General features: G+C 46.6%; 1 protein-coding gene across 1 annotated transcript; it reads right to left on the bottom strand.

The window, feature by feature from the left end:
- Positions 14,713-69,585, bottom strand: PDGFRA (platelet-derived growth factor receptor alpha). Its single transcript, NM_001315756.1, is given in 24 exon segments — positions 14,713-17,794; positions 26,306-26,547; positions 28,264-28,369; positions 28,482-28,581; positions 30,867-30,978; positions 32,506-32,628; positions 33,252-33,367; positions 36,569-36,735; positions 37,799-37,952; positions 38,663-38,773; positions 39,423-39,527; positions 41,241-41,373; positions 41,582-41,676; positions 42,360-42,553; positions 44,805-44,931; positions 46,501-46,616; positions 50,230-50,419; positions 50,654-50,825; positions 53,345-53,475; positions 55,177-55,316; positions 55,319-55,436; positions 56,392-56,709; positions 58,501-58,561; positions 69,472-69,585. Coding segments are annotated over 23 exon segments (3,267 nt in total). The 5' UTR covers positions 58,550-58,561; positions 69,472-69,585; the 3' UTR covers positions 14,713-17,646.

Below are 72,089 nucleotides of genomic sequence, written 5' to 3'. Positions count from 1 at the left end.
TAACTAAGAGAAGATAAATGTGGGTAATTCACAGCAGAGCCGTATCCACTAAGTAAGTGTCACCCCAAATGGAAGAAAACATCTTACTTCTACCAAACCTAAGGAAATGAGATTGCGGCCAAAAGGGGAACTTTTACAGAAGTTTCTTTAGAACTTCTGTTGCTCTCTAGCAGCCCCTTGTGGTACTTGAAACAATCTGCAGTCCAGAGCCTCTCTTCCAGGCTGGGTTCTTAGTGCCAAGAGATTTGAACTCCAAGAAACAGATACCTTGAATGCATTATAGGCACAAGAATCTTCTAGACCTTGTAAGAAAAAGTTAACAGTGACCAAAATAAAGCTAACAGTGTGTCCATTTCCTGAACACCAGTGAAACTCAATTCTTTAAGAGAACCAATATGGTTAAGAATTTCACTTCATTTCTTTCTCTCTCTTCCTCTCTCCCTCTTTCCCTTTATCTATTTATCTATCTATCATCTATCTATCTATCTATCTATCTATCTATCTATCTATCTATCTATCTATCTTCATTCTCCAAACATTTATTAAGATGCTATTATGTTGGACTTCCCATGTGGCTCACAACAAGATGCTATTATACACAAGCCCAAGGATAGTGGCTCAGCTCAGTAGATGGACACAATAAAAATAATAAAATTAAATTAAAAATTTTTAAATTATTTTTAAAAATAAAATAGATGTTTTGTAGGACAGACAGCTAGGAGATGAGCAAAAGTCAATGCATGAAAACAGTTTTATATTCTGCTGAGAAATGTCAAGGAGTTAGGGAGGCTTGTAGGATGGAAGCAAGGAAGAAGTAGAGTCAAATGTGTCATTTACAAAAGCTCATTCTGGAAATGGGATGAAGCTGGGTTGGATGTGGGTAGATTATGAGACCAAGAATTCAAGACAGCCTGACCCAAGGCACGAGTAGAAGGCATAAAGAAAGAAGAGGACAAATTGAAGAGATAGTTGGGAGTAGAATTGAAGGCTATAGTAGATGAGTCAGGTGTCTAACGAAAGCAGCTAAGTGGTCAATTGTGTCAATAACTAATGTTGCAAATTAGGAGGTTTGGAGTGAGGTAAGGGGTTTGGAGACTGGAAGAGGGAGACCATGGTGAGGCATTTAAGTGGTTTCATGGAAAGAGCTTGAGCTCCAGAGTCAGGTTCCTGCCCTGATGCCATTTCATTCTAACTGTGTTTTCTTGGACTGTGTTTTTCTATTTGGCATTCATTCATCACAGAGCCAAACTAACGACCAAAGATGGCTACATCTCCCCTGCAATCCAGCTTCCTCAGGTGTACAAAAATCACATTACAAACTCTCCAGCCAATCTCAAGCCCATATCCCCAACCACCTCCTTTGTCTCACTCACACACACCAAGTTGGTATTTCCTCTGTCATAAAGCAGCTGAGGGCCAGGCATCTCAGGACGGCCCCTAAACCCCCAAGCTTGCTGGAGTTATTCAAACTAGCCAATCCCAAACTATTTAACCCACCCTGCCTTGCCTTTCTGGTAGAAACCCCAATAAGGTTGTACCTAGACATTTCCCATTTCTTTATGCCTCCTGATCTTCTCTGATACTTTCCCACGTGGCCCTACATGGCATGGTGTGCGTGCTCTCTCCAATAAGGAAATGCAAGTAATAAAAATCTCCTTTGGAGTTCCCATTGTGGCTCAGAGGAAACAAATTCGACTAGTATCCATGAGGATGTGGGTTCGATCCCTGGCCTTGCTCAATGTGTTAAGGATCCCACATTGCTGTGGCTGTGGCATAGGCTGGAAGCTGCATTTCCTATTCAACCCCTAGCCTTGGAACTTCCATATGCAGCAGGTGAGGGCTTTAAAAGGCAAAAATAAAATAAAATAAATAAAAATCTCCTTTCTTTCCATGCCCACAACATGTGGAAATTCCCGGGCCAGGGACTGAACCTGGGCCATAGCAAGGACAATGCCAAATCCCTAACTTGCTCTGCCACAAGGATACTCCAAAATTCTCCTTTCAGTGACACTAACCTCTCTGTCCTCTTTATAAATTAACACCTGGTCACGAATCACAGTTCTTCCTTTGTAATTCCAGACATCGCTACATTCTTTGAATTATCTTTTGCTCATATAAAATAAATAATGGTGGGAGTTCCCACTCTGGCTCAGTGGTAGTGAATCTGACTAGTATTCATGAACGCAGTTTCCATCCCTGGCCGCACTCATTGGTTAAGGATCCAGTGTTGCTGTGGCTGTGGTGTAGGCTGGCAGCTGCAGCTCCAATTTAGCCCCTAGCCTGGTTGCGGCACTGAAAAAAAAAAAAGTAAGCAAAACATTTGAAAAAATAAAATAAAATAAATAATGTTGACCCTTGAATAATATGTGTTTGATCAAGGGTCTACTTATATGCAGATTTTTTTCCAGTAGTAAATACTACAGCACTACATGATCTGAAGTTGATTGAACATATGGGTTGGTACAGCATATATAGAGGAATCTGATATAAGGAGGGTCAACTATAAGTTATGCGTGGACTTTTAACTTCATGGAGGGTTGGCAGACCAAAGCTTTGTGTTATTCAAGGACCAACTGTATGAGAAAAAGAAGAAGAGTAAGTTCATCAGATTATCATTAGGCTTATTTAAGATATGTGATAGCAGTCTTTGCACATTAAAGTATATTCATTATTATTATTAGCCCTAAAGACTCTGATCTGCTAGTGGCTTTCCCCAGCACAATCAACTTCTGATTTTTTTTCTGAAAATGTATTTGATTGATGAATTGTGTTCATCCTGTGTAGACCCAGGGTTTCTTACCATAATCGGAGTCATGAAGAATTTCCATTGTAGTGTCATTAACATAGAGGAGCTCTATTAAGTGGCCATAATTGTGTTCATCCTGTGTAGACACAGGGTTTCTTACCATAACCCATAATCTGACCAAAGCAGTAGACACAGAGCTATAAGGAGCCAGATTGGTTGGTCTTTCCTAAGCCAATATCATATACACAACTCTGCATTTAAAAAGAAAAATCAGGGAGTAAAAGACTCCCCTAATGTATTAAAAAAAAAAGAACAAAAAACGGGATTTATCATCATTCTGGTGAGAATTTTTCAGGAATCCAACTAAAAAGAACTTGACCCTTAAAGCCTTTATTTAAACCCAATGGCTAATTTATAAAAACTTTCCCACCAGATTTTTAATTACCATTGTGATAAACATAATGATTTGGCAACAGAAATGGAATAAATGATATTTGGGGGAAAAGGTAAGAATCTACTGTGGGGAGAGAGGAAAATGCCCCTTTCCAGCAGCAAATGGTATTATTGCTATTCAAAAAAAAAAAAAAAAGGAGTTTCCACAGAGAGCTCGCCATAGTTCCAAGATAACTAATTTGGAAACTCTTGTTCAAGACCAGAGACTATCAGAATCAAGATGGTGATAATGGCTTTTTTTGTTTTTTGTGTGTGTCTTTTTTGGGCCACACACCTGCAGCATATGGAGACTCTCAGGCTAGAGGTCAAATCAGAGTTTCAGCTGTCAGCCTACATTGCAGCCACAGCAATGTGGGATCTGAGCTGCATCTGTGACCTATACCACAGCTCAGGGCAACACTGGATCCTTAACCCACTGAGTGAGGCCAGAGATGGAAATTGCGCCATGAATACTAGTCAGACATTACCACTAAGCCACAAGGGGAGCTCCTCAAGACGGTGATACTATTTAAAGGAACCCAGAATGAAGACATTCTAGATTTCCTGGAGTATTTAATGCCAACTCCAACTGATTCAAAATGAGAACAGATTACAGTAGGACCATGACAGAGGGTGAGAAAATTGCGTTGCCAGAGTGGCAACATGAACGTTGCAACTCGGAATTTCCAGCTCCATGAGGGCCCTCTGGTCCCCACCCTACAAGGATAAAGAATTTCCATTGTAGTGTCGTTAACATAGAGGAGCTCTATCAAGTGGCCAGCCCTCAGCTGGGGCATAATCATAAGGCCGACTCTTGTGTGCTGTACTCCAGGCTGAAGCATGCCTCTATGGATAGACTGGGTTCTTTGCCAAGTAGACCCCATCAAAACCTAACCAGAGTCTCGAGTTTGAAGAGGAATTGAGACTAAACAATGTTTGCTTATTCATACCAGAAGTGGAACAAATTCTCAATCTTAGTGAGGTAGAAGTCAGTGTTTCTGAGAAAGTCACCTCAAGTTCTGCAAATACACAAGTGTATTTCTTATGAAAACAGCCACCTCCCAAGACCACCCACGTACTTAATGGCAATAATGCTCAGGATGAGAAATTCTCCTGCCCTCTGGCTCTTCTTGCTCTTGCTTCATTCCAGGCTTGGACAGGTCGTCAGCCAAACTCTGGGTTTGATTTAAAATAGGAATTTGATTGGTTGTGATGATTGCTGTTCAACTATAAATATAATAAAATTCATTGAGTAATAAAAAATTTTTTAATTAAAATAAATTTTTAAAAATAAAATAAAATAGGAATTTAATCCTTCCCATACATCAAAAATGTATGTTATGGTGGCAAGTGGCATTCAAGGGAGGATTTGAGTTTTCTGGATTCAAGATAAGCTCTATTTAAAGTTTTTCAATACTTTCCACATGTGTCCCTGCTAAAAACCTCCCATACATTCACTATCATGTGTGTCCCTTTTTTCTCAGCAGATGGGAGCCTAGCCATTATGTCAGAGGCATTTTGGATTGACGCCCATGAGCAGGAGATTTGAGTTACCATCGCATTTGACTTCTAGAGTTGCCAAACAGTTGAGTGTTGCTTTCTCAATTTGTCTGTTGCCCTATAGCCTCCTGTAACCCCTTCCTCTGTGGATGGGGGATATTTAATAAACATTCCAGACCAGGCACTGTTCTAGGCACCAGGGATATGGCAGTGAGGAAAACAGATACAAATCTTGCCATCAGGTATCTTACTTTGTAGCAGAGGACAATGAGCTTGGGGATAAACTATACAGTGAGTTAGAATGTTACAAGTTGGAGTCAGGGGAGGGAGAGAAAGAAGAGCATGGTAAGTGGGATAGGAAGTGCTAAGGGCAGAGCCACCATGGCTGGGGTGTGGATGGTACCAATGTCGACATTAAATAGGACAGTCAGGGTCAGCCTCATGGAAATGAAGTTGAGCAAACACATGAAGTGAGGAAATTATCCAACCATAGCTAGGAGAAGAGCATTCCAGGCAAAAGGAACAACCAGTCCAAAGACCATAACACGGGCGTCTCCTTCTTGTGTTCTGGAAACAGCAATGAGCCCAATGGGGTTGGAAGGGAGTAAGCAAATGAGAGAATGGAACAAGCTGGAAAGGTGGCTGAGGCCAGACCTTGAAGGGCTTTGACAGCTATTTTTAAAACTTTATGTTTTACTCTGAGTAAAATGGGGAGTCATGGCAGGATTTTGAGCCAAGGAGGGACAATGATCCTACTTCATGTTAAAAGGAGGTGCCAGCATATGGGTGCCATTTGAAGCCATGAGGATAGATGAAACCAAGAAAATAAAGTTCAAAGACTTAGCCCTAGGACACTCCAACATAAATAGAGACCAGGAAAAGAGAAGGCTCAGCCAAGAGGCTGAGAAAAAGCAACCTATAGTGCAGGAGAAAAACCCAAAGCGGTTGAGGTCTTGGAAGCCCAGTGAAGAAAATACATTAAAAATTGAAATGACAGGATATTCCCTTCATGGTTCAGTGGTTAACAATACCCACTAGGATCCATGAGGATGCGGGTTCGATCCACGCCATTGCCATGAGCTGTGGTGTAGGTCACAGACACAGCTTGGATCTTGCATTGTTGTGGCTGTGGTGTAGGCTGGCAGCTGTAGCTCCAACTGACCCCTAGCCTGGGAACTTCTGTATGCTGCGGTTGTGGCCCTAAAAAGCAAACATCAGAGCTGTAGCTGCCAGCCTACACCACAGCCACAGCAACGCCAGATCCTCAATCCACTAAGTGAGGCCAGGGATTGAACCCACATCTTCAGAGGGGTCCTTAATCCCTTGAGCCACAATGGGAGTTCCCCTCACAATCAGCCTAGATAGAAATGGGAAACTCCTGTTCTCTAAGGACATAATTGATGGATGGAACATTTGTAAGAATAGAAAATAACTTTATTTATTAATGTCCCTTAACTCCCCCTACATACCTACTCTCTAGAGTTCATTCTTCCTATTTCGCTGGACTTAAAATCAAACCACTGAAATTTCTTGTCGTGCTTAGGTAATAAAAATATTCTCTACTTCCTCCAGTATTATAATTATTAACTCTGAACTTTATGAGAAGTTTTTATTTCTATTTCTCCACCTTGGAGCTCCTGAAGAAACAAAAGCTGAAGCGGTGGGAGTTCTGCTGCGGCACGTTGGGTTAAGGATCTGTGTTGCCATAGCTATGGTGTAGATGGCAGGTGAAGCTCAGATTCAAACCCTGGCCCAGGAACTTCCATAGGCCACAGATGCAACCAAAATAAAATACTTTTTAAATTAAAAAAAAATTAGGCTCAGCAATTAATGAATCTGACCAGCATCCATGAGGACACAGGTTCGATCCCTGGCCTTGCTCAGTGGGTTAGGGATCTGGTGTTGCCGTGAGCTGTGGAGTAGGTCATAGATGTGGCTCAGATCCTGTGCTGCTGTGGCTGTGGCACAGGCCGGCAGCTGTAGCTCCTCTTTACCCCTAGCCTGGGAGCCTCCATGTGCCACAAGTGTGGCCCTAAAAATCAAAAAATAAAATAAGATAAAATATGCTGAAGTGGTAAAGAGATGACGTGATCAATTTCTTCCCTATATTCCCCAACTAGAGCTTCCTCATTCCTACCCTACCCACTTGGTTGCCTCTGGGCCCTCCAAAGTTGGGGGATGGGGGTGATATAATTTGGAGAAAAAAGTAAAGAAGATAAGGAGTTCCCATCATGGCTCAGTGGTTACTAATCTGACTAGGAACCAGGAGGTTGCGGGTTTGACCCCTGGCCTTGCTCAGTGGGTTAAGGATCCGGCATTGCCGTGAGCTATGGTGTAGGTCGCAAAAGTGGCTCGGATCCCGCATTGCTATGGCTCTGGTGTAGGCCGACGGCTATGGCTCCAATTTGACCCCTAGCCTAGGAACCTCCATATGTCGAGGGAGCGGCCCAAGAAATGGCAAAAAGACAAAAAAAAAAAAAAAAAAAAGTAACGAAGATAAGAGAGACTTTGACTGGTGCAATGTTGAATTAGTGCCAAGACTGGAAATTTTATCCTACTTGCAAGCTAACGAGTTGGCCCCCGACGGATTCACGGATGCTGCCAGAAGATGCAAGGCTCCTGGGTCAGAAACAAAGGACTTTATGACTCATAGTACAGTGAATAGCACGAAGGTCATGCTGTTACCCTTAGGCCAGTTCTCCCTGTCCCCCAAACCCTATGGGGACAATGCAAAGTCACCTGGTGGATGGTATACAGGCAAAACGTTAGTTCACAGCTGAAGAATCCTAAGTTTAGGAAACACCAGTCTTTTATGATGGGCTGCAAGAAATCTGAGCAAAATCTTTGTCCCAGAAGGAGACATTATCTTTATTACATAAACCATCAGACAAATCTGCCCTCTGCTCCACAGACTATCTCTCTTTCCTGATATCGAGATCGTGTCTATTGTATTAATTTCTTTTTATTCTTTTTTGGCTGTACCCCAGCATGCAGAAATTCCCAGGCCAGGGATTGAAACTACACCACAGTACTGGGACATGCCAGGCCCTGAACCCCCTGAACCACCAGGGAACTCCTCCTCTGGCTTTTGTTACCACCAGGAAAGGACTGTGCCCTCCACCTATCACAATTTTCTGCTCCATGCTCCTCTACTGTCACAGAATGTTCCCCTTAGGTAATTAGCCAGAGGGATTCAAGTCTGCCAGCTGCCTCATTTAGGCATAAGCGTTCTCGCCATCAACAAAGCAAAGAAAAGGCTGTTCTCTAATATTTATTCGTTGAAGGAATTAATTCAACGTGACTTTCCGGGGCTGGATCAATGCATCATGTTCTCATGCACTTTCTCCATCTAGGAAACCAAACTCCAACTTTTCTAGGAAGAAAAGATGTCTAATTATCTCTGGCTAATGAAAGACGCATCCACTCTGGAATTGTCCTCATACCCACAAGATATCACATGCCATCTTGTCAGATCGCAAGTGCAACAAAACTAGAATTGCAATGCAATCCTCAGGACAGAGAACCAAAAGGTTTTCTTTCATTTCAAAGAGGAACTTAATGCCTCAATCAAGCCTAAAATTTTGACCTACCAAATGATCTCAAGCACCACACAGAAAATACTGGATCTGATTCTGTTTGGAGCCATCAGCATAACATGTAATGAAATTCAAAATAGACAGGATATACATGCTCCAGAGGGAAGTCATTAATACCCATGAATAATGATAAAGCAAAATACCATCTGCCAGGATAATGTGGCAAATCTTTTTAAAATTCCAATTAGTCTATAAACCAGAAACAGGGAGCAAATATGCTCCCCCAGCCACGTGAGACCATGTGTCCATCGCTTTGTATGTAGATGAGTAGGTGGTGAAACCTCATCCCTGTATGCACACATTTCGGAGGATGTATTCATTATTCTTGGGGCAGGGGTGCTACTTATGTAACTGAGTGGAACACAATGTTGTAATCTGAAAATTAAGACCACATATGTATTTTCACATATAGTTGAATGGTGAGCGTGAAAAACATTGTGTCTGTTAAAAACACAGTATATTCATTTTGCTGTAGAGATGTGGTCGAACTTAATCTTTATATGTACTTGGCATCATGGATAACGAAGTGTTTCTATTGCCCTTTTATCCCAAGAAAATTACCTAGTTTATGATGGTTTCAGATATTCTAAGCCATTTGCCCGAGCTGCATTTCATGAAGCACATAGCTATTAAAATCCTAATATCTGTTATTAGAACTACTGTAGTCAAGCCCAAAAAGAAATTGTTCTTGATACAAATGCATAAAACTGTTCTCCTGGTCGGCTCGTCCATCACTTGTCTTTTGAAATCTTTCAAGAAGCAAAGAACTTGCTTCTTCTGAACAATGACATCTCTCAGTAACTCTTGTTTTTCCATGGTTTGTTGTAGCACAAACAACACAGCGATTCATATATGAGGGGTTTCTAATCCCAGCGCGCTCATGATGGAGCTGTGTGAGTTTTTAAAAAATCACGTGGTTTCCTCAGCTTTAAAAATCTTCCCTGCCTCCAAGGGCTATTGTGAGAATCAAAATAGGATCTTTGAAAAAGTTGTAAAACCTTCTGATAGTAAAGGTCATTTTTTGGGATGGTGACCGGGTGAAGTAAGCGGAATTGCCTGTATTAAATGAAGAGGTAGAATGATACATTAAAAAGAGCAAAAAGACCTCTCCACAGGCCTGGAGCATTGATTTGATGCTAGATTAGGCAGCTATTGTTTAATCAGCAGGATTATTGTTCCAGATGATCTGCCTCCCTCCTGGGGTTGGAATACAGGCTGAGCCAGTACCAACTGGCAGCCAAGCTCCTTGCAGCTTTAACTCCAAGGAGGGATGTTTGATCTGTGGGGCACCTGAACGTGGGCAATAAGGAGTTATGTTGGAATAGGGGGCTGTATTCCAATTACTAACAACATAATCAATTTCCATTATCCTTGAGTTGAAAATAAGATGCTGTGTCTTTTTTGGACAAATTCTTAGAAAGGTACAATCTTCCAATACTGAACCAGGAAGAAATAGAAAATATGAATATTTCAAGCACAAGTAATGAAAGTAAAACTACATTTTTTTTTTTCTTGCCGTTTTTTAGGGCCGCATCCTCTGCATATGGAAGTTCCCAGGCTAGGGGTCAAATCAAAGGTACAGCTGCTGGCCTACACCAGATCCACAGCAACACAGGATCTGAGCTGCATCTGCAAACTACACCACAGCTCATGGCAATGCCGGATCCCCAACCCACTGAGCAAGACCAGGGATGGAAAGTGCATCCTCCTGTATCCTAGTCAGATTCATTTCCACTGTGCCATAATGGGAACTCCTGAAACCATGATTTTAAAACTTCCAAAAAACAAGTCTAGGACCAGATGGCTTTACAGGCAAATCAAACATTTAGAGAAGAATTAACACCCATCCTTCTAAAACTCTTCCCAAAAATTGCAGAGGAAAGAAAACTCCCAAGCTCATTCTATGGAGCCATCTGTCACCTAGATACCAAAACTAAAGACATGACCAAAAAAAAAAAAAAAAAAAAAGAAAAAAGAAAGAAAGAAAATTACAGGAGTTTCCATGTGGATCAGCAATCTGGCATTATCGCTGCAGTGGCTTGGGTCACTGCTGTGGCATGGGTTCGATCCCTGGCCCGGGAACTAATGTATGCCATAGGTGCAGCTAAAAAATTTTTTAATTAAAAAAAGAAAGAAAGAAAATTACAGACCAATGGGAGTTCCTGTCATGGCTCAGCAGAAACGAATCTGGCTAGAATCCTTGAGGATGCAGGTTCGATCCCTGGCCTCGTTCAGTGGGTTAAGGATCTGGCATTGCTGTGACTGTGGCATAGGCCAGCAGCTATGGCTCCAATTTGACCCCTAGCCTGAGAACCTCCATATGCCGTGGGTGTGGTCCTAAAAAGACAAAAAAAGAAAAAAGAAAAGAAAAGAAAATTACAGACCAATATCATTGATGAATATAGACACAAAAATCCTCAACAAAATATTAGCTAACTGAATCTAACAGTAAATTAAAAGGATCATATGCCCTGATCAAGTGGGATTTATCCCAGGGATGCAAGGATTCTTCAATATCCATAAAGCGATCAGTGTGATACACCACATTAACAAACTGAAGAGTAAAAACCATACTATCATCTCAAAAGATGTAGAAAAAGCTTTTGACAAAATTCATCACCCATTTGTGATTAAAAAAACACTCCAGAAAGTGGGCATAGAGGGAACCTACATCAACATAATAAAGGCCATATATGACAAACTCACAGCTAATATCATTCTCAGTGGTGAAAAGTTGAAAGCATTTCTGCTAAGATCAGGAACAAGACAAGGATGTCCAGTCTCACCACTGTGATTCAACATGGTTTTGGAAGTCTTAGCCACAGCAATCAGCAAAGAAAAGTCATAAAAGGAATCCAAATTGGAAAATAAGTAAAACTGTCACTGTTCTATGACACTGTACATAGAACATCCTAAAGATGCTACCAGAAAACTACTAGAGCTCATTGATAAATTCAGTAAAGTTATAGGATACAATTTTTTTTCTTTGTAGGGCCACACCTGCAGCACATGGGGCTTCCCAGGCTAGGGATCAAATCAGAGTTGCAGCTGCCAGCCACAGCCACAGCCACAGCCAAGCCAGATCCGAGCCTTGTCTGTAACTTACACCACAGCTCATGGCAACACCGGATCCTTAACCCACCGAGCGAGGCCAGGGATCGAACCCACATTCTCATGGATCCTAGTTGGGTTCATTAACCACTGAGCCACGAAGGGTACTCCATCCTGAAGTCTTTTGAGTCAGTGTGCATCAGAACACAAAACCCACATCTTCCCACACATATCACATCACAGTGAGAAATGCAAAGCAGAGAGAAGAAACCCTAGAAAACTACAGGTAGTCAGCAAAGCGTGTGATTCACATACAGAAGTTCAAGAATTTACTATGACAATCTTATCTGAAGACTTGGGCTCAACATCAATTTATAGTCTGCACATCTTTTGGCCTTCGTCATTTATTTCTAAGACTCTATCTTAATAAAATACTATTTTATGTGCACCAAGGACATATGTGCAAGGAGGTTCACAAAGGTTTTTTTTTTTTTTTTTGTATTTTTAGGGCCACACCTGCAGCATATGGAGGTTGCCAGCCTAGAGATCGAATTGGAGCTACAGCTGCCAGCCTATTCCACAGCCACAGCAAAGCCATATTCGAGCCATGTCTGTGACCTACATTGCAACTCATAGCAATGCCAGATCCTTAACCCACTGAGCAAGGCCAGAAATTGAACCTGTGTCCTCATGGATACTATTTGGGTTAATTACTGCTGAGCCACAAGAGGAACTCCTTGAGTCATTTAATAGCAAATGATTGGAAACTATAAATCTATCTATAGGAACATGATAACATAAATTATGGTATGTTTACATAATGGGATGTTAAGCAGCTGATAAAAAACGAGAAGGGGGTCTCTCTCTATACACTTCCGACAGAGATCCAAAATATATCATTCAAAGAAAACAACACTGGAGTTCCTGCTGTCCCACAGTGTATTAAAGATCCTACATTGCTCCAGCTATGGCATAGGTTGCAGCTTTGGCTCAGATTCAATTCAACTTTCACAGGCCTCGGATGCAGCCAAAAAAAAATTAAATTTTTTTTTTTTTTTTTTTTTTTTTTTTTTGTCTTCTTAGCTATTTCTTGGGCCACTCCCTTGGCATATGGAGATTCCCAGGCTAGTGGTCGAATCGGAGCTGTAGCCGCCGGCCTACACCAGAGCCACAGCAATGCGGGATCCGAGCCATGTCTACAACCTACATCACAGCTCACAGCAACACCGGATGGTTAACCCACTGAGCAAGGGCAGGGACCAAACCTGCAACCTCATGGTTCCCAGTCGGATTCGTTAACCACTGCACCACGACGGGAACTCCTAAATTTTTTTAAAAAATAAGAGTTCCCTTCGTGGCTCAGTGCTTAACAAACCCGACTAGGATCCATGAGGATGTGGGTTTGTTCCCTGGCCTCCCTCAGTGGGCTAAGGATCTGGCATTGCTGCGAGCTGTGGTGTAGGTCACAGATGCAGCTCAGATCAGGCATGGCTGTGGCCATGGCGTAAGCCGGTGTGGCCATTCCTAGCCTGGGAACTTCCATGTGCTGCAGGTGTGGCCCTAAAAAAAATAAAAATTAAAAAAATAAAAAAGTGGAGTTCCTGTTGTGGCACAGTGGTTGACGAATCCAACTAGGAACCATGAGGTTGCAGGTTCAATCCCTGACCTTGCTCAGTGGGTTAAGGATCTGGCGTTGCCGTGAGCTGTCACAGATGCGGCTCGGATTCCGAGTTGCTGTGGCTCTGGTGTGGGCTGGTCACCACAGCTCCGATTAGACCCCTAGCCTGGAAACCTCCATATGCCGCAAGAGTGGCCCTAGAAAAGGCAAAAAAAATTTTTTTAATTAAAATAAATAAATAAAAAAGTAAAAAAATTAAAAATAAAGAAAGCCACACAGTGGACTCTCGTGATAATGATGTGTCGATGTAGGTCCATAAGTTGTAACAAAGGTGGCACTCTGTGGTGGATGGTGATAATGGGGGAAGCTATGCATGTATGAGGGTTGACTATGAGGGAAATCTCTGTACCTTTGCTCAGTTTTGCTGCAAACTTAAAACTACTCTGTGGAGTTCCCCCTGTGGCTCAGCGGGTTAAGAACCTGACAGGTATCCATGAGGATGTGGGTTTGTTCCCTGGCCTCAGTCAGTGGGTTGAGGATGCAGTGTTGCCATGAGCTGTGGTGTAGGTCACAGATGGCTCAGATCTGGTGTTGCTGTGTCTGTGGCTGTGGTGTAGGCCAGCAGTTGTAGCTCGGATTTGACCCCTTGCCATGGAACTTCCATATGCCTTGGGTGTGGCCCTAAAAGGAAAAAAAAAAAAAAAGAAAAATTGCTCTAAAAAAAGAAAAGTTAAAAAACAAAGCACATTACAAAGCATTACATAAAGTACGATTCCAGGTAGGTAAGATATAAAGCAAAAATAGAGATGAGTATATATGTATATAAGCAGATGCACGGAAAAGAAGCTGAAAAGATAAATACACATAAAAAGATACAGTTTTGCCTCTTGGAAATGGGAAAGGGACAGGGAAGAAGATATGAAAAGTCTTTAACCTATTTATTGATTTGTTTGTTTGCTTGCTTATTGTCTTTTTAGGGCTGCAGATGTGGCACATAGAAGTTTCCAGGCTAGGGGTCAATTTGGAGCTGTAGCTGCTGGCCTACACCACAGCCATGGCAACTCAGGATCCGAGAAACACCTGCGACCTACACCACAGCTCACGGCAATGCTGGATCCTTAACCCACTGAGCAAGGCCAGGGATTGAACCCGCATCATCATAGATACCACTGAGCCACGACGGCAACTCCAAAAAGTCTTTTTAACCCTTTATTTTACACACTCTACAATGTCTGAACAGTGCCCAAAGTAAATGCAGCCCTATATTCCTAGTGCAGGGAAAATGCAGAAAGCACGACTCTAACAATCAAGCAACAGGAAGAGTCAAGAGCCAGTCATCTTTAAGTCAAAGGCTGAGTCGGAGAATCAGCTAGCTCTGATAATGTTTAAGTCTAGAATTTTCTGTTGGTTTCATTTAAAAGCAGAAAATAGGAGTTCCCATCATGGCTCAGCAGAAACGAATCTGACTAGCATCCATGAGGATGTGGGTTCAATCCCTGGCCTTGCCCAGTGGGTTAAGGATCTTGCTTTGCCGTGAGCTGTGGTGTGAGCCACAGACTCAGCTCAGATCTGTTGTACTGTGGCTGTGGTGTAGACTGGCAGCTACAGCTCCAATTCGACCCCTACCTTGGAAACCTCCATATGCGGTGGGTGCGGCCCTAAAAAGACAAAAAGAAAAAGAAAAAAAAAGAATATGGCTAAGAAAATAAACAGGCTTGCTTTCATTTATATGGTTAAACTAAAGACAAACATGCTGGAACCTTAGCATAACTTTAAATTATATATCTCATTTATTGAAATATAAAGATCTTCATTTACACGTCTTAAAACAAAAACATGAACAGGGGGCATTTGTGATACAATTGTGTCGGCAGACCCTTCCTGTCGCGTTAGTTCTCGAACATTCACCACACCACCGTCTGGGGAACATTTACGTATTTTTCTCTTTATTATTTCTAAAATATAAATTTTGGACATTCAAAAGTGCAACAGTTAATGTGCCTGTGGGGAATATCACAGTTAAAAAAATATAAACAAAGGCAGTGATACAGCTTGTCATAAATGTTTTGGCAGTATTCTCCAAGTCTATATAGAAATACATATATACATATTGATGTATAACATCATTTTAATCTCACGTCCCTCTTCACACAAATAGGACCATTTTGTACAGATTGGCAGACCACATTTTAAGGACATCACCGATCATTTAAACAAGTCACAAATTGTGTTTCTCAGGCCAACTTTGATTGTCTTCATAAAACGAGAAAGCGGGAAGGATTGACACATTTTCAACTGGGGTCTTGGCAGGAGGTCAAAAAGGAAACAGATCTGTGATACCCTGAAAACACGATTTTTTTTAAAAAGGCAGCTCCCTGTGAACTTGGGTAAGAGCATTTCTTAGGACTAGAACCTGCTGGGCTGAGAATTTTTCATCCAGCCTCTTGATAACGTGCAAGGCTCACAGGACATGAAAATGCAAAGCACCAACAGAAGAAGGCTGAATGAGGGAGAGGGCGTGATAAACAGAGTGCTTGAGCTGTGACTCTAGAAACACAAATGTATTTCAAGTCTAGTGGGCGCTACAGAACCTGGTCGGGTTTTCCTGTTTCATTGGCCAATCCGGCTTCAGTCTTCACACTTAGCACGAAAAAGGTGGGGCTTGCATTGCGATTACACGTGTAGCTAGTCAAGTACCTTGTTACTGCTTCTACCTCGTCCTAAGCATCACCTGCCAGGAGCACGCACAGTGATTGCAGTAATCATAGCCCATGTTTCATACATACGGTGTCAGCAATTAAGGGGTATCGCAAAGAATACCAATGAGCCCACGCCAACTAGTTTGACAGTTTGGGATGGATGTGACAATCTGTCCTCCCATCTAACCCCCAAATATCACTAAAATGTTCAAATTAAGTCTGTCACCAAAATAGTGACCTGGCTGTACAGAGACGTGGTGTGCTCAATTGCATCATTTTTGTACATGGCTTTTGGGGGGAGGTTGGTGGGGAGGGAGTTCAGTTCCCCCACCCAGTGTGAAGATCTGCCAAACCAAGACTGAGCTTGCTCTGTCTCAGCCAAGACTGGAACGTTAAATTACGGGTAGCAATTGATAGAGATATGGCATTAATTGTCAATGACCCAAAGCCAAAGCTTTAAATAGTAGGCTTCCTCCATGATTTCTAGCCCAGTTTCCTAATTTCAAATGTTGGTTTTTTTCCCATGGCCTCTTCCTTTCATCCACACTGGTATTTCCCCAGCCTGGCTGATTAGAACAGCCTGAGTATTTATAAAAATACAGGTCTCTGCTCCCCCAGACCTGATATTCAGAATCTCTAGGATGGAGACCTAGAATCTGATGATTCTCATTGCCATTTCCACTGAGGATGCAGGTTAAGGCACACACAGCCTTCACTAAACAAATGCCTTTATTGTCTCAGAGTTTCCATCTCTTTCTCTTGTGGGGAAGAGATAAAGGAAGGGGCCTCCTGTTCAGGACCCGTTTCTGACTCTTTCAGGGTTTGCAGAATTAAAAAATATATATACACATTGAGATCCACCAGAATTATCACCAGGCATGAAACAAACCCTCTGCAAATCCAGTCTTTTTGTTGATGATTATCTTTTCGACTGGGTAATAAGATGCAAAGTCACATGAGGCAGACGCATGCCTTCATATTGAGACCCTTTAGGACGTAGGGGTTTTATTTATTTCAAATCCCATTACTTCAGAGGGCAGTTAATTGTTTTTAGTACAGTGAATTAGGGAGCCTATTCAGTACACAGTTAAACACTCTTGACTTCCTGGAAGACACTACTTTTACTTTGTTCTCTATGTTCAACTAAATTTAATCCACTAAAGCTACAACTGTATTTTATAGAGAAACAGATTATTTAATATAAATGTCAAACACTGTCAAACTTGTCACCTACTTAGTAAGGAATTTTTTTTTAATTGTGCTTTTTCTGTAGGGAAAACGTGTTACATGTTACAGATTTAGCGTTACTGATAACAGTCGCATTGTTATAAAGACAGATTACAATATGACAATGAATCGTTGGGCTTATAAATGACCCAAACCTAACAAACAAGGTTGGTTACTTATTATCCTTTATCTCCTCAACACTAAAAACAAAACAAAACAAAAAAAGTAAAATGCTAGAGTACCAGTACCTTTTAAGGTTCAAAAGTGGTTTTGCATGTACTTCGTAAGAAAGTTCAACAGCAGCTGATACCAAGTTTCAAGCGGGAAGTACATGGATGGATTGAGTGGTCTCTCCAGAAGTCCAGAGAAGATAGTTAACACAAATCAAAACACATCCTTGGTTAGAGTTATTTACATAGTTACAACGCTGGAGTTTTCTTGCCGTAAAAGTTGCGGAGGTTGGATTCTCACCAATGCCCTTGAAACACAAAGTTCATCTTCTGTGGCCCATTATCTATTTCCATGTCCATCTCCCTCCAACCTGCCTGCGCCAATGAGATGCTACGGAAGCACTGCCAAGAGGCAATGCTGGAGAAGTTCATTTCCAAATATCCCATTCATTCATATTTAGAAGGCTCCCTGAGGCCCTTGGCTGGGAACTTCTCTTTAGACCGTCATCCAAAACCTCCCTTCAAACTGTGCATTGAAATGAAGTGGTTTTCTTAAAAAGATCCAAGGTGGTTCTAGGAGTTGGAAGGTAGCCCCCGAATCTGCCAGTCACAGGAAGCTGTCCTCCACCAGGTCCGAGGAGTCTATGCCAATGTCGTCCATCATGTCAATGTCCTCAATGGTCTCATCCTCTCTCTTGATGAAGGTAGAACTGCTGGAGCCCGTCTCAATGGCACTCTCTTCAGAGGTCTGAGAGCTGGAGGAGGGCAAGAATAGACAGATTATGGCCAGGGGTCAGGGGTAAATGGGGGGGGGGGGCTGGGACTGGCATTTGCACACTGAGGTTTATGGAATGATTGGCCAATGGGGGATCTGCAGTAGAGCATAAGGAACTCTACCCAAGATTCTGCGATCATCTACATGGGAACAAAAATCTGAAAAAGACAGGATGTGTGTACGTGTATAACCGAATCATTTTGTTGTACTGTAGAAATTATCACAGCATTGGTTTTGGGAGTTTGCTTTTTGGTGTGTTTTTGTTTTGTTTTGTTTTTTGTCTTTTTGCCTTTTCTAGGGCCACACCTACGGCATGTGGAGGTTCCCAGGCTAGGAGTCGAATCCGAGCTGTAGCTACCGGCCTACACCAGAGCCACAGCAGTGTGGGATCCAAGCCACGTCTGCAACCTACATGCACCACAGCTCACGGCAATGACAGATCCTTAACCCACTGAGCAAGGCCAGGGATCCAGCCCGCAACCTATGGTTCCTAGTCGGATTCGTTAACCACTGTGCCATGATGAGAACTCCTTGGTGTTTTTTCTTGAGAGTTAAATTTTACTGGGGGCAAAATTAAGACTTAAGCCCGGTAGCCCTGAGAAACGGCTCTGAGGAAGTGAGGAGGTAAGCTAGGATATACAAGTTTTTGCAAAAAAGGGAAGGTAGGAGGAACAAAAGATTTACAGATAACCAGATTTACAGAAAAAGACTGTTTCTATGGGAAGACTAGAAGGTCTGGGCTTACTCAAATCACTCCTTTGATATGCACCTCAGCTGCGGGCCATTCTTCTTTCTTTCTTCCATGAGTTCACTTAGGGCTGCGGCCTACCTTGGGAGTGGCTGTTCTTACAGAGGACAGTGACATCTTTTGTTTTGTCCATCGAACTATAGCCCAGGAAAGGGGGGAATAGCAAGATATGAGTGATTGGATTCCCCTTGTGGCTCAGTGGTTAATGAACCCAACTAGTATCCATGAGGACACAGGTTCGATCCATGGCCTTGCTCAGTGGGTTAAGGATCCAGCGTTGCCATGAGCTGTGGTGAAGGTTGCAGATGTGGCTTGGATCCTGCACTGCTGTGGCTGTGGTGTAGGCCAGTGGCTACAGCTTGGATTCGACCCTTAGCCTGGAAACCTCCATGTGCCTCTGGTGCGGCTCCAAAAAGACAAAAAAAAAAAAATATATATATATATATATACATATATATATATACATACATATATATACATACATATATATATATACATACATATATATACATACATACATATATATACATACATATATATATATACACATATATATATACATATATATATATATATACATATATATATGATAAAAGTGAAGGGGGAGGCGCCTGCATCCATGCACTTCTTACAGAAGTTTGCTGCTGGTCTCATGAAGGTTGCTACTAGTCACACACATCAGTCATCACTAAAGGATTTTAGTGTTTATCTAGATATGAGGAGATGCAAGAATTGGGCTCATAAAATCTTCTCTAAAAATATCTGACTATCTGAAGACATGTTCTTCCAGTCTTCCCAGAGCACAGAGCGCCTCGCTCCTGGTCTCCACCCTGAGCTCTGCTCAGGGGGGGCTCTGGGTCGGCAGCTGAAGTGGCTCATGTTTTACTCCATGCAGAGGCTGATGACAAGGGCCAATCTCCAGTTCACAGGGCTCCCCCATCGTCATAAATTCGACCATAGTCTTGGGAGGCATTTCATGACCGTTTCGTCCCACAGTGCCAGGAATGCTGATTCCCAGGTCTGGCAAAGATTTTGTTGACAAGCCATTCACTCAATGTGCTGCTACTGTACTAGGCCTTATTAATAATAGCTAAGTCTCTGGAGTTCCCGTGGTGGCGTAGTGGTTAACGAATCCAACTAGGAACCATGAGGTTTCGGGTTCCATCCCTGGCCTTACTCAGTGGGTTAAGGATCCAGCATTGCCGTGAGCTGTGGTGTAGGTTGCAGATGTGGCTCGGATCCCGAGTTGCTGTGGCTCTGGTGTAGGCTGGTGGCCACAGCTCTGATTTGACCCCTAGCCTGGGAACTTCCACATGCCGCAGGAGCGGCCCTAGGAAAGGCAAAAAGACAAAAAACAAAACAAAACAAAATAGTAGCTAAGTCTCTGGACCACCTGTCTTATTAGTCTGTTATGGTCCAGGAAAATACTCCCTCTTGTTACATCTTCCCATATGTTTTTTGTTTTTGTTTTTAATTTGCTTTTTAGGGCCACACCTGAGGCATACGGAAGTTCCCAGGCTAGGGGTCAAATTGGAGCTGCAGCTGCTGGCCTACACCACAGCCACAGCCACAGCCACAGCCACGCAGGATCTGAGCTGCATCTGTGACTTATACCACAGCTTGTGGCAATGCTGCATCCTTTAACCCACTGAGTGAGGCCAAGGATCAAACCTGTATCCTCATGGATCCTAGTTGTGTTCTTAACCTGCTGAGCCACAGGGAAACTCCTATTACAACATTCTAAATCAACTGTACTTCAATAAAACTTTAAAAAATGAAGAGAAAGACAGAAGGAAGGAAGGTCACAGTCAGACCAACTAGACCATGATGACGTTCCCAGGGTGGCCTCCCAAAGGCAAAGGAGCTCTCCCTGAATATCCTTGGACCTTAAACTCAGGTTACCCAGGAGGGCAAGATTCGGCCACCAGACCAGACGCAGCACCCATCACACTGCAGTGGGCAGCATGGAAAAAAAAATCCAGCTCATAGGTCATCTCCACACCCCAGCTTCCTTTCTCTTCTGCCAAATCTTGCCCCGAAGGTGCTAGCCAGCTGGGACAATTTCTACGTGCCTTACTCAACCCGAGGGGAAGTGAAAATAAGCAATGCCTGATCAAAAGGTCCCGGGGAAGATAAAGCAGAGGGACCGAATCAGGGGCAAAGTGCAGCCAGGTCAGTCACCTGCTGGCCCTGAAACCACTTGGATGTCCACTCTGTGATTTCAGGGTTTCACCCCAAGCCCTCCTACCCCTCCTCTCACATCCAACACCCACCCCCCGACCCAAAACCTAAATCATGAAGGCCCAGGTGAGGGTGTCTGAGAGGGGCGTTCTAGTGTCAGAAAGTCTTAAAATCTGGAAAGCCACTTAGTGGCTGTGGGACTTCACACAAGTCTCTTAACCTCCTGAAACTTGTCCCCTTGCCTATAAAATGGGATGACAACAGGGCCTGACAATATTCCTGTCTGTTGCAGTGATTAAGGTAACAATCATAAAGCACTGAGCATGGTGCCTAGCACATAAATGCTCAATAAAGGTTTGTTATGATTATTGTTGCTATTATTCAAGCTTTTACTTGAATCTAAATAGGGCCTGGCTATTAGAAGATATCAGAGGGGGGAAAAAAAAAAAAAACGAAGAGTACCCATCATGGTGCAGTGGTTAACGAACCATGAGGTTGCAGGTTCCATCCCTGGCCTTGTTCAGTGGGTTAAGGATCCGGCATTGCCGTGAGCTGTGGTGTAGATCACAGAAGCAGCTCGGATCCCGCGTTGCTGTGGCTCTGGTGCAGGCTGACGGCTACAGCTCCGATTCGACCCCTAGCCTGGGAACCTCCTCCATATGCCGCAGGAGTGGCCCTGGAAAAGGCAAAAAGACAAAAAAAAAAAAAAGAAGATATCAGAGGATAGTTGTTAATTCTCTTGGATGTGTGATCACGCTATTAATACGTGATCAGGAGCATATCCTTATTCTTGCCAGATGTGTGCTGGAGTTGCAGATGATTTTGTTTCAAATGATTTAGCAGGGGGAAAAAAGTCTGAGTGTATATGTATAATACACACAACACCTATTTTATAGATACACATACTGATCTATCTATATAGCTCTTCCTAAAGCAAATGTGGCACAAGGTTAATGACAGTTAAATCTAAGTGGCAGATGTATTCTTTCAATTTTTCCGGCCATTTAAAATTTTTTAGAATTTTTTTGTTTGTTTGTTTGTTTTGTTTGTTCGTTTTTTTAGGGCCACACCCATGGCATATGGAAGTTCCCAGACTAAAGGTCAAGTCAGAGCTGTAGCTGCCAGCCTACACCACAGCCACAGCAACGTGGGATCCAAGTGGTGTCTGTGACCTACACCACAGCTCATGGCAATGTTGGATCCTTAACCCACTGAGCGAGGCCAAGAATCGAACCTGCAACCTCTTGGTTCCTAGTCTCATTCGTCTCTGTTCCACCACGATGGGAATGCCTAAAATTTTTTACAATAATTTTTAGAAAATCTTCTCTATAGTTTCCGGACTGTCACCACTGCCTGTCTTCCCTTGTCTGAACTCTGTCTTATCACTACCCCGTCTTGTGTTGCTAAATTTCTAAGTTATCTCTTTTAGCTCCAAGCAGATTATCATCAGCTGACAGGCAGGACCATGGCTTCACCCCCTCACTATGAAACCACAGCACCTGCTACAGCCACAGCGCATAAGCCAAACCATCTGCTGGGCAGACACAGGAAGGGCTCTCTCACACACATACCAAACGGGGGCTCTGAGACCTTCCAGCTGTTTCCTGCCTGGCAGGCTAAGTCTGACCCTCGGCCTCTCTTGCCTCCTTCCCAGATCAGCCTCCATCTCCCCCAGACTGGGCCCTTCCTTAAGACTGGGCTACACAACAACAACAACAAACAACAACAAAAAAAAAAAAAAAAAAAAAAAAATGGGAGTTCCCGTCGTGGCGCAGTGGTTAACGAATCCGACTAGGAACCATGAGGTCGCGGGTTCGGTCCCTGCCCTTGCTCAGTGGGTTAACGATCCGGCGTTGCCGTGAGCTGTGGTGTAGGTTGCAGACGCGGCTCGGATCCCGCGTTGCTGTGGCTCTGGCGTAGGCTGGGCTACAGTTCCCATTGTGGCTGAGGGGTAATGAGCCCGACTAGTATCCATGAGGATGTGGGTTTGATCCCTGGTCTCACTCGGTGGGTTAAGGATCTGGCATCGGCGTGAGCTGTGGTGTAGGTTGCAGATGTGGCTCGTATCTGGCATGGCCGTGGCTGTGGCTGTGGCTGGCAGCGGCAGCTCCAATTCAACCTCTAGCCTGAGAACTTCCATAGGCCACAGGTGTGGACCTAAAAATACCAAAAAAAAAAAAAAAAAAAAGGACTAGGCTTTTGCACAGTTCCTGATTTTCATTCCACCCTCCCTCTCCACTCACTCCCTGGTCCTAGAGTCTCACTCTGAACCCCAGTTCACCTGGCTGTTCTTAATAACCATCCAGTCCTGACAGCCCCTCTTCCCAGGAGGCCAGACCAGTTTCTGGGACTTTGGCTAATGGCTGAAGGGTAGGCACAAAGTAAGCCTAACTTCCACTGAGACCCAGCACCAACCGCATCATCCTTGCTGCTCTTTGAGGCTGCACAGTGGCCCCCAATCTGATGACTGGGCTTGTTTCTGGCTTCTGAGCCACAGGGCCCATCATGCAGCCCAGAGCCTGGCCTTTGATAGGCTCTGACCTAGCACCCCCAAGTCGTCTATGGCAAGGGCCCTGTCTTCCTCAGGCCCACTCCCCTCCCAAGGACATGCATCCTGAGCCTGAATAAGGGAGGGTCTGCAGGGCCACTCCTGGCTGCCTAGACCCAGAGCATCCCAGCTCAGGGATCCCTCCTCACCTTTATGGGCTGAATTGTGTCCCCTCCAAATTCATATGCTGTACCTCTAACCCCCAACATCACCACTTTTGGAGATAGGGCCTTTAGGGAAGTAAGTAAGGCCAAATGAGGTGATAAGGTTGGGGTCCTAACCCAATAGGATAGGTGTCCTTATAAGAGGAGTAGGAGACACCAGGATACCTTCCCCCCCCACACACACACACAGAAAAAGCCTGGGTGAGGACACAGCAAGAAGGTAGCCAAGTGCAGGCCAAGGAAAGGGGCCTCAGGAGAAACCAAACACGTAAACATCTTGATTTTGAACGTCCAGTCTCCAGAACTGTGAGGAATATGTTCAAGCCCCTTAGTACTAAGTATGAGTACTAAAGTGTGAGTACTCAGTACTAAGTATCATGCCACAAGTACTTGTGCTTAGAACTTGTGTTGTGGCAGCCCATGCTAAGACGCTCACCATTTCAGGCTCCCTGTCAGGGCCGCAGTCTCACTGACCTGGCATAGTTATTTGGGACAGACTTTGTGTGATTTAAAGACCAAATGTGTCCCCTTTACAGAAGTTCCAGTTATCTAACACAACAACTAATTAGAATTGTTCTTTCTGTGGAATATATGCCAAACTCTGAAGTCCAGTCTTGTGCATCCCTAGAAAAGTCCTTGGCATCTTTCTTATGTTATTTAGACAATGCGATCTTCTAAATTTATTTAGAAGCAGAAGCCTCACTTACAGTTGAAATATAAAGCATGCCCAAACACAAAGCAACCAAACAGATGACAGATCTGGGGTACAGTACCCCTAAACCCACAGCTCAGCCTTCCTCCCAGCCTATGAAGTTCTATCAGAACTACCCAAAACTTGGACAAACACTATTAGCTAAAGGAATATCAACACACTTAAAAATTGTTCTGAGGCAAAGGATAAACAGAAAGGTAAGTCAGGTCTTTTCCCCCGTCTCCAAATCTCAAACACGTGTCCAAAACAAAAACAAACAATTACACTTTTTTTTTTTTTTTTTTTTTTGGTCTTTTTAGGGCCACACCCTCTGCATATGGAAGTTCCCAGGCTAGCGGTGGAATCAGAGCTACAGCCGCTGGCCTACACCACAACCACAGCAACTCTGGATCCGAGACACGTCGGCAACCTACACCACAGCTCACAAAAAATGCCAGATCCTTAGCCCACTGGGCAAGGCCAGGATCAAACCTGTGTCCTCATGGTTACTAGTTAGATTTGTTTTCACTGAGCCAATTACACTTTTAAAATTATCTGGTGCATACAAATAAATAAGAGCTGTCTCTATCTTATAAATAAGTTGGTTGAGAGAGGTCACAATTATAAGCCTCTAAAATAATAATGCCACATGCTTCTGCCTAAATTACTGTAGGTAGTTACTGAATGAAGGCAATATCCTGAGTGAAGAGGGAAAAGGAGAGAGAGAAGGAGAGATAAAAAAGAAAACCCTAGTGCCTTGTTGACAGCAAAGTAAGTTGGTGCAACCACTATATAAAATAGTATGGTGGCCCCTCAAAAAATTAAAAATAGAACTACCATATGACCTAGCAATTCCACTTCTAGGTTTTTATCCAAAGAAAACAAAAACACTAATTTGAAAAGATACTTGCACCTCATTACAGCATTATTTACAATAGCCAAGATATGGAAGCAACCTAAGTGCCTATCAACAGATGAATGAATGAAGAAAAAAATGAAGAAGCGTGTGTGTGTGTGTGTGTGTGTGTGTGTGTGTGTGTGTGTGTGTATACACACATATACACAATGAAATATTAGTCCTAAAAATGAAATCTTGCCATTTGTGACAACATGGATGGTCATGGAGGGTATTTTGCTTAGTGAAATGAACCAGACAAATACTGTGTATTTTCACTTATATGTGGAATCTAAAAAACAAAACCAAGGAACAAACAAAACAGAAACAGACTCACAGAGGCCAAACTAGTGGTAGCCAGAGTGGAGAGGGGTCGGGGGAGGGGCAAAGTGGATGAATGAATTAAGAGGTACAAACTACAAGTCGTAAAATAAATGTTCCAGGATGCATGGCACAGCACAGGGAACATAGTCCATATATTTTTTTTTTTTTAAATATGGAACGCTTCACGAATTTGCCTGTCATCCTTGCGCAGGGGCCATGCTAATCTTCTCTGTATCATTCTAATTTTAGCATATGTGCTACCGAAGGGACCACCATAGTCCATATTTTATAATAACTTTGCACGGTGTGTAATCTGTAAAATATTAAATTACTATGTTGGAGTTCCAGTCATGGCTCAGTGGTTAACGGATCTGACTAGGAACCAAGAGGTTGCGGGTTCAATCCCTGGCCTCGCTCAGTGGATTAAGGATCCAGTGTTGCCATGAACTGTGGTGTAGGTTGCAGACGCGGCTTGTGTCCTGCATTGCTGTGGCTCTGGCCTAGGCCGGCAGAACCCTAGCCTGGGAACCTCCATATGCCACGCGTGGGGCCCTAGAAAAGACCTAAATAAATAAATAAATAAAATTACTATGTTGTGCACCTGACACTAATGTCACACCGTAAGTCAACTGTACTTGAGTAAATTTTAAAACTATCTTTTTTTCGAAAAGAATCATCTGGGAGGCCTCTTCAAAACTAAACAGAAAGAACCCTTGGGGATTCTGCCACCGGCTCCTCCCAAGGACAGATTAAGCCCCAGGAGGGCCTCACCATCTGGAAATGGCTCCTCCCCTTCCGGTGTGCCTGGGGGAGGGGAAGGGGAAAGGGGGGGCGGGGAGAGGAGAGGAAGCGGGAGGGGATGGAGCGGATGGAGGGGAAGGAAGGACGGGAATGGGGAGAGAAGCTCGCCAGAAAGCTGTGGTCCCGCGCGCGCCTCTACCTGTGTCTGTTCCTCTTGCCCAAGTCTTCCTCCTCAGGAACGGGGTCGATGTCGGGCAGAGGGATGATGTAGCCGCTGTCTGCGCTCAGCCTCTGCTCGTCCAGGCCACCCTCCCAGTCCTTCAGCTTGTCCTCTTCGTTTTTGTAGGTGACGCCGATGTAGGCGTTGTCAGAGTCCACGCGCATGCGTGCCACGGCGGGATGGTCACTCTTCAGGAAGTCCAGGTGGATCTTTTCATAACTCTGCGAAGTTCATGTCACATGGTTACTAAAGGGTTATTGACAGAACTGCCAAAGAGAATGCAGATGCTCAGAACTTACTGTTGTTTAACTGTTTACAAACTAGCTCATAGATGTGGAGTTGTGAGTCAGATGGCAAATGTCCCCAGACGTGGCACAATGAAGAAAGGGCCACCAGTGGCAGAGACCTACACCACAGCTCACAGAAACGCTGGATCCTTAACCCACTGAAAAGGCCAGGGATCCAACCCGCATCCTCATGGATACTAGTCGGATTCATTTCTGCTGTGCCACAAGGTGACTCCAAGATCCCATTTTTTTCAGCAATAGTTCCCATCAACATATCTTCACCAACCAGCGTGTCTGACTTTCCTATAGTTAATTTCCTTCTGCCTTGTGGCTACCTCGCTTCTGGCAGTTGTAATGGGCAGTGACATAACCAATAAACAAAACGATTTCACTTCCGATTCAGCTACCACTGCTCTACCTTAACAAGAAGGAAGAGAAACAATATGTATGGAAAGTCAACAAGGTGACTCATCTGAATCTAAGAAATCAAGTTTATGATACAAGTGCGTCTGGGTCTCCTTCTCTGCATATCAGCAGAAAGTTGTCTCATTCATTACCGTCTCCTGCTTGGTTCCATGAAATTACATTTGTTCCTCTGAACAATCCTTCCTATTCCACAAAAAAACCAGGTGAAGCCACAGATAAAGCTGAGGTTGTTCCTTCCAGTCAGCTGGTAAAAGCCAATTTCACATGGATTTAAGTGCAGTCAAATTAGCAATTTAATGGCTGTGGATGCCCTGAGACTTCTAACTGCTCAGGAGCTTCAGATACTCAAACATCTGCAAAATAAAGTGCTTATAAGTGTTGCATACTTAGGATGAAAGGGAGCCATGCAGGAAGGTGGGGGGTGGGGGGGTTCATTTGTCATTGCTACCAGGGATCCAGGGAGCCCTCCATGAAGCCCTGGCCACTGGATCATACCAGCTTTTCCTCCTTTGGAGAATACTACTCAGCCATAAAAAAGAGTGAAATAATGCCCTTTGCAGCAACATGGATGCAACTAGAGCTTCTCATACTGACTGAAGTAAGTCCAGAAAGACAGATACTATATGATATCACTTATACGTGCAATCTAAAATATGGCACAAATGAACCTATCTACAGAACAGAAACAGATTCACAGACTTAGAGAACAGACTTGTGGTTGCCATGGGAGAGGAGGAGGGAGTGGGATGGATGGGGAGTTTGGAGTTAAAAGAAGCAAACAACAACATTTAAAATGGATAAGCAGAGTTCCCATCATGGCTCAGCTCTAACGAACCCAACCAGTATCCATGAGAATGCGGGTTCAGTCCCTGGACTCGCTCAGTGGGTTAAGGATCCGGAGTTGCCATGAGCTGTGGTGTATGTCGCAGATGCAGCTTGGATCCTGCGTTTCTGTGGCTCTGGCATAGGCCAGTGGCTACAGCTCTAATTAGACCCCTAGCCTGGGAACCTCCATATGCCACGAGGGCAGCTCAAGAAATGGCAAAAAGACAAAAAAAAAAAAAAAAAAAAAAAAAGAAAGAAAGAAAGAAAGAAAAAAGAACAAGAAGAAAATGTTCCTTTAAAACAGTGGAACTGTACTGTCTGCTTGAATAACGACCAGCTAATTATCTCCTCCCTTTGCCCCTTCCTTGGCACCACCCACCCTAAGGGGCCCAGACAAACCTTTTTATATTGTCCAGGCAGCAGATTCTCCACGATCTCACTCAGGTGGTAAAAGGAGGGTCTCTTCTCCGGCTCACTGTTCCAGCACTTCACCATGATCTCGTAGCTGGAGGGGCACAGGACTCAGAGTGAGCACAGGGTGGAACACCAGGGCACTGCCACCCCCACCGACCCACTGGGCGTGAACACAAGGCCCACAGGGTGGGAAGGGAGCTCACACTTCACTGGTAGCGTGGTCAGGCTTGGCCATCCGGTACCCACTCTTGATCTTATTGTAGAAAGTAGAATCCACCATCATGCCAGGGTAGGGTGTGCCACCTGAGGGCCCAAGAAGAAGACAACAACACTTGACAAGGGTGTGTGGTACACGGTTGAAACACTTGGGCTGATGATAGAGCACCTTTAAAAAAGGTCTCTGGGGAGTTCCCATCGTGGAGCAGTGGTTAATGAATCCAACTAGGAACCATGAGGTTGCGGGTTGGATCCCTGCCTTGCTCAGTGGGTTAAGGATCTGGCGTTGCCGTGAGCTGTGGTGTAGGTTGCAGACGAGGCTCGGATCCCTCGTTGCTGTGGCTCTGGTGTAGGCCGGTGGCTGCAGCTCCGATTCAACCCCTAGTCTGGGAACCTCCATATGCCACAGAGAGGGAGAGAAAAAAGGTCTCTGGATCCCCATTTAAAGCATTGGTTCTTTCAAGGAAATTAAGTGTTATTATCTCCTTAGTTTCACAGCCCTGCCCAAATCTTAAATTTAACTAGGACTTCTAGGCTGGTCAAGTCCAGACACCCTAGGCAAAACTTCTACATGTCCAGGAAAAGTGCAAAAGTGCATTTCAATGTTTCTGACTACTGGATCTCAACACAAGCAAAACAGAAAAGCCAGAGAAATTCTGAAGCATTGAGGCTAAAAGAGTCATTTGCATCAGAAAGGTTCAAAGAATTAAGGCAGAAGTCTTGAAATATCTAGCTAATTCTCTGCTTTTAGTAGATACGAGACTCAGTTAAGCCACATACTGGGGTGATCCACAGAGACATCCACAGAAGGATCCACTAGGACAGAAAAGGATGAACAGGCACAGAAAACCCATATCACATCAGGACAACAGTAGACTCATGAAACATTTCACTTTTTTGTGACCAAGGCCAGGTCAAGTTTGGTTTCCTTCCAAAATTACTCCAGGAGTCCTTTTGCTTGTCTCTGGGCTCCCACTACAATTTAAAATCGAGACCAGGAAGTTCTGTTGTGGCTCAGTAGTAAGAAACACAACTAGGATCCCTGAGGATGTGGGTTAGATCCCTGGCCTCGCTCAGTGGATTAAGGATCCGGCGTTGCTGTGGCTGTGGTGTAGGTCACAGATGCGGCTCAGATCTGGTGTTGCTGTGGCTGTGACACAGGCCGGCAGCTGTAGCTCCAATTTGACCCCTGGCCTGGGAACTTCCATACGCCACGTGTGGCCCTAAAAAGCAAATAAAATAAAAAATAAAAAGCAAAATAATAATAGTAATATGTTAAAATTGGGACCACACAGTTGATCACTAAGTGAGTAAGTCCTATCTCCCCAGGTGAACCCCTCTCGTAAGGCCTATCTCCCCAGAGGGCACCCCTCTCGTAAGGCCTTCATTTGCCAGCTCAAGGCACCTGTGTTGTTCACTTCCTAGAGCCTCGCTGAATGAATGACTAGGTTTCTGTCCTCCAGAGAGGCCAGGACAGGAATCGTGCCATTTCCCTTACCGAGCTACTTTTCACTGGGTATCCATCACTGTAAGGTGAGGGAGAGGCAACTCTCCACTGGTGACCCCACTTAACCCAAGATCAAGGTGAAGAAGCAGCCAGTGAATGATGTCATCAGAAGCATCTCTAGTGGACCAAGTCTCTCTAATGTAGCCCAGAGGAAAGGAGGGGCAAAGGCCAGGGCTGAGGGCACAGCCCCCCAAGACCCCTTCTCAGTCTGCACAGGGGTGCACTAGCCATCAAGTGCAATTAACGTGTGATGTAAATTGGCTGTGGTGCATTTGACGCACCACAGGTATCTTGACGTTGATTATTTTTTTTTTTTTTTTTGGTCTTTTGTCTTTTTAGGGCCACACCCATGGCAGATGGAGGTTCCCAGGCTAGAGGCTGAATCAGAGCTGTAGCCACCAGCCTACGCCAGAGCCACAGCAATGCCAGATCCGAGCCGCGTCTGCAACCTACACCACAGCTTATGGCAACACCAGATCCTTAACCCACTGATCGAGACCAGGGGTCGAACCCGCAACCTCCTGGTTCCTAGTCGGAATTGTTTCCGCTGTGCCACGACAGGAACTCCAATACTGATGTATTTTTAAGTGGCCGCACCTGCGGCATATGGACGTTCCCAGGCCAGAGACTAAATCCAAGCCCCAACTGTGGCAACACCGGGTCCTTTAACCCACTGCGCTGGGCTGGGGATGGAACTCACACCTCTGCAGCAGCCCAAGCTGGTACAGTTGGGTTCTTAACCCAGCATGCCACAGTGGGAACTCCTCCTAATGCTGTTTACATCCTGGAGTTTGGGGAAACACAGCGACTCCCTTTTAGTGCGGTTCTAGAACAACCCAAACAAGCAGAGATGCCAGGCCCATACCAAGGGAAAAGATCTCCCAGAGCAGAATGCCGTAAGACCAGACGTCGCTCAGTGTGGTGTAGAGGTTGTCAAAGATGCTCTCAGGAGCCATCCACTTCACCGGGAGGAAAGTCTGCAGGGAAGAGGAATGGACATTAAACGCAGCATACACACCGACGATCTACTGCAGCAGAAACAGAAAGGGGTTCCCTCTGGGCCAATAATCACCTGCACTAACTAGTAACCTTGCCCTACACAAAGGTCTCTGTTTAGTTCACTTCTATACCGCGGGCACTCAGCAGAGTGCCTGGCACCTAGTGGGTCCTCAATGCATATTTGATAAATGATGGATGGTCCCGGTTGCCTCTTATGCCCTCCCAAGGAATAACAACCAAAGATATTTAATCTTGGCATTCCCATCATGGCTCAGTGGAAACAAATCTGACTAGCACCCATGAGGACGCAGGTTCTATCCCTGGCCTCGCTCAGTGGGTTAAGGATCCAGCATTGCCGTGAGCTGCAGTGTGTCAGTTGCAGACTCGGCTCGAATCTGGCATTGCTGTGGCTGTGGTGTAGGCTGGCAGCTACAGCTCCGATTCTACCCCTAGTCTGGGAACCTCCATGTGCTGCGGGTGAGGCCCTGGAAAAAAAAAAAAAAAGATATTTAATCTTAAATTTTTACCCCAAAAGTGTGAGCCCTAAATAGACCCTCCCTTATTTTTGGAGTTCCTAGGAACAAAATTAAGAACAGACCCAGTGATCTGACAGCCAAATAGTCACTTCCTACTCATACAAAGACTACGGCATTAGGGTCATTTTGCAGCCTCTTTGGAGTGGCTGGTCCAAATGTCAGTGGGAATACCAAACTGAGGCAGACACATAAAGTAGCCACAGTAGCATCCTTCAGCCTCCTAAGATTGCTGGGGAGAAAAAAAAAAATTGCTGGAGAAATAACAGAGATACATGACCTTTTTGAACAGGTGGGAAATTGGCTCCACCAAGGTCCACTGATTTGTTCAAAGTGCCTAAAGCTACAGATCATGGCCAGAGAGTACAAGAAACAGAGCACAGACACAGACCAGAATCCTTCTCTAGGGAGACGTGGCAGCTCTGTGGACAGACTCACAACCAGTGTGGTGGGGTGATTTGGAACTGTACCCACAGCTGGCAGATGCACCCCAAGCTACTTCATCTGCTGAGAGGTAGATGGGGTGGGGAGAAAGTTCAAATGTAGAACAAAATCACTCTCTCCCTTTTTTTTTTTTTTTTTGGGCCACACCCGAGGCATAAGGAAGTTCCCAGGCTAGGAGTCAAATCAGAGCTACAGCTTCTGGCCTACACCACAGCCACAGCAACGTGGGATCCGAGCTGCATCTGCAACCTATGCTGCAGCTTGCAGCAATGCCAGATCCTTAATCCACTGAGTGAGGCCAGGGATCAAACCTGCATCCTTGTGATTACTAGTCAGGTTCTTCACCCATTGAGCCACAACAGGAACTCCTGTAGAGGTTGTGCTTTTCATATTGACCCCTAGAGCCCACTCACAGATCTCATGGGCTCTGTGTTAAATATCTGAGCACTCAAGAGCTAGAAGCAACACCTGCTTTCAGAGAGTCAAGAGAGGGAGGGCGAGCACGCCAAACAAGGCAAATGCACTTACACTGCCTTTTGACACGTAATTCGAGTCATGCATGATGTCCCTGGCCAGGCCAAAGTCACAGATCTTCACAATCTTCCCTTGTGCCAGGAGGACGTTCCGAGCAGCCAGGTCTCGGTGGACACACTGCAAAGAAAGGCAAGAAGGAACAGGGACAATCTACCTGCCATCAGAGAGCATCACCCCTGCAAGACTGGCCACCCCATAGGCACGCTTGAAGCTGCCCCATGCGCCTCACGGAGGCTGTGCTGGCATCAGGAGCTCAGCCCTCTGGGCTCTAGCCTGGTCCCCTCACCAAAGGGACAAAGCAGGCCTGGAGAAAAGCAGGCACCTGACCCTGGGACTCCCTGCTCTGCTTCAGGGAAGAGGAGGCAGCCATGGCTCCTGGCTTCTCCACCACCTCCCTCCCATGCTCACCTCACTCAGAACTGTGGCCTGGGTCTCAAGAGGTCTCTGTCCCCTGAACACACATATATATATATATATATATATTTAAATCTTTCTAGGGCCGCGCCCGTGGCATATGGAGGTTCCTAGGCTAGGGGCTGAATTGGAGCTGCAGCTGGCCTACACCATAGCCACAGCAACTCGGGATCCAAGCCACATCTGCAACCTACATCACAGCTCATGGCAACGTTGGATCCTTAACCCACTGAGCAAGTCCAGGGATCGAACCCACATCCTCACGGCCTCATGGATCCTAGTCGGGTTTGTTCCCACTGAGCCATGACGGGAACTCCCACACTTACATTTTTTGAAGCCAGAAACTCCATTCCTCGGGCAACTTGATAGGTAAAACTCAACAGATCCAACAAAGTAAGGCCATCAGAGTTATCGTCCGAAAGGAGGTTTTTGACTTCAGAGTCTGCAAGGATGCAAGGAAGTGTGTCAGTGCTGGTGGACAGCATGGGCATCGCCCACTGTGATGCCCACGAGGGCCTGGGCCACTCGGGCTGCGGAGGCTTCTCCAAAGAACATACCTAAAATCATTCTCTTACGAGTTTCTAGACCTCACGGGTGGATGTGTAAACTAGGCCAGAGGACTCTCTTTAAAAAGAAATACATCGGAGTTCCTTTTATGGTGCAGCAGGTGAAGAATCTGGTGGTGTCACTGCAATGGCTTGGGTCGCTGCTGCGACATGGGTTTGATCCTGGCCCAGGAACTTCCATATGCCACAGGCATGGCCAAAAAAAGGAAAAGAAATGCATCTGCTGAAACATATACCTGGTTTAAATGTGTGTATGAAAATAAATATATGTATGTGTATATATGTGTGTGTGTGTCTGTGTGTATGTGCATATATGTACATGTGTATATTTATATGTGTATATGTGTGTGTATATTTATGTGTGCATATATGTGTGTGTATATGTGTGTGTATTTATGTGTGTGTATATTTGTGTGTGTGTATATGTGTATATGAGTGTGTGTGTGTATATGTATGTACATATGTGTATGTGTGTGTGTATATGTGTGTGTATATTTATGTGTGTGTGTGTACGTGTGTGTGTATATATATGTATACACACACACATAAGAACCAGTCTCATGAGTTCTCACACATATTTTGTTGTTGGCCTCCCGAATTTCTTTTTTCAACCCTAAGTAGCAAGTCAGCTCAGCTACCTTTAAAACACACACACGCACACACACCCTTTCCATGTTGAATGTACATGAGGGCTCTTTGAAAAATCAGCTTCTAGAATTGCTTTATTTTTTTCCTTTAAAGCTACCTCCATAGTACTTGGCTTATTTCATGAATAAAATTAGCAACCAGTCAGACTGGAGGCAGCACTTTTAAAGATCAATGCCAAAGACTTTGCATGCAGTTCCCTTTCTTCGTAACTTGTCCACGTTCCCCCCGCTGGTCCCATCTGGAAGGGTCCCAGGGTTTTCGAGGAAGGAGGCAATCTAGGCCAGCAGTTCTCAGTGCTTTTTGAACAAGTTCAGGCAACTGAAGAGGAGCTGCAGCCATTCACATTTTTCCAGCCAGAAAGCAATGGTCTGCCTGCCAACTGGGCCTGGCCTGAGCGTGAATCAGGTTCCCCTGACATCTGGAGCCAGGTCCAGCCTGGAAAGCAATGTAAACTATTTTTAACAACACAGGAGAGGAGAGGAAGTGCTGATTCCGACTAGTCTTATTGGCTAATCTTTTAAAAGGTTTGGAAGTTTACCCAGTTGGCAATGGGAAGTGAATGGAACTTGGAGCTGCAGCAGTGGAAAATATTATTATGTACTACGCTTTGCAAAACAAGCACATTCTTTTTTTTTTTTTTTTAATGAATTGTACCTTTCACTTCAGAACCCTGTAAGCATTCAGAATATGTTAGTGATTTTTCAAAACAATTTCCCTGGCAGCTCAACACCTTTTGGCATGGACCAAGGGGAAGCTGAAACCCACGAGTACAAAACCATGGGACAAGTCATGGTCGGATCCACAGCAGCTCCCCCCCCCCCCCGCCCCAACTCCAGGCTGGTGATGAGACCAGAACCCTGGAGGGGCCCCCCTCCAGCAGATGTGGGGTGGTCCATCTGGCATGGACATCAGCTAGGCTCCCCGGAGTTTATAAATCAATTCAGCCCTGCCACATGCTCATGTGCTTTGAAAACAGACGGATCTTCCTTCAGACAACATTCAATGGAAACACCCAACATCCCTGTCAGGAAATATAACCTCAAACTGTCTCCTTTCCAGTTTCTATGACAGATAGGATATTAGCAAAGTTAAAAGCAAGGGCTATTGAGCTCATAGATATTAGAGATTTACATAATTAACTTAAAAAAATAATATTAGGAACCAACATGGAATTGCCAGGTTTTAATATTGCCAAGTAAGGGCACTGAGGAGAAAAACATCAATTATCACCATACTTTCAATGAAAGAAAGAAAAAGCCATCTTAACAGCAAAAAATGACGATCAATTTATCAGAATAAACAATTCTTGGAGTTCCCGTCGTGGCGCAGTGGTTAATGAATCCGACTAGGAACCATGAGGTTGCAGGTTCGATCCCTGCCCTTGCTCAGTGGGTTAAGGATCCGGCCTTGCCGTGAGCTGTGGTGTAGGTTGCAGACGCGGCTCAGATCCCGCGTTGCTGTGGCTCTGGCGTAGGCCGGTGGCTACAGCTCCGATTCAACCCCTAGCCTGGGAACCTCCATATGCCGCAGGAGCGGCCCAAGAAATAGCAATAACAACAACAACAAAAGACAAAAAAAAAAAAAAAAAAAAAAAAAAGAATAAACAATTCTTTAAAATGAATTATATTTTAAAATGTACATTACAGGGATATAACGTACCACAGGATTAATATAATTAGCACCGCTCTATGTTATATATGAAAGTTACGAGAGCAAATTCTAGTTCTCATAAAAAAATTTTATTTTGTATCAATGTGAGATGATGAATGTTCACTAAACTTATTGTGGTAATCATTTCATGACATTTGTAAGTCAAATCATCACGCTGTACACATAAAATTCTATAGTCTTATATGTCAATGATATCTCAATAAAATAAGAAGAAAAAAGTAACATTTAATTAATGAAATAAAATAATTATATTTAAAGTCTGAAAAATCCATTGCATTCATTCTGTCTTTATTTCTTTTTTTTTTTTCTTTTCTTTTTATAGGTGCACTTGTGGCATATGGAGATTCCCAGGCTAGGGGTGGTGGAATCAGAGCTGTAGCTGCTGGCCTACGCCACAGCCACAGCAACACCAGATCCGAGCCACATCTGTGACCTACACCACAGCTCACAGCAACGCCGGACCCTTAACCCACGGAGCGAGGCCAGGGATCGAACCTACGTTCTCGTGGATCCTCGTCAGATTCGTTTCCGCTGCACCACATTGGGAACTCCCTATCTTTATTCTTTTTGTTCTTTTCAGTTCACAGGCCAAAGACCTTCAGAAACACGTCACAGACCTGGCTGTGCAGTTAGGGACAGTGTGGCCTGGCAATCCTACTCACCAGGCCTGCTCACCATCTTCAGAATATTTTAAGCATCATATTAAACCACTGGAACATCTGAACACCCAAAGTGTGAGCAAAGACATCTTTCTTTACCTAGCATGGATTTCTTCTTATATGAGGCTGGGCGATCATACAGTGATCTCTGGATGTCTGAGTATTTAGAAACTTCTTTCCTTTCCAACATGGGGACATACTGGGTGGTGTCAGCTTGCTTCATGTCCATGTAGTCACCATTGTTTTCAAAAGATAAAATAACATAACTGTAAAACAGAAAAAGAAGGCTTAGCCAGGGTGCCCCCCTGGAGGGATCATCCAGCTTTGGGTCAGTGATGGCCGGGTACCTATCGTATGCCAGGCTGTGGGGGGATAGGGATGGCAGGGGAGCAAAAAAGCACAACCACCCGGCCCTTCGAGGGGGTGTCCAAACAGGGAGATGAGTGTTAATCAGCCATCACACAAACACAGACCATCTCAACTCCACTGTTATGTCATTTTTCTGCTTTCACCAGCCACAAACCTGCACCACGTGACAAACGGGCCTGGGCAGACAATTCCTGCCACTTGATAAATTTAGCACCAGTTTGGTGTTCATCCAGCTTTTTTTTTTTTTTTTTTTTTTTATGGCTACACCCTCAGCATACCGAAGTTCCCAGGCTAGGAATCGAATTGGAGCTGCAGCTGAAGCCTACACCACAGCGACAGCAACACCACATCTGAGCCATGTCTGTGACCTACACCAAAGCACACAGCAATGCCGTATCCTTAACTCACTGAACAGGGCCAGGGATCCAACCCACACCTTCATGGATACTAGTTGGGTTCATAACCACTGGGCCACCACAGGAACTATACTTTCTGATCTTACAGAACTTCATATCTACAGAGGTCTTTTCAGCCACTTGAGATTTCTACAGCAGGAACCATCACTTCATTGGCCTGACTGACAAGCCCAGGTTCAGCAAGGACCAGTATTTCAAGCTTGGAAATCCTCAGGATTTCCACAGAGGCATCCTTGGCCAGAGACACATTTGAAGGCCTTAAGTAGACCACTCATAAGTAGCAAATGGGCTTCCAAAACAATTCCAACTCTTACTCAAACCTATCAGTAAGCCTTCCTCCAACATGGTCATATCCTGGACCCAAACACCTGCAGACACCAGATACCTGGTAGCAAATGGCACGGGATGAAGCAGCATGGTTGACTCTAAGTCTTGCTCCCTCCTGGCAGTGAATCTGCTGGCCTGGCCTCTCTCAGGACATGGGTTCTCTCCATTGGTGAGTCTCCTACAGCAATGATTCGCAGCAGCATCTTTCTGCACCTACCTCCGTGTGCTCTCATCAGCGGGGTTCAGTCCAAAAATGTCCAGCTCCTTCTTTGGCTTCTCTGGGTGGCGGCTCAGGAAGCTGTCTCTATTCTTGTGCAAATAGTTGACCAAATCCCCATAGAAGCAGTACTCAGTGATGATGTAAATGGGGCCTGTGGGGGACCAAAACCAGTTGGAGGTGAGCATGAACATGAAGAACAGAAAAGCCATGAATTGTTGCCTTTGCAGCTGTCCAGAGAGGATGCTCCGGAACAGGGAACTTTGGAGTTCCCTGGTGGGGTAAAGCTTAAGGATCCAGTGTTGCCATGTCTGTGGCTCATGTGGCTGCTGTGGTATGGATTCCTTTTTGGGCCTGGGAACTTCTGTATGCTGTGGATGCAGCAAAAAAAAAAAAAAAGAAAAGAAAGAAAGAAAGAAACAAACAAACAAACAAACAGGGAGCTTGCTTGCCTCAATGGAATCCGGTCAACAGCTCCATTTCAGGGACTTCTGATTGCTGCCATGTTTGGAGATTAAAAAGCCTGGACAGTCTTCACAACCACAGTGTTTTTTCTTTTTTTTTTTTTTTTTTTTTTTTTCTTTTTTTTGAGGGGGGGATCTTTTTAGGGCCACACTCGTGGCATATGGAGGTTCCCAAGCTAGAGGTCTAATCAGAGCTACAGCTGCCAGCCTACGCCACAGCCACTGCAACATGGGATCCAAGCCGCGTCTGTGACCTACACCTCAGCTCATGGCAACGCCAGATCCTTAACCCACCGAACGAGGCCAGGGATCGAACCCGAAACCTCATGGTTCCTAGTTGGATTCATTTCCACTGCACCACAACGGGAACTCCACAACCAGTGTTCTATGACAATCCTACCTGACTTGGTACAGGCTCCCAGCAGGTTCACAATGTTTAAATGTGGCCCCAGATGGGTCATTATCTTCAGTTCAGACATGAGAGCTTGTTTTTCACTGGATCTGGCTGTGGCTGTTGAAGAAATAAAATCACCTATCAGTTCAACTGAGCTACCCACTTTCCAGAAAACAGCCCCAATTACAGAAAAATCCTATGACAGATATCATTTTGTTTACCACCAGCCTAAAAGAGAAGCAGATAGCAACTCAGTTTAAGCTCTAATAATTATCCCTAGTCTTTGGTTAAAAAGAAGCCATGAAAAATAACTCTTGATTTTCCAACATATAGGCAATAAGAACAGTCTAGTTAAACCTTGAGAGTTCCAGTTGTGGCTCAGCAGTAATGAACCCGACTAGTGTTCATGAGCATGAGCGTTCGATCCCTGGCCTCACTCAGTGGGTTAAGGATGTAGCGTTGCTGTGGCTGTGGTGTAGACTAGCAGCTGCAGCTGCCATTCGACTCTGAGCCTGGGAAATTCCATATGCTGCAGGTGTCGCCCTAAAGAGACCAAAAAAAAAAAAAAAAAAAAAAAAAAAAAAAAAAAAAAAAAACTAATCGAGTCTAATTATCTAAAAGGAGTCTAAATATACATACATAAAACCTAGCGTCGAAAAACCAAGAGCTCAATTTGTCCTAAATTTGGCATTTACTGGCTACATGGTATAGAGCAATTTATTTAATATCTCCATGTTCAAAGTAAAACCCAGAAAAGGGCACTTACGTTTTAGCATCTTCACAGCTACTTTCATGACAGGTTGGGACCGGCTTAATCCATAGGCAGTTCCTTCAACCACTTTCCCAAACGCACCAGACCCCAGGATCCGACCTGTGGGCAACCAGAACCTTTAACACGGGCAGAATCGGGCATCCCAGCAGCTTCATTTACCTCGGCCAATGGCTCGGGAGTGCATAGCTGGGTCGTGTGTTTCCCGTATGGAGGAAGCATAATGATTCCTCCAAGTCATAATGTCAAATCCAGAATTGAGCCCACAGGGAAGGAAATTACTGTAATTGCTTTTGTCAAATAACATTTGCAACGGAAAGGAAAACACAGCCGCCGGGGGAAAGGAAGGCTGCAGCCCTCCCCAGTGTGAGCGCTCTGTCTACCAGCTCTTGCTCTCCGTGGCTCTGGCCCAAACTTCCAGGTTCTCTACCCTTCTGTTTTCCGAATGCAAACAGAAGCATTTTTGCATCAATAAGCCCTTATCCCCCAGCAATACTTCAGTATTCAAGACATCACTGAGGAGTGCCTGCTGTGGCACCACAGGATCAGTGGCATCTCTGCAGCGCCAAGAGGCAGGTTCAATCCCTGGACCACCACAGGGCGTTAGAAGGATCTGGCATTGCTACAGTTGCAGCAGAGGTTGCAACTGTGGCTCAGATCTGATCCCTGGCCCCGGGAATACCATAGGCTGAGGGGCGGCCAAACAAGAAAAAAAGAAAGAAAGAAAAGACATCACTGATTCCAAGCAGTGATGAAGGAAACTTAGGGCTGGCACCCTAACTACTTGTTTGTTGGGAAGACTGGGAAAAGCAAAGGCTAAACATGGCCAAGGAGCACAACCCTTGGCCTGATGCTGGGAGATACAGAAAGAAATGGAAGCTATCATATCCACGCCTAAACAGCTCACGGTCTGAAACAGACGTTTCCCAGAATGGGCAGTCTCACCACACAGAGCCAAGCCAGGGACGGATTCTATGGGCGTTCCCCTTGTGGCACAGCAGAAACAAATCTGACCAGTATCCATGAGGATGCAGGTTTGATCGCTGGCCTCGCTCAGTGGGTTAAGGATCCAGCATTGCTGGGAGCTGTTTTGTAGGGCTCAGACATGGCTCGGATCCCACGTTGCTGTGGCTGTGGTGTAGCCCGGCAGCTACAGCTCTGATTTGACCCCTAGCCTGGGAACTTCCATATGCCATCAGTGAGGCTGTAAAAAGACAAAAAAAAAAAAAAAAAGAAAAAAGAAAGAAAAAGACACTCACAGCCCACACTGCCTCTGATTGCATGTGTGCATGGCTGAAAAGTGTTTCTGGAAAGGTACTGCTTCCCCAGCAACTTCCCCAATCCACAGGGACAGAGAGACACAGAAATGCCTCTTGACTTATTAGGGTTGTTGTCTTTTTCTCCTTATTTTATTATTTTTTAATTACCCTAAGCTTCTAATGCCTTTTTGTAAAACGGGAGAAAGTATCATAAAGAAAGCTTAGCTCCCAGGTATACGGGATACAGCTGGGGTGTCTTGTTTGTTTTCAGTGTACCTCTCTAAGACCTAACCTGGCTGTAACCTTGGAATGAAACAAATGAACAATTTAAAAATGCCTTTGGGGAGTTCCTGTCGGGGTTCAGAGTTAACAAACCTGACTAGGAGCCATGAGGATGCAGACACGGCTCAGATCTGGCATTGCTGTGGCTGTGGTGTAGGCCAGCAGCTACAGCTCAGGTTCAACCCCTCACCTGGGAACTTTCATATGCCACAGGTGCAGCCCTAAAAAGGGGAGGGGGGAGAGTCAGTGGGGGAGCACCCCACCAAGAGCTTACCAAGCACTAGTCCATCTCTTGGAAACTCCCACCTCGAGTCATAAGGCAGCTGCATCGGGTCCACATAAATATATTCATGTCCATCGGGGCTGATTGACTCAATGACTCTCCAACGAATTTCATACCTGGGTTTCTATAAATGACCAGGACAGAGAACTGGTAAATGACTGACATCCGAATGTACCAAAGCTCAGCCGCAGCAGCAAAGTGACAACACAGTGAGATTCAACCATGTTCATGCATCGTATAATTCCTGAACTCCTCTGTGCCAAGCACTGACCTAAGGTTGCTCCTGTTCTCACTGGTTTCAAAGATGTTTAGTTCTTTTTGAAAATATCTACCTGTTTCCAAATGACAACCAGGACAATAAGGGAGATGATCACAATCACCAGCAACACCAGGACGGCTGCCGCCACCGTAAGTTCGGAACGCAGAGCTGGAGGGCGAGAGAGAGAGAGGCGCGGTGGAGAATTTGCACAAACACGCAGAGGGGCAGGGAGGCAGGGGGGCTGTTTCTGGGCCAGAACTCTCTCACTACTGGATAGGGGAAGATCAGAACTGCTCAGCTCATTTTAGGGATGGGCAAGACCCTCTCTCAGTTATCCGTATCCAATTCTTCTCTTGGCAGCAAAAGGGACAAAATGCCATTGGGAACACAATACTGTCCCCAAAAGTGTTCCGACATTAACCTGTCTGGCCAGAATGTGAATTAGAATACAAAGACTGATCAGTGAGATGGAGAGTTATCATTAGTTCAGAAACTTCAGTTTATTTTGAAAGGTTGTACTTTGTATTGCTTTTCGCTTCATTTTTTCTTTAAGGCTCCAAACTGTCTCCAACTCATCTAAGGAGCAACAAGGCATTAGAGCCTTTTTCCCCATCCTCCATCCCCCACGCTCAGCCCAAAGAGACTGGGTAGCTATTCGGCCAGACCAGCAAAATGCCAAGGGGCCTCTGTAAGATGAGTCTGGGATCCGAATCTGAAAAGGCTCCTGCACAGATGCTCAGAGAAAGCCCTTTAAGAGCATCCAGAGCTGAATGCATCTGGGATTCAAAGGTCTGCCTGAGGGAGGAAGGGCTTGCTGATGTCAGCGTTGCCCTGACCGGTGGGCTACTCACTGGGAGCCACCAGCTTCAGCTCTCGGCTCTCAACCCCAAGGAGGTTCTTAGCCAAGCATCGGACTGCAACGGTCTCCTCCACTTTGGCGAATGTCACCTGGCCCTCCACCGTGCTTCTGTCTCGGGGGTGGATCTCCGTGATGATATTTGAAACGTTATTGGCCAAAATCGTCCAGGAAGTTTCATTATTACATCTGGAGAGAGAAAAGGGGCAGCGCTATGGAGCCCATTGCAGGAAGTCACAGGCATCAGTGGAGCAGTGAGAATCATCTAAGAGGGCAAGCCAGCCTGACCTTGTCTGCACTGGGGGTGGTTACAGGTTGATTTTCTTTTTTTTCTTTTCTTTTCTTTTTTTGTCTTTTCTAGGGCCGCACCTGCGGCATATGGAGGATCCTAGGCTAGGGGTCCAACTGGAGCTGTAGCCGCCGGCCTACACCACAGCCACAGCAACACAGGATCCAAGCCATGTCTTCAACCTACACCACAGCTCATGGCAAGGCTGGATCCTTAACCCACTGAGTGAGGCCAGGGATCGAACCTGCAACCTTGTGGTTCCTAGTCGGATTGGTTAACCACTGAGCCGTGATGGGAACTCCCTCTTTATTTTTTTAAATGATTTTTATTTTTTCCATTATAGCTGCTTTACAGTATTCTGTCAATTTTCTACTGTACAGCAAAGTAACCCAGTCACACATACATATATTCATTCTTTTTCTCACATTATCCTCCATCATGCTCCATCACAAGTGACCAGATACAGTTCCCAGTGCTATACAGCAGGATCTCATTGCTTATACATTCCAAAGGCAATAGTTTGCATCTATGAACCCCAGATTCCGAGTCCATCCCACTCCCTCCCCCTTGCCCTCGGCAACCAGAGGTCTGTTCTCTTATTTTATGTGCAGATTAACATTAAAACTTACTCTCCAAGAGAGAATAACCTACATGTAGGTAAGTAAAAGTTAACTGTTTATGAAGGCAAGGGAGTAATAAACAAGTTCTATCTTGGGAACTATGCATCCCAAGCCTTGAACCATGAGCAAACTGGACTTCAAGAATGTTTAACTAGGAGTTCCCATTATGGCTCAGTGGTAACAAACCCAACTAGTATCCATTATGATGCAGATTCCATCCCTGGCCCTGCTCAGTAGGTTAAGGATCCGGTGTTGCTATGAGCTGTGGTGTAGGTCACAGATGTGGCTCAGATCCTGCATGGTATAGGCCGGCAGCTGTAGCTCGATTTGATCCCTAGTCTGGGAACATCCATAGGCTCCACGTATGGCCCTAAAAAAAAAAAAAAGAATGTTTAACTAGGAGTTCCCTGGTGGCCTAGGGTCTGGCATTGTCACTGCTGTGGCGCAAGTTCGACCCCTAGCCTGGGAAATTGCCCAAGTCATAGGAACACCAGGGGAAAAAAAAAAGAAAAAAAAGGATGTTTAACTATCCCAACATCCTTCCCCTCTGAAAAGGCCTGGTGCCCTCCCATCTTTCCACCAACACTATAAAGACCCCCTCTGGTATCACTAGAGTTGAACCTAGATTCTGGCTCCAGTTAGGATGTGAGTCCAGGGCCTTTAGGCCCAGGAGGGGATAAGTCGAGGAGTCTCAGCCTCCAGGAGAAGCTCCAAGGCTTCTAAGCACAGCAGGCACCACAGTGGGCATTTGAACATGCCACTCACATGCCCGCTGGAGAAGGGTGAGGGATGGGGGCGAAGGAGGAACTCGGGTATTAACTCCTACCACCACAGCAGGTTGGGAGAGGTCACTTTCATTTATGGTCACAGGCCAGTCTAGCCACCAAGTAAAGTTCGCCTTATACAAAGTATGTTGTGAAAATGTGCGCTAGGGTAGTAAAAATCCTTAGAGTAGTTCTTTAAAGACCCTTTGAGGAGTTCCCGCTGTGGCTCAGTGGTTAATGAATTCGACTAGGAACCACAAGGTTGCAGGTTCGATCCCTGGCCTTGCTCAGTGGGTTAAGGGTCCACATTGCTGTGAGCTGTGGTGTAGGTCGCAAATGTGGCTTGGATCCCGTGTTGCTGTGGCTGTGGTGTAGGCCGGTGGCTACAGCTCTGATTAGATCCCTAGCCTGGGAACCTCCATATGCTGTGGGAGTGGCCCTAGGAAAGGCAAAAAGACAAAAAAAAAAAAAAAAAAAAAAAGAAAGAAAGAAAAAGAAAGACCCTTTGAGAATCTGATGAAAGTTGTAGACCTTCTTACAGCTATTCATGAACATAAAAGTGCCTGTACATGTGTGGGGAAACACACGCACACACACACAGTCCATGTTTGGAATCCTATCTTATAGTTTATGAGATGGAGGCCAAATAAGAATCACAAGCACCCCCAAAAATGGCCAGCCAAAGAAATAAAATGCATTTGAGGACCTTTGTGCCAAGGAAGAAACAGTCTGACCACAAACGAAAAAGGAACATGTGGTTTCCATACTTCTTAATATCCTTGCAAATCATCCACTCGATATCAGGAAGAGGGGTCCCTTCAGCCGTGCACCTCACAGTCTGTTCCCCATTAGAGCCGTGGTGGTCGTCGACCAAGTCCAGAATAGAGGATGGAACTGCAAGAGGTGAAAAGAAATCAGACTGAATGGTTTGTGTCCTAGAACTTCTGGGAACCACACAGTGCAAGGTGAGTTCAAGCTTGTCTGTGTGGCATTCAAACCTCCAAATCAAGCAATCACCCAAGAGGGTGCTGAGACCAGTTGTGTGCATAAAAACATTCCAGTTTGGGAGCTCCCGTCATGGCATAGTGGAAACAAATCCGACTAAGAACCATGAGGTTGCGGGTTTGATCCCTGGCCTAGTACACTGGGTTAAGGATCTGGTGTTGCCATGAGCTGTGGTGTAGGTCGAAGATGCGGCTCAGATCTGATGTCGCTGTGGCTGTGGTGTAGGCCAGCAGCAACAGCTCCGATTAGACCCCTAGCCTGGGAATGTCCATATGCCGCGGGTGCAGCCCTATAAAGACAAAAAACAAAAAACAAAAACAAAAAAAAAATAAATAAATAAATTCCAGTTTGGACAGACCCACTTGGTTAAGAGCATGGTCATGGTTTCAGTGTTTTGGTATTTGTGTCCTGCAGTGTTTTAGATCTGGAGAGATGAAAGCACAAAGTCTTTTTGGTTATTTGGCTTGAAAGGCAAGGAGGCGCTTAAAATTATGTTACGGCTTGGGATTCATCTAATGGATTCAGCTAAATGGTATAATCTAAAGCAGCATTTACCAAAGCGCATCTGTGGGATATTATTAGGTTATAAAGACTTTTTTTTTAACCTATGGTCAAATAAGTTAGAAATATGCTAATACTTATACTACCTATGACAGTAGCATGGCCCAAGGTAAATACTCGATGAAAAGGTGCTGAACTGCGACTGTAAATAGACTTGGACACTGATTTCTGGGAAGGGCCCCTGTATAATAAGGTCTACAAGAAAAGCTAGGAGTTCCCATCATGGCTCAGTGGTAACGAACCCAACTAGCAAGGGAGAGAACAAAGGTTCGATCCCTGGCCTTGCTCAGTGGGTTAAGGATCCGGCATTGCTGTGAGCTGTAGTGTAGGTCACAGACCAGGTTCAGCTCCTGAGTTGCTATGGATGTGGTGTAGGCCAGCAGCTACAGCTCTGATTCGACCCCTAGCCTGGGAACTTCCATATGCCATGGGTGTGTCCCTAAAAAGACAAATAAAGTAAAAAGGAATGGAATGAAATGAAATAAATTGAAATGAAATGAAATAAAATAAATTTAAATGGAATAAAATAAAATATAAGAAAAGCTAAGCCAAAAGGCCAAAACACTCTAGAATAATCTAAGGTCATCTAGACCAAAAAGAATCCTTTCACTCTTCCACCTACTAGAGGTACCAGATTGAGAAGCAGGTGGTAAGGAAACTACTAGAGCCTAGGAATTCCCAGTCAGACTGGCCCATGGCAGCCTGGAACCTCCAGGAATTATGTGGATTCACAAATCCAACGAAGCTATCCCTGACATATGACACCTACAGCCCCTGCTTCTCCACTGAAAGAGCTGCTTTGCCCTCCACGAGCTGGGAGAAAAGCACCAGGCTGTCCTCTGTGACTCTGTCACCCACCAACGGAGCTGGCATTACCTTTATACGACCCTTACATACCTTGGGTTAAGAGTTCAAAAGTATAGCTCTTGACATCATCTTCATTCTGAACTACAATAGTATAATGGCCACTGTCTTCTTCCTTAGCTCGGATCAGCTTTAATTTGCTTCGATACCTTAAGAGACAAGACCTTTGTTTCAGCAAGAAGTAGTCAAATAAATTTCAATTGTTTAAGCAATTATCACATGCTGTTTAAATTTTGTCTTCATTGGAAACAACCTAAATGTCCATCACAGATGAATGGATTAAGATGTGGTACACATACACAATGGAATACTCAGTCATAAAAAAAAGAACAAAATAATGCCATTTGCAGCAACATGGATGGAGCTAGAGACTCTCTTATTAAGTGAAGTAAATCGGCAAGAGAAAGATAAATACCATATAGTATCACTTATATCTAGAATCTAATATAAAGCATAAATGAAACTTTCCACAGAAAAGAAACTCATGGACTTGGAGAACAGACTTGTGGTTGCCAAGGGGAGGAGGAGGGAGTGGGATGGACAGGGAGTTTGGGGTTAGTGGATGCAAACTATTGCATTTGGAGTGGATAAGCAATGAGATCCTACTGTACAGCACTGGGAACTCTATCTAATCACTTGTGAATGTGAGAAAAAGAACATATATATAGGCATATATGTATGACTGGGTCACTTTGCTGTACAGTAGAAATTGACAGAACACTGTAAATTGGCTATAATGGAAAAAATAAAAATTATTAAAAAATAAAAAATAAATTTTATCTTTATAAAAAAGCAAAAACATCTTCTTTTTCTTGCCCATATCATCACTTTCTGGGATTTTTGATACACCTTCTATGCACTGAAGGTCTGAGTTAGAAGCACCTAATTCTTTTTTTTCCCCTGCACCCATGGCATATGGAAGTTCCTGGGCCAGGGATCAAATCCAAGCTGCAGCTGTGACCTACATCACAGTTGCAGCAATGCTGAATCCTTAACCCACTGTGCCACAGTGGGAACTCCTAGACACATAATTCTTGAACAGAAGACCAGACAATCTGAGATGAGCAATGGCTTATGTGGCTACAGGAGCAACCAAGTCTGCTGAGGCCTGACTTCTAAATGGGAATAAACACATCCCATTAACTTTCCTTTTTTTTCTTAAACCCTTGATATTTACCTTTAAAAAAAAAAAAAAAAACTTGGGATGTTCACATCGTGGCTCAGCAATGATGAACCCAACTAGCATCCATGCAGCCTCGCTCAGTGGGTTAAGGATCCAGCTTTGCTGTGAGCTGTGGTGTAGGTCGCAGAAGCAGCTCGGATCCTGAGTTGCTGTGGCTGCGGCATAGGTTGGCAGCTGTAGCTCCAATTCAACCCCTAGCCTGGGATCCTCCACATGCCTCCAGTGTGGCCCTAAAAAGTGAAAAAATAAGAAACACATCCCTTCATACTTCATTAAAGAGAAGTTTCCCCAAAATATTTCTTACACAAAAGATATTATGAATGACATTTGGCCACGTGTGTGTGTGTGTGTGTGTGTGTGTGTGTGTGTGCAGGCATCTATGTGTGTGTATGTCTGTGCATCAATAACTTGTTTGCCTGGCTGACTGCCCTTTACAAACCAGCACTGTGTGGAACAGCAGGCAGCTGGGGGAGGAAGAGCACTGCTCACGGAGGCAGTAGACCTTAGACATTGCTAAAATTCTCCAAACCTCACTTCGCTCATGCGTAGCATGAGATAACTGCATGCACGATGTCATTTTGAGAATTAATTATATGAAATAATCTGTATGAAAGCATTGCAGAGGCTCTAAAATACCCTGCAAGGCGAATCTTCTAGCCTGAGATGCTGGGCACCAGGAGCAGGCTCAGCTGGCTTTCCCTCTCGACACCTGACACACTTTCGGAGTGGATTCCCCTAAGCATCCCCGGCTGCCGACGACCAGCTGGTCTTCTGTCATTCATTGTCTGCATTTGTTCAGCTGAGGAAGCTGGGGGATGCACTAGTTCCAGGTGAGCCAGACACCCCTCTATCACGTGCCCCCTCCTGTTCCCTGGCACATCCTGGGAACCTGAAGGTGTGCTGGAGGAACTCACAAAGCACCTTCACCAGCAGCTCCCCCGAGCTGCTCAGCTGACAGCCACTGGCGGGCCACCGCTATTGACGGTATAGCTTGCTGACAGCGCTCTGTCTCCAGTGGTGGCTGTGCCAGGCTGACCCCATTCCTCTCTGGCCTCACAACCTGGTGGAACATTGGCCACTCCCCACTTCTTTGTGTACCTCCATTTCCTGTCATCAGAAAGCCTTCCAGATTCAGTCTCCCACGTCCTCTTCCATCACTTTGCCACAGAGGTTGTCACATACCATTGTCCCAGATACCACTTCTCAATTACACATGGAATGTGGTTCAGAAAGAAGGAAGCAAATCCTGAGGTTAAGTGACCTGATGAGAGAGGTTCTGTTTCTTCTTCCCTGAGGGCTTGAAAGAGAGGATTTTGTCTCCCCGGGATGGTTTCTGACAAAGGCACAGGGCTGGATGAGCTGGGCCCATCAAAAGGTACCTTCTCTTCCGGGATTCTTTTCTCTCTCTCTCTCTCTCTTTTTAGGGCTGTACCCACGGCATATGGAAGTTCCCAGGCTAGGGGTTGAATCAGAGCAACAGCTGCCAGCCACAGCCACAGAAACACTAGATCCTTAACCCACTAAGTGAGGCCAGGGATGGAACCTGCGTCCTCATGGATACTAGTCGGGTTCATTACTGCTGAGCCACGACAGGAACTCTCCTTTTGGATTCTAATCAGAACTTAAAACTGTGTGAGACCTCAAGACAGCATCTGATCCAGCTTCTCACCTTGAAGGACATGAGGTATTACTAACCCTACAGTACAGATGAGGAAACTGAGGCTGAATGGTGACTTAGCCCAAACTCCACCACTAGTTAAGAGATCACAGCAGCCTACCGTAGTCTCATCAAACTCTTCACTGTGTGTTTTCTTCTAACTGCATTTAACCAGACACTACTCTTTTTTTTTTTTTTCTTTTTTTGGCTTTTTTTTAGGGCCGCACTCCCGGGATATGGAGGTTCCCAGGCTAGGGGTCTAATCAGAGCTACAGCTGCCAGCCTACACCAGAACCACAGCAACGCCAGATCCAAGCCATGTCTGTGACCTACAACACAGCTCATGGCAACGCCAGATCCTTAACCCACTGAGCAAGGCCAGGGATCAAATCTGAAACCTTGTGGTTCCTAGTCGGATTTGTTTCCAGTGTGCCACAATGGGAACTCCCAGACACTACTCTTATTTCCCATGGTGGCCCCACTGGGGCAAATGCATTTCAAATCAAATGAATGGTGTTTTGTTTCACATAGGTTTATGTAATAATTGCCCTAGAACTGGAATCACCACACACGTCTACTTGGAATATAGCCAATGGAGATGAAGGAATATATATTCATTCAATCCAAGTGGGTCCGATTTTACTCTTTTTGCTCCACCCTTTGCTGAATCCAGGAAACTGTCTTTCACTGGCAACAGAGATTTTTCAGGTCTTCTCTCTCATTTCATCATGCATTACCCACCAAGACAATATCGCATTGCAATACTATGGGGAAAGATACATGATTTCCGGTATCTCCCATTTCTGATGATAAATCTTCTATATCGACACTTGGTTTGGGTTGTAAGACACACACAAACCTCAGTCTATGTAGGGACACACAATAAAAAGAAAGGGCATGGTCAGGAAGGGTGTTTCTTTACCTTATTTCCTGAATCCTTTCGATGTCAGTGGTGATCTCCGTGAGATTCTCGGTCAGTGTCAAGTTGTCCTTCAGCCAGGCTATCCTGGGAGGCGGGTAGGCCTGCACGTCCACCACAAAATGTCTGACTTCATGCAGATTGACAGCTTCCAAAGGGCTGAAGTTGGGTTTGATTTCAATAAACCCTCTCTCTGTACAGGAAAGAGTTTCCATTAAACAAGGATTAGCGCCTAGAGGATCACAAGCAGCATGGCCACCCGACGTGTTACAAAGAGCAGAAGGGTGGGAGGGAAATCCTATAAAATTGCATTGTGATGATCATTATACAACTATAAATGTAATAAACTCATTGAGTAATAAAAAAATTAAAAAATAATTTTAAAATAATAATAATTAAAAAAAAAGAAAGAAAGAGCAGAATGTACCGTGGACAGAAATGGTGACTTTCTTCATTTCTTTGACCTCCCTGGTGGCCTGGCGGGCAGCACATTCGTAATCTCCACTGTCTTTGACCGTGGCCTCGGGGACCATCAGCGTGTACACCAATTTGATGGACGGGACCTTGGTTTCCTCCAGCATGGTGATGCCTTTGCCTTTCTACAGCAGAAGAGGGGAAAGCCGACCTTAACAAGCTGGTTTCTAAGAGTGAATCCTCGTGTGAGCTGTGGACCCTGGGTGATGATGACATGCCCAAGATGGGTTTGTGGACTGTAACCAGTGTACCGCCCTCTAGGGATGCTGATGATGGGGCGGGGGGGGGGGGGGAGGCAGCTAAGGGTGAGCCCAGGAAATCTCTGTGCTTTCCACTCAATTTTGCTGTGAACCTAAAACGGCTCTAAAAAATAAAGTCTAATAACCAACAAGGATCTACTATGTAGTACGGGGGAACTCTACTCAATATTCTATAATAACCTATAGGGGAAAACAATCTGAAAAAGAATGGATATATGTATATGTATAATTGAATCACTTTGCTGAACACCTGAAACTAACATAACATTGTAAAGCAACTATACTCCAATTTAAAAAAAGGGGCTGGGGGGAGTTCCCATCATGGCTCAGCGGTAATGAACCTGACCAATATCCATGAAAATACGGGTTCAATCCCTGATCTCACTCAGTGAGTTAAGGATCTGGCATTGCTGTGGCTGTGGCGTAGACCAGCAGCTGTAGCTCCAATTCGACCCCTAACCTGGGAACTTCCATATGTAGCAGGTGTGGCCATAAAAAAAAGAGAGAGACCCCCAAAAAAGGCTAATAAAAAAATTTTTAGGCGTGCTCCTTTGAAAATCCCATTTAAAAAGGATATTTAGTGACATAGTGCTTGTGCTATACTGTCCAAAAAATAAATATGTAACAAAATACCACTTAAACATAATAGTTACTAATGTTACATTTATAAAGTATTTAAAGGATTTATTTCCAAAAATTATAATGGGAGTGGTCTGGGAAGTGGCTTGTCCTCTGTCTCTCTAATTTCATAAAGTTACACAATAATCCTGCATTTTAAATATCAAAGAAAAGTATGATTTATAAACCAATACCTTGATTATATATTTTAGAGCCAAACAGCAAACAGTTTGGTTTGGGTGGGAAAAAAATGTCTATCTCCAATAAATGAAATGTTTATGTTTTAAGGATTAAAGGCAAAAGAGTATGCATAGAAAACTCAAATAGCAGAGTTCCCATCATGGCGCAGTGGTTAATGAATCCGACTAGGAACCATGAGGTTGCGGTTCAATCCCGGGCCTTGCTCAGTGGGTTAAGGATCCGGCGTTGCTGTGAGCTGTGGTGTAGGTTGCAGACGCAGCTTGGACCCCACATTGCTGTGGCTCTGGCATAGGCTCGTGGCTACAGCTGCGATTAGACCTCTAGCCTGGGAATCTCCATATGCCGTGGAAGTGGCTCTAAAAAAGGCAAAAAGACCAAAAAAAAAAAAAAAAAGAAAACTCAAATAGCTTGATACTTAAAGAAAGATGTTCACATACTGGTCTATGAATGTCTCTTCAATACCTTAGGTTTATAAGGCGATGTGTGAAAATGCCCAATTTGCAATTAGATTCCCTGGAGAGAAAGGAAAAGGGGCAGCGAAAGTATGGGAGAGAGAAATGAATAAAAGGAGAGACACTGTTGAATGCCAAAAAAAGAGCAAGGAGCAGAGAAGTCTGCAAACCAGGAGTGACAGGGGCGGGGGTAGGGGTGGGGAAGGGGGGTGGTGGAAAGCATCAATATGGGAGTTCCCAACATGGCTCAGCAGAAATGAATCTCACCGGCATCCATGAGGACGCAGGTTCAATCCCTGGCCTTGCTGAGTGGGTTAAGGATCTGGCGTTGTCGTGAGCTGTGATGTAGGTCACAGCATGGCTCGGGTCACGTGTTGCTGTGGCAGCACATGTTGCTGTGGCAGCAGTGGCAGCTCTAATTGGACCCCTAGCTTGGGAATTTCCATATGCCTTGGGTGCAGCCCTAAAAATTAAAAAAAAAAAAAAAATTTTATTAAAGGAAAAAAAAAAAGAAGGGGGGCAGGCAAGCAACATTGTCAAATGCCTCACACCCAAAGGCATGGGAGCCAAGAAAAGAATTCATGACTCTCTTAGCAACTAGTGAGTTGGGTTTTTTTTTGGGGGGGGGGTGGGCAGGGCTCAGGTCCAAGCCCCAGTTGCAACCTGCGCTGCAGCTGTGGCAATGCTGGATTATCAACATGCTGTGCCAGGCTGGGGATCGAACCTGCATCCTGGCACTGCAGAGACGCCACCGATCCCTTGCACCACAGAGGGAATTCGAATCAGTGAATCTGAAAATCCATTCTTTTTTTGTTTTCCTAATTTTTTGGGCTGTTATCTCACAGCCATAGAATCTTCCTATTTCTTTCTGGCTTATGAGCATGAGGGCACAGTGTACAATCTCTCTGCCTTCTGAAGGGCATGGTCCAGCTGTCATCATGTCAAGTTCTCTCACTGTTCCAAGAACATAAAGTCATCTGATCAAGAGAGCATGGGGTAGAGAGGGGAAGCTGAGGTTTGGAGAAGGTCAGTGTCATGCCCCATCAGTGATGGGTTCTTGGAGCCCCACAGTCTTCGAAGCTCCAGGCTACCGGGAGCCATAAGGGTACCTACCACTTGTCCAGGATAAGTCCACTGGAGGTCAACCACCTCGTTGTTAAAGACGGCACAGGTGACCACGATGGATTCTCCAGCCTTGTATACAGTTTTAAGAGCTTCCATTTCCAGATCAAGTTCTGATGTTGCTATCAAAGAAAAGAAAGAACACAAGGACCTAAATATCTATAGTATTGTTAGGCTCTTACAGGATCTGGTTGCTTTTTTTTTTTTTTTAAGAAAACTCTGAGGGGAGTTCCCATCATGGCTCAGTGGAAACACATCTGACTAGCATCCAAGAGAACACAGGTTCAATTCCTGGCCTCGCTCAGTAGGTTAAGGATCTGGCGTTGCTGTGAGCTGTGGTGTAGGTCGCAGATGCAGCGCAGATCTGGTGTTGCTATGGCTGTGGTGTAGGCCAGCAGCTACAGCTCCGATTGGACCCCTAGCCTGGGAACTTCCATATGCTGCAGGTATGGCCCTACAAATATTAAGTAAAGAAATAACAATCGTAAAAGTAAATTCCAGTTACATAGGACATCTCATTCACATGCCCATGCACTGGGGTGAGTTATGACTGCACTCTTTTGCAATCGCCGTTGCTGATGGGCCACTCACTTAATCAGCCAGCCTCTGCTGACCTGCCCTCTGCTAGGCACTGGCTCCCACTCCATCATTTATTCTCCTCTTCTCTCCCCTCCCCCTCTGCTCCCCAGTTATTCTCTGCACTTTGAGCACAGAGCTCAGAGCCTGGCCTAAAATAAGCCCCGCACAAGAGTTAAAGGGTACATTCTCGCTAATGCCACCCCTACACTTAAGTCTTCCATAAATCTGTGGACTCAAACCTGGTTGATACTTTCCCATTCGCGCTAACCACGCTTCATCAAAGGGATGAAGTCAACAACTACCAGCTTTTCTCAAAATCAAAATCCCTTTCCTTAAGTTGCTAAAATGAACCTAGGCCTCCAACCCCCAGAGGTGTGTGTTTGTTGTTGGGGCTTTTGTAGTCAGGAACATGACTCAAACTGTAAGAGGCTTATGCAAGACAAGAATTCCTTACGGTATTTTGAAGTTGACTGATGAAACAGGAAATCTTACAGCGGTAGGAAAGCGGTGGCCTTTGGTCATGCTAAGCTTGGTATAATGACAGCCACACAGGTCAGCTTAACATTGTAGGGCAAAGGTGGCCTAAGTCCCCACATCAGAACTCAGGGTTTTCCCCACCAGGGACTAGGATTAAAAAAATAGATCCTACATGCATCTGACTATTTTGCCTGGAACTCTTGTTTAAAGAAGGAAGGAGGGGAGATCCCGTGGTGGCTCAGCAAGTTACGAACCCGACTAGCATCCATGAGGATGCAGGTTCGATCCCTGGCCTCACTCAGTGCGTTAAGAATCTGGCATTGCCATGAATTGTGGTGTAGGTTGAAGACTCAGCTGGGATCCCACATTGCTGTGGCTGTGGTGCAGGCCGGCAGCTGTAGCTGCACTTCAACCTCTAGCCTGGGAACCTCCATATGCCACAGGTGCAGCCCTAAAAAGCAAAAAAGAAAAAGAAAAAGAGGGACAGGGCACAAGTACCTTTTTGTTTTTGTCTTTTTGCCTTTTCTAGGGCCACTCCCGAGGCATATGGAGGTTCCCAGGCTAGGGGTTGAATCGGAGCTGTAGCCACCGACCTACGCCAGAGCCACAGCAACTTGGGATCCGAGCCGCATCTACGACCTACACCACAGCTCATGGCAACACCGGATCCATAACCCACTGAGCAAGGCCATGGATCGAACCTGCAACCTCATGGTTCCTAGTCGGATTCATTAACCACTGCACCACGACGGGAACTCCACAAGTACCTTTTAAAGCATAGACGTTGAAGGGGATGGTCTGGAACTTCTTCCCTCTGACGGTGGCCTCGCAGATATAGGGCCCGACGGTGAAGGTTCCATTAAAGCCCTGTCTGCTGTCATAGGAGGCGTGCACCACCCCATCGCTGTGAGCAAGGTCACCGGGGTCTCAGGATCAGTCGTGCGACACGGGATGATGGCAGAGTCATCGTCCTCCACGATGACCAGATAATCTGTCATTCCTAGAGGCACGAAGGCTACATCCGGGTCTAAGGTTTGAAAAAGAAAGAAAAACATTAAGGATTCATTTTACCTTGATGCACAGGTGCAGAAAAAATGACACCAATGGCACTGATCGTATTAGGTGTAAATTTTACCTTCACATATATAACTGCAAGTGTCACCCCATTAACATTAGGCAGCGCAACAGCTAGAAGGTGACTTTAAAGTATGAACAGTACTAAGTTGCCTGTCCCTGATAAAAAATACTGATGATATAAATAGATAAACATAAACACTAGTCAGGAATTGAGGTCAAAATCTAAACAGCTACAAAAAGCAAAAAAAAAAAAAAAAGACAATAAAATAATCAGGTCTGCTTAGAACATGGGAAGATACTCATAAATTTAAACGTATGGGAGTTCCCGTCATGGCTCAGTGGCTAAAGAATCCAACTAGGAACATGAGGTTTCGTATTCGATCCCTGGCCTCGCTCAGCGGGTTAAGGATCTGGCATTGCCGTGAGCTGTCGTGTAGGTCGCAGACGCAGCTCGGATCCCGCGTTGCTGTGGCTCTGGTGTAGGCCGGCGGCTATAGCTCCGATTAGACCCCTAGTCTGGGAACCTCCATATGCCTCAGGAGCAGCCCTAGAAAAGGCAAAAAGACAAAAATAAATAAATAAATAAAAATAAATAAAGTATGAAATGCGGAGTTCCTGTCACGGCTCAGCAGTAATGAACCCAATTAGTATCCATGAGGACTGGGTTCAATCCCTGGCCTCGCTCAGTGGGTTAAGGATCCAGCGTCTCTGTGAGCTGTGGTGTAGGTCGAAGACAAGGTTTGGATCCTGCGTGGCTGTGGCTATGGTGTAGGCCAGCAGCTACAGCTCTGATTTGACCCCTAGCCTGGGAACCTCCATACGCAGTGGTGTGGACCTAAAAAGAAAACATTTTTTAAAAGATTCATACAGTTAACAGGAGAGATGGGGGGACCGGCTGGGCTCACCTGGCACATAGATGTAGATGGCCCTGCCCTCAATCTCACTTTCTTCTCTCTGCGTGTGGTTGTAATAGCAAGTGTACAGCCCTGTGTGGGCCGCCGAGGCACTGACCACTTCCAGCACTGTCACAAAAAGGCCACTGTTGTTCTCCTCACTTCTGATCTCCACGCTGGGGTTCTCTTCTTCAGACATGGGGTACTGCCAGCTCACTTCACTCTCCCCAAAGCATCTCAGAGAAAAGGATGCATTCAGCTGCACAACCTTCTCATTTTCGTTTGGCAGGATGGAGGGTAGTGAAAGCTGGCAGAGGATGAGGCTCGGCCCTGGAAAAGGCAACTTGCTCTGAACAGGGTACAGCCAAAAGGACAGTCTCACCCAGAGCAGCTTCTGCCAACAATGACCACTTCTACGCAAAAAGCCCATTAGCCTGGATGCCCGTGAGACACCCGCCCCCACCTCACCCAGCTCCCCAAGTTCTAACAGCCACTGCATCTGCCAGGAGCAGCGAAGGCTCCAAAGGCCCCACCAAGCCCCCCAAGTCCCCCATTCACCCTCCAAACACTCAAACAGAGAGAGAATGCCTGACTCCGATTCCGTATTTTCGACACTTAAGTGTGACCATAAAATATCCCAGGATGGCACGGGCTCCAGCATATCTGGGTTCTTTACTGTCCGCTTTCCCTGCTGAGACCCGGGAGGAGAGCAGGGCCAGGGAGCCAGGTTGCACAAAGCACAAGGCAGAGCTCTGCTCAGGGATCACGCATCTTCCCTTTCTCACAGCATCCTGGCGCACCTCCTCTCTAATGACTTCCAGAAAGTGAAGCTGGAGGATGCAGACTTTGATTCAAAGAGGAGAAGACAAGCCCAAGAGTGAAAACTCAAGTTCATCTTAGAACCCCAAATGTCAGTCTAGCTCCCCTCTTCTAGAAAACTAATAGAAGAGATAGGAGGATGTAATGATTAATCGATATGCTCCAGTCTCCCTCGGAGCCTGATGTGGGAATCCTACCTAACTTTAATATGTGTCCATTATGATTGGTAAAGCTTCTTCTTCTATTTTTTTTTCTATTTAGGGCCTCACTTGCGACATATGGAAGTTCCCAAGCTAGGGGTCGAACTGGAGCTGGAGCTGCAAGCCTACACCACAGCCACAGCAATGCCAGATCTGAGCCGCATCTGCGACCTGCACCGCAGCTCACAGCAATGCTGGATCCTTAACCCACTGAGCAAAGCCAGGGATCGAACCCACATCCTCATGGATCCCGGCCAGGTTCATTACCGCTGTACCACAGTGGGAACTCCTCGTGCAGCTTCTTCAGAGAGAAGTTGTAAGCACTTCTGGGTCACGAGCATCCTGGAAACAGGGTGCATCAAGTGGAGTTCCCAACTCCTACATCACTGACTTACTCGATTTCACCATATGCACCTAGATAAGACCCAGAGATAAACTAACAGGCTTAAGCGAACTCCTCAGACTAGAAAAACAGTGGTGTCTTGGTGAACATCTGCAATTCATAAAAATATCTGGATGCAAACTAAGAGACGCCAATAAATATTTCAACAAATGGCCCCAATGGCATCCTCCTGGTGGAAAAGCGTTAGTAAGAATCCCCAAAAGTCAAATAGCCTTCCAAGTCGATTCCAAGAGCTCTAAGATTTTGCAGCAATTAAAGCATCTTCTGCTTAATTGAAGGCCAGTATCATTTCCTGGATGAGGACTTTTTGGTTATTTGTTTCTTTCGAACACTCTTGAATTTCTCTGGACCACCTCACCTGCAAACCCATGTCCCAGGAAATGGAGAGGGTGGCAGGCAAATTTAGACTCTCATTCCTAACAACATTTCAACGCCCACGATTACACATATACTAAGAGTGCCAATGGTGAACATTCTTTTTTGAATTGGAATTATTGCAATACGGCAGAGGGAACTGAAGGTTTGCAGTCATTCTAGAGTTATCTCTAGATCCTATAAGTTTCTACTCCTTTGCTCTTTTGGACTGTTTCCAGAAGTGCAGTGTACAGGTATACACCCTCCCGACACCCCCAGAGCACAGACCGCAAAAAGCAAGATGTCCCCCAGGACAACAAACTCAAGGAGAATTAGGATCTGTACCTGTAAAGAGACAGCCTAAGACCAGCAGCATCCGATGGGAAGTCCCCATGGTTCTGGAAAACTGGAAAAGTAAAAAGTCAAACAGAAACAGTGTGAGCCAATAAAACTAACCGGGAGCCTAATTCTTTTTGTGCTTTGTGCTATGGAAAATATGAACAGCGTCATTTTAGTCAACAACATTCTGGTTTAAGATTCAAGGTTAAAACAGTTAAGATGCCTAAAGGGTAGGAATCATGAGATCCCGCTGTGGCACGGTGGGTTAAGGATCTGGCATTGCCACAGCTGTGGCGTAGGTTGCAGCTGTGGCTCAAACTCGATTGATTCCCTGGGCCGGGAATTTCCATATGCTGCCAGTCGTGGGGGCATGGGGGAGGCAGGAATCGGCCTGATAGAGCCCTGATCATGACACCAGCCATCTGAAGACAAAATCCTTTTCGATTGCATGCAGCTTTCAAATTCCACAAAGTCTTGCTTTATTGTCTTGGACGATGTCCAAAAGCACAGGAGAACTGTTTCTTTTAAACCATTTAAATTAAGAATGCAAAAACCAAACATATGTATTTACTCAACTTCCAAACCTGAGCTGTTTTCACTCAAAATGGGTTGTCATTTGCTTCATGTTTTGATAACAGAAAGTCACATCCTCTGCAACCTCGGGAAAAGATGCTTGGGCTGCCAACAAATAGTCTTTTTTCTTTTTTTTTTTTTTTTTGGTCTCTTTAGGGCTGCACCCGAGGCATACAGAAACTCCCAGGCTAGGGGTCAAACTGGAGCTGCAGCTGCCAGCCCATAGCCACAGCAACGCCATATCCAAGCCACACCTGCGACCTACACCACAGCTCATGGCAACGCCAGATCCTTAACCCACTGAGCAAGGCCAGGGGTGGAACCTGCGTCCTCATGGATCCTAGTCAGGTTCATTACCACCGAGCCACAACGGGAACTCCCTGCCAACAATATCTTAACACTTAAGAGCCATTCTGGTATAGAGGTTGGGGAAGTTGCACTAACCAATGTCACTTTGAGGATGTCACTTTGCGACACAACAACCTGTACCAAGCTCAGGCCCGGGCCCCCAGCCCAAGTTCTCCCAGGACCTGCTGCACTCACAGTCCAGCTAATAAGGCATAGAGAGCCCAGGGCATGGGCATGGAAGAAGGAACAGTAAAGGAAGTGAAGAAAAGAGAGCAAATGAGAGCGAAAAGGGTGATCAAATTCCTGGGTATCAGGGACACAGTAAACCAGAGGATAAAATTCAATGGATGAGTCATTTCCACACGTGCAACAGTAACTGCAGAAACCAAATTCTCCACTCTGATACCCCGCAACAAATTCTGGGGAATGAAAGAGAAATGGAGGGACGCAAACAGGGAAAAGCAGTGGGAAGGATGCAGGATAAAGAAAATGGAGGGAGGGAAAAATTTTAAAAGGGACACATATGGAGTTCCCGACGTGGCGCAGTGGTTAACGAATCTGACTAAGAACCATGAGATTGCGGGTTCGATCCCTGGCCTCGATTAATGGGTTAACGATCCGGTGTTGCTGTGAGCTGTGGTGTAGGTCACAGATGCAGCTCAGATCCTGAGTTGCTGTGGCTCTGGTGTAGGCTGGTGGCTAAGGCTCCGATTGGACCCCTAGCCTGGGAACCTCTATATGCCGCAGGAGCGGCCCTAGAAAAGGCAAAAAGCCAAAAAAAAAAAAAAAAAAAAAAAAGAGGGACCCATAGTGCCCTGCAATAAAGCCACTGAAGGCCCTATTCTGGTCCAGTCTCTGAAAAGTCCCTTTTCCTTCTTTTCTTTTTTTTTGCCCTTTTAGGGCTGTACCTGTGGCATATGGAGGTTCCCAGGCTAGGGGTCCAAACGGAGCTGTAGCCGCCAGCCTACACTACAGCCACAGCAACGCAAGATCCAAGCCACATCTGTGACCTACACCACAGCTCACAGCAACACCGGATCCTTAACCCACTGAGCGAGGGCAGGGAGTGAACCCAAAACCTCATGATTCCTAGTCGGATTCATTTCCGATGCGCCACAACGGCAACGCCCAGACCCCTTTTCTTGATCCTTATCTCTTTCTTCCTTTCCTACCAAAGTTATTGAGACATAGATCTTCTCGAAGTGGATGGGAACGAGCTTACAGGTGTTGGGGGCCACTGAGCACCCAAGTTTCAATGGAACAGGCTCCACTGAGGGGTCTGGGCAGGGGCGGGTGTAAAAGCATTAAGACGACCCCTAATAAATCTCCTCGGCCTTGGCCTGGGATGTGCTGGTCTCAGAGTTGCTCAAAACTCCGACTCCTGCAGTGGCATGAGTTCCTGGGACTTAATTTGTTCCATTACTGATTTTGGAAACTAAGATGTGTGTACATGTTCTGGTTTCGGTTTTTTTTTTTTTGGTTGCAGAGGATCCAGTAGGTATTAGCCTGGTTGTTCTAGTTGCTTTTGGTGGAGCCTGAGAGCCTGATCGTGTATTTGTGCTTGGAGGTGGCAAAGTGGCCTATGTGCAGATGTCAGATTGCTGCCTCATTAAATTCTACCAGTTAAATGGAGGAGGAAGAAAGACAGAGTGAAAAATGGAATGCTGGTAATGGGGAGGGAGTGGTTAGACGGGAAAAACAATGATAATGTTGTTTTCTCCAAAGCATGAATGAGAAATCAATGTTTCCTGAGCCAAAGTGGTCCTGTATATACCATGTCTGTTAATAATAACTCTGTGACATATTGGATTTGATTTTTTTTACTTTTTTTTTTCTTTTTATTTTTATTTATTTATTTATTTATTTTTGCTTTTTTTTTTTTTTTTTTTTTTTTTTTTTTTTTTTTTAACACTATCAGCATATGGAAGTTCCCAGGCTGGGGGTCGAATCTGAGCTACAGCTGCCAGCCTACGCCACAGCCACAGCCACATCAGATCCGAGCCGTGTCTGCGACCTACACCACAGCTCACAGCAATGCTGGATCCTTAACCCACTGAGCGTGGCCAGAGATCGAACCCAAACCCTTATGGTTCCTAGTCGGATTCGTTTCCACTGGGCCACGATGGGAACCCCTGGATTTGGTTTTTTTTAAGTGCCACTTGAGGCTCAGAGAGGTTTGGCAAATGACGGGACATCGCGCAGCTGGTGGTAAAGCCAGGACTGTGATACCAAGTCTGTGTGATGCAAACAAAAGCCACACTCTGTCTCATCCACCATATGGTCTCTCTCAAGAGAACGTCAGCGTTTCAACCCTGTGTGTTCCCACCCCCCACCCCCAACTATTTCCTAATGCAAATCGGGGCCCTGAATCTCCTCCTCCCACTCAGGTGCTATGGACCCAAAGGCAATCTGCACAATGCAGGCCAGCTGATGGCTTCTGAGGATCCTGCCATGTGCCTGGGAATGCAGGGATTGGTGACGGGCACAGCGGGACCCAGAGCCAGGGTGGCCAGTCTGATTTACCACAATTAGCAGTAACAGCCTGTCTGTTTGTACATATAAATATCAGCCTCCCACTGATAATCCACTTAGCAAACTTCAAAGCAGCTCTCCAGAGCCAGCTTGATGTCTTTTGGGTTTTATCACATCTATATCCTGCATTTCTTGAGCCGGGCTTTTGCCAATGATGCATCTTTAAAGCATTCCCCAGCTTACGAGAAGGGCTCGCTGCTCTTACAGCTCAGGCTCAGAGGAGCGTTTTGCCTTGGCCAGGTCCCGCCAGATTTCCTTCTGTGCATCCAGATACAAGAGATCCACTGCCAGGGAGGATCACTTACAGACACACAAAGTGGGCAGTGAAAATAGGGCTTCAGAGCAGTGGATAATGATGCGCATACTGAAAAATCAGCATGTGTTTGCCTATGCTTTCAAACTCCCTTCTCCGATATCCCTGGCTAGAAATCCAGGCGTAGTTGTGAAATTTTATGTCATTATTCATCCATCACTCAATTTACTTGTGAATAATTGCCGAGTGTGAGCCTTCCAGGGAGGTAATGACAAACAACAGGAAAGACTGGAGGCTTCTCTGCCTACTGACCCTGGAGTGAGAATCTTTTTGCTGTTGTTGTTGTTGTGCTGTCTTTTTAGGGCCACACTGAAGGCACGTGGAAGTTCCCAGGTCTAATCAGAGCTGTAAGCTGCCAGCCTACACCACAGCCACAGCAACGCTGGATCCAAGCCATGCCTGTGACCTACACCACAGCTCATGGCAATGCCATATCCTGAACCCCCTGAGCAAGACCAGGGATCAATAGTCCTCATAGATTCTCGTCGGGTTCGTGAACTGCTGAGCCATGACAGGAAGCCCTGGACTGAGACTCTTTAAGGGTCGGTCTTGTTGCTTCCACTGCTTTTCTACTCTGAGAGTAAATGCTCATCCTTAATCAGAAGCCCCTATCTTGGAGCTTATCCAAGAGTCAGGTGTGCAATGTAAATAAGTTAGGTTACAGATTCAGAGAAACACAGCAGGTTGTAAGTCAGCAAGAATAAAAAAAATCACTTTGCAAGGAGAAACAACAGATTTCATCCCAACCTTTTTTTTTTTTTTTTACAAATTATAACCATTGTTCTCACACCAACTATATGTCTCAATCCTCTATAATCCCAACTCACTGCCACAGGTTAGAGAAACAACTGGAGAAAAGAGACCTCTGCCCTTCCCACTCAGGCAGGTGACAGTGGCCTCCCCCACCCCACCCCCATCCTCTTGTCCTTCATGCCTGCTCTCAGAAGACGTGATGCAAATGGCACTGATTAGGCTCTGATCCCACATCAGACACCTAGGAAATAGAGAAACAAATCTGTTGGCAGCCGCTCTCTTCTGCTTTAACAGGCTGCCATCTCTGTTCCTGCAAACAGAATTGAAGAGCCATTAACTAGGACTCTGCAATCAAAGACAACACGCTAAGCTAGAAAGGCAGCAGAGGGCAAGCCAGGCAAAGGCACTATTTCCAGAAGGAAGCATGGCCTTCTTCTCCTAAAGCAGAGAGCTGGCTTCCAGCTCACCAGCGGCACAACGCATCCCGTGACAGAGCCACTGAACGATTGAATTTCACCCCACCCTGGCATGATTAGAGGCCACGGAGGACTCTCTCACAGTCCCCAGAGCCACTAACAGCTTCAGGCTTCAGATTTCTGAGGTTCAGTTAATTTCAGCTCTCCCCAGTTAATTCTAACTGTGAAAATTATAGATGCTGGGTTTTTTTCCCTGTGACAAACGTTCTGGAACTTCAGCCCAGGCAATCTGAATCCTGGTCCACCCTGGTGGCAACGTCAGCTTGTTTACTGGGATTGGCACCTCACTGGGGCCTGTTCTGTTGTTTTTATTTTTTTATTTTTTTTAGGAATTTTTTTTTTTTTAGGGCTGCACCCACGGCATAGGGAAGATCCCAGGCTAGGGGTTGAATTGGAGCTGCAGCTGCCTGCCGCAGCCGCAGCCACAGCAACACCTGATCTGAGCAGTGTCTGACCTACCCAGCAGCTGGCAGCAATACCGGATCCTTAACCCACTGAGCAAGGCCAGAGATCAAACCCACATCCTCATGGATTTTAGTCAGATTCTTAACCCACTGAGCCACAAAGGGAACTCCTGTTCTGTTGTTTTTATCTCCTTGAGTTCCATTAGACATTCCAGTGATGGGTAGGGGCCGGAGTATTTTTATGGGGAAACATTTTCTGGGACAGTCTGAGCTCATGAACCTTTCTGCTCTCTCTGCACCAGATATTTAACCACAGGAGACTATAATGTCACTTTCTTTTGATTGTCACCAAATTGGAGTGGCACCTAATGGGGCAACCTTCGGTGCAGCAGCTTGGAGTCTACTTGAGCTCACCAAGCCCCCAACACTAGGGCTTCACTTGTAAAAGGAAATGCAAATCTTCTAGCCTCTCTTCTCCACAGGCTCTGCTCTGATAATCAGACGTGGGAGGTCAGCACTTCCCCCTTCAGGTAAATATAAAGTTTTAACAACTAAAGCGAAAGAGATACCCAAAAGTCCAGAGAATATATGTTGTCAGCCCCAATGATTCTTGCAACTCCATAGGAAAAGAAAACAGACATCCTCTCTCACTCGGTCTTACAGGGCAGGAAATAGGTCTTCCCCGATGCCACGACTTGCCGGGAATCTCTGCAAAGCCCATCTCCCCCCTCAGCAAAGGGTCGTTGCAGTTTTCAAATGATACCAGCAGGTGGCAATATTGGTCCAAGAGACAGGCGGTCTGGGGTGGGGGTAGGGGACGCAAATGCAGCTGCAAGTACTGGGCTAAAATGTCCCAAATCTTAACTTCCAGTCTCTTCTTTTCTTGACATACTTTTAGGTTTCGGGGTGACCTCCCTTCAAAACCCACAGAATAGAAGTCGGAGTAGGGTAACTGCCGAAGAAAAGGCTTAACGTCCCGCGAGGCCACAGGAGAATTCGCTGAGGGACAGACACCATCACCTACATCCCTGCTAGCGGGTCCTCCGGGGCGGCTGGGCCTCGGGAGCCAGGAAAATGGCGCTGGCATCCCAGGTCGCAAAGGTTTAGAAGGTTGAGCAGGAAAAGCTATTCGGGAGGAGGTTGGGTGGGTCACCTTTTTTTTTTTTTTTTTTCCTCCCACTGGTGCTCTCCCACCTCGAAGTTCCCGCCCACTTCAGGAAGGGAGACCACCTGGGCCTCGTTGGGTGGGGGCGCCCGATGCCATGGCTCTGCCTTTGCTGCCCAATCTGTTCGCACGCCGTTGTCACCCCTTGTAAACCCCCCGGCAGGGGCCGCGACCGCCGCGCAGCCCGGGAACTACGGGCTGATTGGAAACGACTGTTCCCATTGCACAATAACGCGGGGTTGTAAAACAAACAAAACAGTAACAGGCTGCCTGCGCGGCAGGAGAACTTTCGAGGGGCTTGAAAACAAAGGTCGCCGACAGTAAAAGCCCCCAAGAGCGCCTGAGACCCTGTATCCTCCGCCTTCCTCCGCTTCTCCCACATTTAATTATGATGACGCCCTCACCCTCATCCCCAAACCAGGAGACCTCCGCGCCTCTCGCCAACCGAGCGCCTCCCAGGCACGCACAGTACCTGCGAGGCGTCTATCCAAGGCCTCCAGAAGGGGACAAGGTGACCTAAGTTGGTCTTCCCCCAGGTCTCAGCGTTGCGCTCCCACCCCGCTCAGGCACCGACCGCCCGAGGCTGACGGAGCGGGATGGCGCCCCCAGATGCCCGCTAGAGGGCGCGGCAGCCCCACGAATCTTACCCGGCTCGGTCCCAGCTCTCGCTGGCCGCTCAGGCTCCGTGTCCCCGACAGCGCAACGGGGACCCCGGCTCGCCCACCTTCGCCAAGAAGGTTCCGCGCTGGCACCGTCAGGCCTCCCGCCCCGCCACACCCACAAGAACGCGGAGCGGGCTGCTCCCTGTCCCGCGGGTCCACGCCCTCGGCGGTTCGGTCACCCCGAAGTTGGGGACAACGACCGCCCGGCTCCAAGGTTTAGTGTCCGTGCCTGCCACACTCCTAGCTTCAGAGCTGCGGCGGCCGCTGCGCCCCAGGCATGACGCTTGGCGTTTGCATTGTTTTCGGCTGAGACCTGAGAGGGGGCCGGACAGGGTGGAGGGAGAGGGGCCGGGCGGGGTGGAGGGAGAAGGACCGGGGGGTTTAGGGTTACAGCCGCGCGTCAGCGCCTCCTATGGGCCGGAGAGAACCACGGCGGCGGACAGCTGCTCGCGGAGAACACAGCTTCCAGCCAGGGCTGCGCCCCCTCCGCCTTTAAGAACACAGCCTCCCCCGGAGCCCCGGCCCGACGCTCGCTGTGCGGAAGCTGCCCTGCGCACCCTGGCGCCGCCTGCGCCTCTCACTCCCCTTTCGCGGGGAAGGGGATGACTGCAGTAGTCAGGAAAGGAAGCACCCCAATTCCGAGGTCCTCCATCCCCTCTAATCTACTTTTCCAATGGATCCCTGGCTCCCTGTTCAGTTTAAAACAAAAGGAAATGCCACCGAGCCACTTCAGCAAAAGACAAGCACCGGCAGAGTCCGGACTAGAGCGCCGTAGAGAAAAGCCATTTGCCCTGATTCTGCATCCCTCAGCAGGATACGAGACCGCGAGATCTTCCCCACTCGCACCCCGACGGCTGTTGCTTCTTGCGAACCCCGCAAGCCTAGACACACGGGAGCGCGAGAGCCGCAACTTTAGGCCACCGAGTAAGCTTTTAGCCCCCCACCCCCGCCCCCAGAATTCCCACTTCTTCATCAGCAATATGTAACCTGGTCACAGCTCCAGAGAGAGTCCCACTCGCTGGGGTCTGCAGGAAGACGCCAGCCACCACGTCCCCAGGACGCGTCCCGGCACTGCGCGCCGCCCACGGCCGGTCCCCAGGAGGCGCAAAACGGGCCCGCCTCGGCGCCAGACGCGTTTGCAGCTGGAAAGCCCGGCCCAATGCCCCTCCCCCTTCACTCCCCCTCAGTCCGTATCCCGAGGGGAAAGCGGACCTGGGCCCAGGAGCCGGGGCTCCTCTTCGGGTCCCTCTCAGTCTAAGGGCTGGTGCAAGGGACGAGGGACAGCCGAGGTGCCTTCCCCCGTCTCATTTTTCTGTCTCCTACCCGCCACTCTTCCTCGCTCTCGGGACTCCAGTCCAGCCACGCTTGGGTCAAACCAAAAGCAAGACTGTCCACAAGCCCGAAGCAGGGACTCACCAGGGTGTCGGTGAGGCTTGTCAGTCCTTCTCCTGTAGGGGAATGGGGAGGAAAGGCCCCCTTGACTGTGAGGATTGTGGAGAATAGGAAGCCAAGGGGAAGGGAAGAAGGGAGGGACGCAAAGCAGCAGCACCAGGGTCCGAGTGGGTCAGATGGAGGTGGGGAGTGGGGTGGGGGAGGGAATGTTAAAACCAAAGCCAGCGGGACAACCAAAGAAGTGCGCGGGTCCGGGGCAACCCTTCCTCACCTCCAGCGGCCCCGGGGCTCTCTAGTCTCTTGGGTGTTAGTCCCGTGAGCTGTGCGGGTGATGGTCGCACCCCATTTGCCGCAGCCTCTCTCCCTGCTCTAAAAGCTGCCTAGTTCTGTTGGAGAGCAACCGTGAGGCGAGACAAGTCGGTCCAAAACGTTGAGCAATTCGGTCGCGGAGCCAAAAAGCCATTTCCCACACAGCGCAGCCCAGGGCTTTTCCAGGCGCGGCACAGGGCAATCCGGACCTAAGGGTCATTCACGCTCCCTCTCTAGCTCCGGTTTGCCTCTCACCCTTGGCGATCGAGTAAGTGGCTTGCTCTCCCAGGCGCTCTTTCTACACAACCTGAGGGTCTGGCAGGTCCGGGCGCTCTGGCTGTGGCGGAGACAGACAGCGGGCAGGCAGCCCAGCGCTTCCTCCACGGCTGAGACGCATGGCCAGGCCACCGGCAGCTCCTTCACACCTGGCCAGGTAGCGGAGATTCCTGGCCCCCTGAGGCGGCGGTACTCCGGTCGAGCCACACTCCCTCTCGGTCTGAGTTGGCCGAGACCCTTTCCGAACAGAACCGCTGATTCCAGTTGTTTCTGAGCCAAGGGGACACCGCCCGCTCCCCTGGCGCTGCCTGCCGAAGTTAATCTCACGTATAAAAGCCGATTTCCATGGGGATAGTCGGTGGAAGAAGGAGGGGCGCGATGAGACGGCTCTGAAGCGGGCAGAGAAGCCGGCACAGGGAGTGGAATAGATACAAGGGACCCTGAAGAGTGTGAAGCAGCGCAGGACGAGTGCGGGCAGCGATTGCCACGCGTCCCTGCGCGGAAAGTGCCACGCAAGGGGGGGGTGCAGGGCTCGGGTGCACCAGGAAAGTAACAAGGACAGTTCGCCTCCCACCTTCCTGTCTTACCTGGGAAACAAGTTTCTCCGTTCCGAGTTGTCCCTAACTTCCCCCACAAGAAGTTCTGCACTTTTTTTGGCGACCTTCCTTCTTTCCTTCCTGCGGCCAGGACTCGGCAGCAGCAGAGCCCTGGGCTGTGCAGGAACCGTTCCGCGGAGGAAGGGGGCGCGCAGAGATGGGTGGGGGTGGGGACCACTGCGCACAATGAGGGCCCCTTGGAGTGCAGTTCGAAATTCCTCAAACCCCAGTTGCTGGAATGCGAGGCGACGACGACTTCTTCACTCGGGGCCAAATGTGTTTGTCATTACTCCAGACCGCCTGCCTGCCTGCCGGCCCGCCCGCGCCGCCGTCGCCCCCGCGCTAGGGCGCACAACCCTAGCGCTCTGCGGGGCTGGCGCCCGTTCTCCCTCGCAGTTCACTGATCCTACCAAACCACTGGGGAGCTCCCCAAATCCGCGCCCCCTCTGCTTGTCTCGCAGTCGCCACGGTTGTGCTGAGTCTGGCCCAGGCTCACACCGGGCGCAGCGCCGTCCAGTAATTACGCGCTTTGGGTCGGCGCCATGTGCACCCGGCGGGCACCCAAGGTCCGGCCCTCTCCAGCCGAGCCCTTCACGCCTTCCTCCTCCTCAACCCCTTCCGCGCCTCACTCTGCGCTCTTTGCTCCCCACCTCCCTCGGTCCCCGAGCCGCTCTCCACACCACCGGCTGCAGCGTTGTCCCGCCAAACCGCGGGCGAGGAATGAAAATACTCATTAAAAACCTGTCGCCTTCCAGGACCCACTGCCAAGAAGAGGGCAAACACCTCTGCCCCTACTCCCAGCATTACTTGGTGCTCGTCCCAGTATACACGAATACCACCCCCAACCCCCAAAGAAACCTCAAAAATGTAAGCCTAAACAATTTCTTTGGAAGGCCAGAGAGTTGTTAGAAAAACAACTTTTGCTTTTAAAAATAGGTCTGGAAAATGTGTTTTGTTTTGTTTTGTTTTTAATCCCTAGACTTTCGAACTCTATGGTTATCTTCCCTCCAAGTGAAGTTTATTCAAAATAAATTACTCTCTGGACACACAATTGGAATTCGACTCCAATTTTTTTTTCCTCATCGCCCAAGGTTTGAGTGAAGTTATTCACTTCTAGCCCAAAGAGCCTGATCAGGGACTTCTCTTGGAAACAAAAAATTCTTTTTCTCCTCCCTTACCTTCTCCTCCTATGTCAATTCGCAATGAAAATCCTACACATGGAGCAAAAAGTATGTCCACGGCCTTCAGTTTTGTCCTGGAGTCCCCTTCTCTGTTTCTCTCCCTCTAGCTCCAACTGTAATGGGCTCAAAAGCCGCGTTTTGTAATTGATTCAATGTTATAGTCCATCCTTCTAAAACTAATCATTTGCTCTAAGTAAATAGCTGTCAGGAAATGAAGCCCCCCCCTCCCCTTGGCCTCTTCAAAATAAAAGTTTCTCTCGAACTCCGTGCGCTCAGAATCTTCCAGCCTCCAGATTGTGCCTTGGCTTTTCGCTTTTACTCAATCAGGGGGTCCAGCCCCAATCCCCAGACTTCGACAACAACTGGGGGGCGGGGAGAAGCAGACCAGATGGGGTGGGGTGGTGGAAGGGGGAGGTGTTGACGGTCTGCCGGGAAAGAGGTTCGTGAAAATACACACTGCCCATCATTTCCAGAATGAGTTTGCCTCCAGATTTGAGGGATATTTTCTTACGCTGCTATGTTGCTTTGTATTGCCTTCGAAAGGAAGAAAAAGTACACGTAAAATAGCAGTTAATGCTCAGAGAGAATATAAATCTGGAATCAAGAAGTGTCCCTTCTGGAGAAATTCCTAGCCCAACAATAAATGGGGCCATCAGGAGAGGTTTCCAAGCGGTTGTGTGATTTTGAACCTGGGGTCTTTCAGGGAAAGTGCCGTGCGGTTGCTAATCCTTTAATGGGATTAGGCAAACTGTTGAGTCTAATATGAAGATGATGGGTGTTTTGGGGGTTTGTGCGTGTGTGTGTGTGTGTGCGCGCGCGTGTGCGTGTGTGTGTTTAAACGGGTATGAAGGAGGGTACAAAGAGTCGAGGGTCTGCGTAGGTTTGGAACGTTCTCCGACAGAACGACCTTTACTCCCTCGGCGCACTTATCTTGTCATGTCTTTGTTTTCATGGTTATCTGGGCGAGGTTGTCCTGGCTTCTATCACGCACACAAAAAGGCTCAAGCTTGAGCGTTTGGAGAATCGTCTACAGCCAGCCTGCCACCTCTGCGTTCAAGGGGGGAGGGTGCAATTTGACTCCCCCAGCGCTCCCTCCTGCCTTGTGGGTAGGACGGTACCAATGCCCTAGGGTTGAGAGCAGAGCCCCAAATTATGGGGCGGGGAGCGAGGCAAGGGAAGGCACCGAGAGCGAGCGATCCTGCTCGCGAAGGAAAGGGGGCGCTGACGCTCCAGGAACCAGACCTGGATGGAGTGGGGCTTCCGAGCCGGGGCGGGGGGGAGGGGAACACACTCACCTTCCCCGCCTTCTCTAATTTTGAATTTTCTTGTTGGGTAAAGGGACTCATCCTTTATCTCTACTCCCCTGATCTCCCTCTTCCACCCACCCCCGCTTCTGAGAATGGCTAGGGCAGCCTGGTTCAGACTGGGACGTGAGACAGCCATCACCTCCCTCATCAGGAGGGTGAATAGCAGCCTTCGGGAATGGTCACAGAAAAGTACTGTAAGGGGTGCTGTGTTGAACTGGGACCGGTTCCTGGGGGGGTCAGGCTCGGGAAGACGGCATGAGGCTGGGCTTGGGGCCTCATACCCCCAGCCCTTCTGCTCAACCGCCTCTCGTGCATCTTCAGTCCGGGTGACTGCGCTGCTCACTATTACTTCCACATGTTCCTTCAGGAAATCATTGAAGGCGAATGTATGAACAGCCCCTTGTTCGGAATGCTAACAGGATACCGTAATGTTTGTAGATAACGAACGGGGGACTAAAGCCCCCCCCCCCAAATCCGATTGCGGAATAATATGGGAAAAGCGGCTGCCGACTTTAAGCTATTAATAAAGTCAGGCTGAGATCTAAGTTTTTATACCAAGTGCCCAAAAGGGTAGAAGGCGAGGCGAGCCTACCCAGGAAGGCCTGCTTTGCCGCTGCTAAACTGCCAGCCCGGTCACGCCGGGGTCTCCTGAACGCAGGGCCCCAGCGCTCCGCGCCCGCAAATGGTAACTTCACAGTTCATTTCAGAGTCGCTTAAAGGGGCTCGGATAGCGGACTGGGCGCTGGGGGAAAGCGGGGGGGGGGGGGTTCGGCCGTAATTCCTCCGAGTTTAAAAGCAGAGAGAATGGATGAGCAAGTGAGCACCCAGTTGTCCTTCTGGTAGTAATTACCTGCCTAATTTGAATGATGCCTTTGTTATGATCATTAACAAACATTTGCTAAAGGTTTCCATGTGTGACATTCCAGAAGGTTTAAAGGCCTGGGGAGTAGACTCCCGGGAACTGAGCACCGGTGGGGGGTGGCGCAGGGAAGCAAATGGTTGGGGGAAGATTTCGCAGAGTCTGGCCCGAGCAAAGATGGAGAGAGGTCAACAGCTGCCTCGCCTGCAAAAGCAAAATAAACCCAGTGGTCAGAAGCAACCTCGGGGCCGCAGGCCCTGGAAAAGAGGCGGTCTGTTCCTTAAAACGAGTCCTGCCCACCCGCCACTCCCACTACTCATAGGCGGGTTTGAATCCTGCTGTCCGCCCTCCGCCGCCCGGCCGAAGCTTGGAGAGGTTTGGTCTGCTCGCAACAGTCCGCCCTGGGCGTCGCGGGGAGGTGGGGCGAGCAGAGTTTCGATCTCCTGGTG

This window comes from Sus scrofa, chromosome 8 (assembly GCF_000003025.6).
Source record: "Sus scrofa isolate TJ Tabasco breed Duroc chromosome 8, Sscrofa11.1, whole genome shotgun sequence".
NCBI classification, from domain to species: Eukaryota; Metazoa; Chordata; class Mammalia; order Artiodactyla; family Suidae; genus Sus; species Sus scrofa.
Note: the sequence above shows the minus strand (reverse complement) of the source record. Positions and strands in the feature narration are given on the sequence as shown.